Source organism: Cynocephalus volans, chromosome 7, assembly GCF_027409185.1.
Source record: "Cynocephalus volans isolate mCynVol1 chromosome 7, mCynVol1.pri, whole genome shotgun sequence".
Taxonomy (NCBI): domain Eukaryota; kingdom Metazoa; phylum Chordata; class Mammalia; order Dermoptera; family Cynocephalidae; genus Cynocephalus; species Cynocephalus volans.
The window spans coordinates 15366004-15426951 of record NC_084466.1 but is presented as its reverse complement, the minus strand read 5'-3'; the positions used below and the strand labels follow the sequence as shown (position 1 = coordinate 15426951).

The window sequence follows — 60948 nt, the reverse complement described above, 5'->3', positions numbered from 1 at the left end:
CGCTGGAGGTGCCTGTCACCCCCTCCCCCTCAGGGTCCTGACGCTTGGAGCCAAGCTTCCTTTCGTTGTGTTTTTACAACCTGAGGCAGAGGCCTGGAGGTGCTCGGCCCCTTAAACAAAACTTCACATCGTTATGTTTATACCTAAAACCAAAGCTCTCCAGAATGCTGACAGACTGGGAGGTGTCGGGTAAAGTCCCCCACGCCAAGGGCTCCTCTTGGATCTTGCCCATCTCTTCCTCTCACTCCCGCCTCAGGTTAAAGTCTAGAGGCTGCTCTGGTCCCGCCACATCGTCTCCGCCAGATTCTGAGCGTGACAGTCAGGTGGACGATGCTCCAGGCTTCGGCGGGTCCTGCGCTTGCTCAGTACGCAGGCCCTGGGGTTCGACCGGGCGTGCGGCGTGAGGTGTTCCTGGGCGGCCGCGGTGCTTGTTTATCTAAGCGCGGGAAGAAGCTTCGGCGCGGCGCAGAGCCTCCCGGGAGCGCGCGCGGCCGGTTGCCTAGGTAACGGGAGCGGAGGCGGGGCTGCACCGCGGGCCCCGCCCCGGGCCGCCGGGCCCCGCCCTCGGCCGCGCTGCGGCTGGGACTCGGGCGCGCGCTCCAGCGCTGAAGGAAGCGGCGGCGGCGGCGGGCGGGGAGCTGGGCGTGGAGGCGCGAGGGGCGGGGCGGGCGGCACTGCAGGCCCGCGGCTCGGGCGGCTCCGGCGGCTCCCGCTCTCCGCTCGCCCTCAGTCCCTGCCGGCGCCCGCGGGGCCGCACTGCCGCCCGGCTCGGCCCATGCCTAGGGCCGCTGCCTCCTCAACTGCCGCCGCCGCCGGCGCCCGGGGAGCTGCCGTGGCCGTGAGGTGGGGGCGGCCGCGAGAGGCGGTGGGGCCGGCCGCCGGGGCAGGGTCCGGGGGCGCAGCGCGGCGGGCGTAGGTCTATGTCGCGGGCGGCGGCGGCGGCGGCGGCCGCGGAGGGACGATGCGCGAGTACAAAGTGGTGGTGCTGGGCTCGGGCGGGGTAGGCAAATCCGCCCTGACCGTGCAGTTCGTGACCGGCACCTTCATCGAGAAATACGACCCCACCATCGAGGACTTCTACCGCAAGGAGATCGAGGTGGACTCGTCGCCGTCGGTGCTGGAGATCCTGGACACGGCGGGCACCGAGCAGTTCGCGTCCATGCGGGACCTGTACATCAAGAACGGCCAGGGCTTCATCCTGGTCTACAGCCTCGTCAACCAGCAGAGCTTCCAGGACATCAAGCCCATGCGCGACCAGATCATCCGAGTGAAGCGGTGAGCTGGCCGGGGCGGCCCCCGGGGGGCGCAGGGGGCTTCGCGGTGCACCCCGGAGTCACCGTCCCGGGGCCAGAGCTGCCCGCCTGGGGCAGTGGGGAGGGGAGCTGTCGAGGGAGACGGCTCTGAGCTTCGGGCTTTATTATTATCGGCATCTTCCTCCTTCTGAATCGCAGATTTGAGGGCTTTGTTTCACAACTCAAATTTGTCATCCGGTTGACCCACAGCCCGGCTCTTTGTCTCTTGGATATTCTCAGTAGCGCTGGTACAGAACCCCGAAAGGAAACAAAGTTTAAAACTTGCAGGGGGTAGAGGGGTGGGGAGTTTCGTGTTGGAAAGAGGGGAGCTGTGCAAGTATAGGAGAGACATTTGCAGATGGAACAACAAAAAATCTACCTTTGCAGGGTTTTACAGCGAAATTTCTCACATCTATACTGTAATCATGTCATGTTGAGAAGAAAGACACCTACCTTTCTCATCTCATGAAAAATTCGATGGTGCCAAGGCGTTTTACAAAAATGAACTCTCTAATTTAGTGCGAAACTTTAAAGACAGATTATCAAATCATTTGAAGACGTAACAGCCCAGTGGGGTTGCAAGAGTATTAGCACATAGGAGCACAAATATACCATTCACGTGAAAAGAATGGGGCTTAACGGGTTTTTTTTAATCTAGCGGCCTTACCCTCCTCAAAAAAAAAAAAGACATTTCTGAGAACAAAACAAGTTTCTTCAAAGATGTGACTTAAAGTATTAGCTAATTTAAAGTTAATGCAAAGAGCTCTTTCCTGGTATAAACTCTTTTCCAAAGTATGCATTTTGGAAATATGGCTGATACATGGTTTACAATGTTTGTTTTCTCTTAAATCTTAAATTGACTGAGTATATTTTTCCCTGTAATTTCAAGCATTAGAAATGTAATAAATATCTTAGTTGAAAGTTTCGGCAAATTTTACTAATTATTATTTAATTACACGTTACTGTTTTGTCTGGTTCTTATGAGTCAGTGCTTGCTAATAATTTTAGTGTCATTTTCTTTTTTTCTATTTTATTCTACCTATAGCCCTAAATTCGAACACATTTACTGAAAGATAGTTGTAAGTGTACTGTAGACATAATCACATGACAAGTCACTTTGAGGCTACTAATTTTGAAAGAGCAATACTAAGCCATGTGTTCTCAGGGCAAAACTAAGTCGTGTTCTCAGGGGATGCTCAAAAATTCATTACAAGTGGTGGATTTTTAATGCAACATAGAAGATCAACGGGAAAGCCCTCACACCATTGCCGCTTTCCCCCTTAACTGACTGAACTTTAATAGCCAAACTAAAATTTTATATGTTATTTCTTGTATTAAATTTCAAACTAGAATAAAGTGAATATTTTCATGGACTCTGCTGAATTTGATAGCTTTTAATTTATGCAGTCTCATTTTCTTAAAATTAACTGTAGTTAAGAGATGGACAATTTTGGTGTTAAACTTAGCATGCATATGACATTTAAGAGGTTACATTTAAGTGACTCATATCCTTAATTATTACCCCCTCCCCCAGTACCACTCAATTAATAATGAAAAACAACCAAACAAACTACAGAACAGAGTAGTTTCATACATTGTCACGTGTCAATTTTAGGCCAAATACAGAGGTCAAATAATAATCCAAGTAAATCCAACTACCCTACCCTTTATATTTAAACATGTACATATAAAGATATAAAGATGCTTGCATAAACTGATAAAGCCACATGCCCAGGGCTAACTTCTTGAAACAAGCCTAGGGGACAGAATATGGCAAATATCATTGGATAGTATGGTCCATGTAATTTTGCAGTTTCTTATGATTTAGTGTAGATTGCTTTTCTCATGTGTAATAATCGGTTAGTCTAAACTTGGTGTACTGCAGCAATTTATTTGTTTGCACTGTGACCCAGGGAAAAATTTCTACTTTCCCAGATATCATTTTACTCACTAGTCTCAGCTCTTGATGTAAAAAGACCATTAATCAGCTAAAGTAAAGTTCATAAACGTTTTTCACTGGAATTCAATCAGTGTGTACCTAAGAACCACTTGGGTCCTTCTTTATCCTCTTATTTTATACTTCACCCTAACCTCATTTTCTGACTTTCCAGTCTACAGCATATTATAAACAACTTAAATTGAAAGGGAGAAAGGATCTGTGTATATTATGTATATTCTAGTTTAATATGTAATACATGTAGAAAGCTAAAGCAAGAGTTAACTCCTGCCACTTATTTTAAGGGAATTTTCTACTTTTGGGGGGACCAATTTTTAAGTTAGCCAGTTGCTATAGGAGTAATTGTTCTCTCTTCTCAGCCCATTGTGTCAGCCAACTGCTTTACATATTATGTACAACAGTTATATATAAATAAATTTATATAATAAAGTTTAAATAATAAACTTTATAATAAACTGTATAATAACTTTATAATAAAGTTATAAATAAACAGTTTTGGTTTATTTAAATATCACCATAATGCAGGTGACATAACTGAAGTACAGAGAGATGTGGTATCTTGCCCAAGATCAATCATTGATAGAGTGGAGATTTAAACCAAGATCTGCATGACTCCGTGTAGCCTCTTTTCTTCTATACCAGTTTGGGTTTCTCAACTTGGTATTTACTGGCAAATTCAATAACTGGCCTTGTTTTCCCTCAGCACTGTTCAATAGAAATATAGTGTGAGCCACATATGTAATTTTAAAATTTCTAGTAGCTCGTCTTAAAAAGATAACATTAGACAGGTGAAATTAATTTTAATAATGCATTTTCTTTAGCCTACTATATCCAAAATATTGTCATTTCAACATGTAATCAATATTTTAAAATTATTAGATACTTTACTTTTTCAAACTATGTCTTCAGAATTTGGTATGTGTTTAATACTTAACAGTACATCTCAAAACTAGCCACATTTCAAGTGCTCAGTAGCCACATTTGGCCACAGGCTACCATATTAGACAGCACAGGTCTAAGGTGTAATAGTTTGGGGAGGTGTTTGCTTATTTCTCTAGGCCTGTTTCCTTATCTGTGAAATAAAGAGTGGTAGCATGTACCTCTTAGAGTTGTTGTTAGAATTAAATGAAATTTTAAAATGCCCAACACAATACCTGGTGCGTAGAAATTGCTCAAAAATTGTAATTGTCATTCTTACTTTTATTAATAATAACATTGCCACCCTACTTTCCTTAAATTTTACCTTTGATATAAGTATAATTTTAAAGGAAATAAATTTGTAATTGGCATTTTGAAATTAATTACCTAGTATAGACAAGATGCAACTAAAAAGTGATTAGGATTAAAACAATTCTTGGAAAAGTTTTGGTGGTATTCTCTTAAAATATTTTCCCTTCTGAGGGATCTTATGGAAAAGGGCAAGATCTTATTGAACGTTTAACTTCACATATAGCACTAGTGTATAGCTAAACAATGAAATAAAGCTTTTCATTGTATTGTTATCATTTGGAATGTTTTGCTTTTAAAAAATAAATGCTCCCTTTAGTGTTTATAGGGACACATGCTCCCCTAAGTGTTTATAGGGGCACACACGTACTTACATATATACTACCTCTTGTCAAAACCAAGTGGACCAACTGAATGGCTGGCTATATTTATAAATGCAGGTTTTTTTTTTTTATTAACTTGAGTTTGGGTGAGATCACACACAAGGAAGAGTTATAGGGATACAGAAAATGTTTTGATTGAAATAAAACTAGAATTCTTTCTGATTTCATAATTGCTTCTCTCATTCTTACCCATCCCATTACCCATGGTCCTGACTTGAAGTGTCTTAGAACGTGATATGCAAGGCCTATTTGTTCTTAGGATAAAGCCCAGAAATCTTTAACATGACCTTTCAAAGCTCAGCATGCTCTTGTCTCTCCCTTTTCAGCCTCACCTCTTGCAGCCCTTCTCATCCGTTATAATCTAGCACTCAGACTTTATTTTAGTTCCTTGACAGTGTCTCTCTCTGGGCTGTCCTTCTGCCCGTAGCAATATACCTTTTTGCAGAGTTAATATCCTACTCATTCTTTCGCTCTACGTAAATATTTTACCCCACTTAGGGAAGCCTTCCCCATCTTCTCACACTGAATGAACTCCTTTCTTGTCTTCCCACACTAGACTAACTTCACGCCTCACCCCTTCCCGCGACCACACATATTTTAGACATCAGTGCACCCTGTCCTTTCCATTTTTTTTGTAGCACTCATCAAAACTTATTCAGGTGATAATTTATGTGTAGTCAGTCTTTCTCACTAAGCCCATGAGGCTAGCACATCTATTAGCACATAGGAAACAAGAACAGTATGTTAAAAAAATGAATGTTCTGAAAGAAATGTATTTGTGTTGTCCTTTGGCCTCAGTTTTCCCAAACGTTTTAATTTTATAGATGGAGGAGATGAACTTTTAAAGTTCATTTTGCAGATGGAAGAGATGATCTTCTTTCAGCTGTAGCATTCTGTGAGAGCACTTCTAGTTGGGGCAGCAAGGGAGGAGGTAAAGTTTAATAGGAACCTCAAAGAATTGGGAGCATGATGTATTCCAGATGGAGGAAATGGCATGGGAAATGCATAGAATATGTTTTTTTGATGTTAAGTAGACCAGATTGGCTAAACTAGGAATTTATATAGAAGTGTGAGAGGAGGAGGTAAGGTGAAAATTTTTAAAGCTGAATTACAGAAGGTTAAAGACTTTAGGCTTGATCCTATAGTCAAGGACCCTGATATAAATTGTTATAGAAATATTAATATGGTGGTGCTATGGTAAGTGGCTTAGCGGTAATAGACCACTCTGTTTTATAACAGACAGAATAGTTGTAAATACTGTGATAATCTAGTTTCTATATAAAGTATAAAAATCCTGAATTAGCATGGTGTCTGTAGGAACAGAAAGGAAAGGGATGTGAGTAGTGTTGTTAAAGAATGAATTAATCAAACTTTGGTAGAGGGAGAGGGATAGATCAAAAGTAACCTTGACATTTTGAACATGAGTGAATAGGATTATGGAGGAATAGCTGGGGGAGATATTTCAGTTTTGGAGATGGTAATCGTCCAGATAGCTGTGCCTAATAAGTAATTGGAATGTTTGAATAAAGCCTGAAAGGTCAAGTTATGTGTGAATATAAAGACTCAGGATTATCTGCATAGTTTAGATTGGGAGAGTAGATAAAACCTACTGTGTAAAGTATAGAGAGAGAGAAATGAATGAATATAGGCAAGGATAGAACTTGAGAGTTGTAATGGAAACTTCATACATTACAGTAGGGTAGAAGGTGTGGGGTGTTTTAAGATTGAGAAAAAGAATGGGAAAAAAGTGGTTGATCTGCACTACCCAAATGAATAAATTATTGCTTTTTGAATATTATCATTAATATTTCCATATCACTTAAGTGATCACTTTCAAGTGACCCAACTGATTGTTTGCAGGTTTCTTCTCACAATCTGTAGCAAAGAAAACCTACTCTAAAATAGAAACATGTTACCAATTGTATCTTTGGCCCATGACAGATTGGTGCTGTAGAGCTGAAATCAGAGAATACATCAAATGATGTTTGTCCCAAGTTAGTGAAACTACCAGAGCTCTGCTACACAAACACCTTCTTCACCAGTAACCAGAACTTAATCCAAAGCTGGGCCTCCAAGCTATGGAGACTTAATAGCCATGAGTTACTTTTTTTCTTTTGATAATGGTGAATTGGTAGGAAAAATTTTTAATAATTAAATTAATAAATGTGTACTATGAAAAATTGATGACTAAATCCTAACAATCAAATGTAAATCCAAGCAAAAACTTTGGATATGGAGAAAAGGACTAAAGGGGAGAGGCATATCCATTTAAATATAAAACTCAGATTAAAAAACAGAATTATGGTTACAAAATAGAATATTAGTGTTAAAAACATTGACAGTATAAAACAAAATTATAGCTAAGAAGTCAGTATGGAAGGAGGGAAATCGAAGAGCTCAATGTTCCCTTTTTTTTTTTAAGCCATTTTATTGAGGTATAATTGACATACAAAAAGCTGTACATATTTAATATATACAAGTTGAGTAGTTTGGAGATAAGCATAGAACTGTGAAACCATCACCACAATCAATGCCATAAAACTATACATCACCTGCAAAAGTTTCCTCCCATATTTATGTATTTATCTGCTTATTCATTACTTTGGTGATAAGAACATTTAACATAAGATTTATCCTTTTAGCAAAATTTTAATTATGTACTGCGGTATTGTTAACTAGAGACACTGTTGTACAGTAGATCGCTAGGACTTATTAATCTGGCATAAGTGAAACTTTATACAATGAGTCACTTTTTATGACTTAAAGATTTTTCCTAGAAAAAATAAATATTTTTGCTGCATTGTAAAATTAGAGCATTACGATATAGTATTTTCTGCCATCCCAGGATTGGAATTTTTATAGTTCACCTTGCAGATAGGGGAGATGATCTCCCTTCAGCTCTAACATTCTGTGAGAGCACTTCTATCTAGCTGGGGTGATAAGCAAAGAGGTAAAGTTTAATATGAACCTCAAAGAATGAGTAGCCTGTGACCTGCAAATCTTCTCTAGTTAAGATTTGATGATAGTTATATCAACAAAATCTATAATCAGAGGGATCATTATAATGATTTTTTTTAAAGGGGAGGGGCAAAAATAATTTAAATAGACAGTCAACCGTTCCACTCCACACCAGCAAAAGATACCAGCTCTTTCTGCATATTGATAACCTCTGGCAAAAGAAGACCAGTTGGATTATTTGAATGGTGACATGATTGACCACTGAGTGGGAAATATTCAGGCCAAGAGGCAAGTGAATGATGTTGACTTTTTAGCTATCCTTTAGGAAAAGTTGGATAATTAATTAATAGATAAACATTGAAGAGGGGGTAGAGGAACTGATAAAAATGGTTCTAGATGACAACCAACAAGAAGAGACAACAAAGTTGGAATCTTTTTATATGCTAATGTTTTCCAGCAGTAATACACTTGAATAATTTAATTTCTGTATATGAACTTCTAGGAAATTATATATGTCATATTAAAATTACATACGTTATACATTTATGCATATTTCTAAGCAAGGATCTCTACAGAAAACCATGTACACTGTACTTAGTGGAATTTTTTTCAAGGATATTTTTTATTTTACACAGTTTTTCTTAGTCATTGTCTTTAGAAACCTAAGCCCCTGGGGAAGGACATGTGCCTCCACTCTGGGGTTTTCTTTGCTTCTGTTTTGACTTTTCCCTGTTATTTGTTTCTCTCCATCTATTCTTACCTACTGTTTTCTTGCATACTTATATTTTTCAGGCCTGTGATATAAAAAAAGAGTTGTAAATAGTCTAAATTTGGGGGGAAAAATATTTGAGTTTGAATATGAGTAGACTTTGAGTGGGTAAAACTGATGGGAGACTGAATACAACAGTGAATATGTAGAAATAGTATTTCTGTAGGAAACATGAAATTTTAATGGTATGTAGAAATATGCCATATATGCCTTCTAATTTATTTGTTACTTTGACAGTTGCAATTCATTTCATTAAAAATTATTCTCAGCCTAACAGGAAAAAGTTTAGTTTCTTGAACATGGTTTCATGCTTTACCAGATGAAAATGAACCTTTCACTAAAATGATATCTACGATAATATGCTGTGATTTTAGACATCTAAAGTCATAGATATGCTGTGATTTTAGACATTCAGTAAAGTGTATAAGTAAAATATAAGTATATTGGTAACATTTCAAGTTATCGACATATTAAAAATAGAATATTTCAAGTTAGGATTTTATCATGGTATGTACTGAATACTAAATAGATTTAGCTTTGTGCTCCTAAAAGATTGAAACCACTTTGGAAATATGGGACCTAACATTCCAACTATTTCACCCTTTTTTTTTCTTGTAGGAAAACTCTAATAAAAAGCAAACACCTATATTAGTCTCAGTTTTAATACATTTCAGTTTAAATTGAGGATCTTTGCTATGAAATAAGATTTTGTTAAGCATGTGAGTCACAATAAGGTTATTGAGTATCTGAATCAAATAGCATATTGGCGGTCATGGTTTGGGAAGTCTAGTAACAAATCAACATTGGAAGTCTGGATATTTGGTGCATTTAATTATTTAATGTCGGAAATGCACTTCTAATCACACATTTCTTGAAAACTCTATCTGAATAAACTATTTAAAATAGATTATAGCATGTAAAACAAGTACCCTTTAAATTATACATTCTTTTTATTCATAATGCTGAAATGTATTAACTGGCAGAATTGGATAGGTGCTTTTTCGTTTTTTCTTTTTGCTTTCTTTAATACATTTAAGATTTTAAAAATAACAAAAATTGATATTATAGGGAGAGATAGGGTGATTTATAATTTTTTAAAAATTCTCTCTCAAAGGACAAAATATTGAAAAACGTTTGTGCTACTCTCTTGATTCACTCAGCAGTGGCTTTCACACTTTCTTAATCAGAGCCTTCAGTAAGAAATATGTTTTATACTGCAACACAATGTACACAGGAGCGTAAATACATATAACTGAAACCAATATTTCATGAAATAGTTACACTTGCTGAGTTGCTTATATTACATTTTTACTTATTCTTTTCTATTTTCTTTCCTTTGTTTTTAAATGCTCCTCATGACCCACCAAATTGATCTTATCACACATAATATGGAAACTGCTATCCTAGAACATTTTACTCAAAAAAAACTAAATGGAACTAACTTTTTAATATTTTGAAGCAACTTTTATCTTCTCTCTCCTGCTTTTCCAGTTTTCAATAATTCTGTGTAAGATAATGAAAATGAAATCCTTCCCAACATGAATTAGTAAATGCTATTTCTGTTGCAAAAAAAGATAGCATTCAGTCACTGAACAAAAAGATGCATAAAGTATATCACTTGAGGAAGCATTTACTACTGTTTGTTGTTCATATTAGATACGTGAGGACGTATTCCTTATGTAATCTTGTTCATTCTAGTAAGGCAGAATTACTCTTGACTTGTGGAAACTTAGAACAGAGAAAAGGATGGTTTAATAGTATTCAGACTTGAATGCATGATTCCAGGATTATCCATTACTACAGCAGATTGCTGAGGAGGTTTGGGAAATTCATCTTTAAAAGAGAAGACTGATGCATCTGTCCAGGACAATACTGATTCAGCTCTCCGTTTAAGACAGTAAAATAGATGAAGATGACCATAATTATAGATATCTTAAAATCACTTAGTAAAATTACCCAAGAGAAACATTGCAAACCTTTACTTAAACATTGAGGAGTGTCATTTCTCGTGCTTTCCATCCCCTTAAAATTAATAATTCAAATGTGGAAATTCTACGTCATGTTAATAATTCACTATATATTAGTATTTCCTTCTTTACTAGGAGTCTTTACAGCTCTCTGTAAATGAAATCTTAGGGTGTTTTTATATTTGGATAGAGAATTTTATTTTGTTCTAAATTCTGAATACATCCATCTTTAGGTTTCCAGTGAACATGACTACTGTATATAATTCTCTAATACAGCTTTTTACTGTGCATGGTGATCTTATCCTCTCATTTATGAAGATAGTAAGTGTTAATCTGGCTGGGGCTAAAGCTGAACTCCAGCATTTATCATGTAATTAGGAACAAGTTAATAATCTCTGCATTTCAACTTCCCTATCTGTAATATGGGTATGCTATAACTAATGAGGTAATGAATGCTAAGTGTTAATTAGATAGTAAGCCTAAAATATCCATAATAAAGTTTCACCAAAAACCACAGAAATAAGAATGCAACCCAAGCATTTATCTGTCTTTAAAAGATGGTATACTGCTATGTGATATCTTGGAATTAGGTTCAAGTACCTTATCATATCTAGACCAACTATATACCTAATACAGTATCACATTTCCATTTTCTCCATTGCTTGCTGCTCTGTGTTTTAATTGCTCTCGCAGTATGTTACAGAACTTATAGCCTAGACCCCAAGTGCTTTGTGCCTTCACCTTCCTCTAGAGACCTAAATTTATTGTCTATAAATAGTGGCAGTATGTTTTTGTGACTCACAAGGAACTGTGCTGATTTTTAGTATACATATTTTAAATATTAAAATGCTATATAAAAAGCAATTAACATGTAATATCAGTATTTGTTAAATAATATTTTTCTTTAAAAAAGAAGTTAATAATGACAGTAGACCTTTTTATGAATAACAAAAACTATGCATGAAGTGAAGATAAATTTAATTCTTTATGGATAATTACATATAGTAATGTGTTGACAAAGCTTTTTAATCTATTCCAGAAAGTTTTATCTGTCTTTGTATAAAAGTCATCACTGTCATCATCAAATAATATGGTTTAAGCCACCTCATTTGTATAGCATTGCTCTGGGCATTATGCAGAATAAGTACAAGATACTGTCTTTTCCTTCTGTTATGCCATAATGTACTATAAATTAGCATATATTTGACCATATTGAGTTATACAGAGATAAATTTTTTAGAACAATTTGATTTCTAAGTTTCAAAATATTTTTTCAGCAAAAACATTGCACTTACTAAGCCACCTTTTCTAAGGAGCTTTTCATTCATTCTAACTTTTAAAAAATTTGTCTAATGACAACAATTGTATGTTTATTTTAGTATATTTCTTAGTGTGTTTGGGCTGCTGTAATAAAATACCTTAGACTGGGTACTTTATAAACAGTAGAAATTTATTGCTCACAGTTCTAGAGGCTGGGAACTCCAAAACCAGGGCACAAGCAGATTCGGCGTCTGTTGAGGGCCCTTTCTTCATTGATAGTATCTCTTGCTACATCCTCACGTGATGGAAGGGGCAAAGTGGCTTCTGCAGGCTTCTTTTAGAAGGGCACTAATCCCATTCAGCATAACCTAATCATTTCCTAAAGGCTCCTCTCTTAAAACTATCACATTGGGGATTAAGTTTCAACATGAATTTTGTGGAGACAAACATTCAGACCACAGCAGTATATTTAGTACATTTTGATCCTTCCTATCCAAAATATAATTTTGACCTCTCCCAGATGACCCACATATACTCATACTGTTTTCTTCTGCTGCTTTGTGAACCTACAATCCAAACAAACTTTGGCCATCAGTAATGTTCGAAAAGTGAAGGACTGATTCACATTGTTAAGACAAGTAGTTACATACATATGTATATACATTAGAGCTAACAAGAAAATTAACCAGACTTGATTTTTTTTAGTTTATTTTTTTAAGAACTGAAGGTGAGAAAAGAATTTCCATTTATGCATAATAATAATGACATTAAAAAAACTTTTTTTCGGTGGTCTGGAATTAAGGAGCAGTAATATTTGCATGAACCCTACGTCTATTTTTGCTCTCAAATGTCCATCAACCAGTTCTGGAGTGTTGTTAACTTTACTGAGGAAGGACATAAACAGAGAGTTCATCTCAGTAGATGCAGCTACTTTGTGGAGGACTGTATGGGGAGGATCCTCCAGCTCAGTGTGGGCTCAGCAGGGCGAACACTGTGATCCACTAGCAGCGTTTATCCTGAGAGAGGTGGCCAGGGTGCTGTGTGTTTACCATGCCTGCCTCACAAATCAGTACCATAATCATGGTAGGATGTCTCCCAGAGGTACATACATTTTAAAAGGCTAATCTTGATGACAGAAAATGTTCATTCCTAAGGCCACGCTGAGCACATCATCTGGTTTTATTGAAAGACATATTTGTACCTTTATCGAGGCAAGAACTGTTTGGGGGAAGAAAATTTATTCCATTGCTCTCATCAACACATCCTGTTAAAATAATGAGTCCTGCAGCTTTTCTCTGTAGACCATGCTGATTGGCTTCTCACAATCCCATATATATTTTCCTTTGAATAAGTGCCAGTGATTTGATCTATTCCCTTTTCTCAAAAGGTGATATGTTTCTTTTTACCTGGGACAGTTCAGGTTTACGACTATTGTCTTTCACAGTTATTCACAGTGCCCCTTTCCACCTTAAAAGTGTCTCAGTTTTGGCAATAAATTATATGGTCACTCTTACCTCAAATTCTCTTTTTAGAATCATGACCACTTAAATCTCATTTTTACATATATTTTTTTAATATCTAGTCTAAATAAGCAGTATCTTTCTTTGAGCTGGCAAACATCCTTTTTTTGCTGCATTTATTAATTTGGATAAGCAGATCTTTTATGAACTGGAAATTTTGGTCAGTTTTGAAGCATGAAATCTTTTTTACTAAGCATGCTGATTAAAGATGGCTGCAGATTCTTTGACACTACTTCTGTTGACAAGTAGGATCGAAGTCCATTTCATTTGAATAGAGTAGAGCAGAAGTATGCTAAGCCAGTTTTTGACCTAGTCTCTAAAAGTACTAGCAGCTGCCCACCTTGGTCTCTTAGAGCCCTGAGCTGCCATGTAAGAAGTCCACTTTCCTTGCTGGAGAACTTGTGAAGAGGCCCTGAGTCTGCACAGGGGGAGGGAGCTCCCTTCTGTCTGTTCCCACCAATGTGCCAGGCCTAGAATGAAGCCGTCTTTGACCCTCCAGCCCTACTTCTACCACCCTTGCTGAACATCTCTGAGTGACCCTAGTCAATATGACGTGGACCAGAAAATCCCCCAAGTTCTGCCCAAATTCTTGACCCACAACACCATGAAATGTAGTTAAATGGTTATTTTAAGCCATTAAGTTTGGGGGGTAGTTTTTTATACAGCAATAAGTTATCTGGGACACTGAGACATTTTTAGGTAAACATTGATATTTTAGAAATTATTTTGGTAAAAGACAACTATTGGTCCTTTGGATTTCTTTGTGAAGATCTTTAAAAAAACATTAATTGAAGGTGTGTAAGTTATACGTGAATGAATAAATGAGTGTACCTTAATTCTTAAAATATAGCAAATTGATGGATCACCTACCAAGTGCCCTTGCAATTTATCTGTTTGGTGTCATTTTACTACTTCTGCCTACTCATGGCTCACTACACTTTGAAGATACATTTAACTTTATTAAGAATATAAAGTATTAAGGTTTAGTTTCTGCAGAAAGTCAATAATGTATACACCCTTTGCAACTGCTTTGTAATAATAATCTGTACTGCCTCCTCCCCCTTTACTCTACTTGCAGTGTATGTTGTTTATAACTGTAATTGACATACCCCTTCTAATTTATGTTAACAAAAAAAGCTTCTTTCATTTAGTTGGTGATACTCTGCTTCAATTTTGATATTCAGCACCAGGCACATAGAAACCACCCAGTAAATGTTTGTTGAATTTATGAATACAGGTCCCTTCAGGTCATTACATTCTGTATTTTGACCATTTTCCCCCCCAAATCTCTAGAAGCCCCCCTATACCTCAAATCAGTGTAAGCTTTTCAGCATCCAGTGGGAGGCATGATAAATTAAAAAAATAAAGCATTTTAGATATTGTACACACAAAAATTCTTTTTCAACCTGGTTGAATGTGTTTGCATTGTTTCAGTAACATTTTTATTACTCAGAACACTATGGACCACACGAGAAACTGTCACATTTGAAGATCATCACTTCATTAATTCGTTTTACTTTGTATGCCTGTAAGTGTCAAGAACCAATTCCAGCACTGTGGATACAACTGTGTATAAAACATTCATAGTCCTTGCCTTCCCTAGGTCCCAGATGTAACTTCAAGTTTCAGGCAAAAACAACACTTGAACTCAGAACTCCTAATACTACTCAGAGTTGTTGTTTTTTGTTTTCTTTTTTTCTTTTTCTGTTTTCTAGGCTTCAGAGCCATGGGTTGGATCTAGTGTCTTGACTTAGCAATATTTGGAGCATGAAGATTAATAAAATAAGGAAAGCTCTTTTTGTTTGGAGAAGATGGTAAATTGACAGCCTGTGATATTAGAGGGAATAGTATCTGTCCTCCTTTTCTCAACTCCTTCCACAAGGATTAATGGTCCTCAGACTAGACAGTTAGATTTGGCCATCCTTGGCCAGTGGGGATAGAGGCAGAAATAGGAGATAAAATACTTAGTAACAGTTTTTGTACATTTTTACAGTTATATCACCACAATTAAGATTCTAGAACTGACTGACAAACAGATGGTTTGGGGGAACTTAGAGAAGAATACTTAGGATTTCTGTAGTATTTTATAGTATCTGTAATACTTTAATGGATAATTCGTGTAAACTGCTTAGTGTGGTGTCTGGCATATACTAAGCCCTCTACAGGTGCTAGTTGTTATCCGTAAAATCATCACCATCACCTTCTTTAACATTATACTTGAGTGTCATTGATATGGCTTTCACAAATAAGGAACCTGAGGCTCAGAAAGGTCAGATGACATATGCAAGGGAGCAGAGCTGGGACTTACTTCTAGGTCCTCTAAATCCAAACCCGGTTCTCTCCCTTGTAGTACACTCCATGTTGATTTTAGCCAGTGACCAACTTATGGTTGGCCTTGACTGTTAATCTAGGGATAGGTCTTTATCTAGGCATTATAGAGCCTCTACATATTTTCATGGGGTAGTGGGTTGGAGGGATGGGGAGAGGATTGTAAAGGCAATGTCTTAGGGTAATTATTGTGGAAGTGGCATATAGGATAGGGTGGAGGGTGTGACTAGTTAGGATACTGTTGCCATAGCTCAGGTATGAGTTATATTAGAAATGAAAGGGTTTTTGTAGTGGGAATGAAAATGAGGGGACAGATTTTCTCACATCTAGTAATTCCTGCTCTGCCCATCCGCTGTAATCACTACTATACTAGACCTGTTGTTGCAGCCTCTCTTCCCATATCTGATTAGAGACTATTGGAGACTTTTTGCTTACCACCCACTCTCCCTTGCCCCACAGTAATTTCTTATAACTATCTGTTTCTAACTTTTAACTTCAGTGTTGGCTTGAACCCTGCCGAAAGGTAACTCATCATTTTTCATTGGCTGCTCTTGGGGGCCATGATCTCTGCAAACAGTGACAGTTTCCAGCTCTGTTCATCACTGTGCATTTGTGTTATTTTATTTTTTTCCCCATCTGTAACCTGTTACTTCTACTGGTTCAAGTGAAAAGACCTTTTTAATAGACATCAACAATCAATCTCATGCTGATTGAACCAACCAGTTACAACATGCCATGTATAATGGATGTGCTCCTCTGCCTCTCCTGAATTGTTTATTGGCATGGAGAAGAAATGCTAATTCTGTTAGTCTTATAACCTGAGTTTTCTAGGAAGCTTGACTAGAGAAATTTCGCGTTCGTTTGTTTTGTTTTTAAGTTTAATTTGGGGCTATTTGTACTTTAGTGATTTGAAAATAAATATTTTAAGATTTTTATTACAACAGTAGAAAAATCTCCTAGGATAAATACTCTTCTGTTCATAATTGAAAAGTTCCTGAAAGTCTTAGCTCTTCATACCTTTGAAGCATCTTTAAATCTTCTTCATTTAGAGATAGCTTTTAACAAGTAGTTGTCATTGAACTTTAACTGTGCACCAGATACATATGAATTTTCATTGATAAACATTTTCGTCAAGGATTCTGAAATGAAGGGGATGCTAAGAAGATATATGCTATAATTTGTTCCAGATATAAATTTAGGTAGCAGTTGAAATAACTTGCATGTGAAAGTAATTCAAAATGTTCATGGAAAGATTAACATTATCTTTAATTCTGTTTTTCCACGAACTTTGGAAGTACCCTGTATTCCTGAGCAGTTGACTCAGTTTAATCTTTTCTAGTACAGTAGTTGGGCCTGTTTTTTAATGCACAGATTTTAGATTTCATCTCTCACTAAAGATAAAATGCATATTTTATGTCTGAACACCTTTGTCCCTTTGATAGATGAAAGCTGTGTGTTCTTCATATACATGTGCCCAAGCTTGAGTTTTCCCTGCTTTTAAATTCTGTAAGAAGCAGTATGCTTTGTTGACAGATTTTAAAATTGTGTATTTTTGATTTGGTGACTAAATGTACATTAAAATGTAGATTAAAATTTAGCTACACATTAAAATATCAAATACAGATCAACAATGGCTTTCCTCTACCTTATTTTGGATGTCTTGGATATTGTGTTTTTTAAAAAATAAGAGAACCAGCCGGTTTATTTGCACAATTTTTGCATTTGGCTTCTAACTAACATGGTTTGGGGCTTCTACTTGTGAGCAAATAACACATTAGTGGCACAAATAATCTCCATTTCTAATAAAGAAAAAGCCAGATTCAATGTAGCCATCATTATACTTTCTCTTTTTAACCTGGATTTTTGAAGTGACATCTTGATATGCCTGAAAAGAATTGTGGTAAGATGGATGCAATTTATAGATCTCATAGTGAAACAGATGTTCAGAATTATCATCATTTTCATTTTCAGTAACATGTTATACTTTAGTGTTCGTATTCGTATGCTTTCAGTCTTTGACCAGTTTTGGATATAAATTAAATAGCATAGGACTTGGACAGAAATTTAAAATTTATTGGCACTATTCACTGAGTTATAAACTGACTGATGAACCTAATCATGCCCCTTACACTTTAAACACCATAATTAGCATGCACATGCACTAAGTTTGTCTTGATGGTTATTTTATTATTCCTGTCTTAATGAAGAAATTGTTTATTTATCTTACATATTGATTTTTTGTTTCAATTTTTTTTTTTTTTTTTTTTTTTGTCTTTTTTTTGTGACCGGCCGCGCTCAGCCAGTGAGCGCACCGGCCATCCCTATATAGGATCTGAACCCTCGGCGGAAGCACCGCTACACTCCCAGCGCCGCACTCTCCCAAGTGCGCCACGGGGTCAGCCCTTCAATTTTTTTTTAATTGAGGTACAGCTTTTATACAGTAAAGTGCATAAATCTTAGATGCATAGCTAGATAGATGCATGTACCATGTAACCAAATCCCAGATAAGATGTAGGTCAGACATTTCATGAAATACTGCAGGCTTCCACATGTTCCATTCTAGTCACATTCATCCTCAAAGGCCACCATAAATTAGTTTTGCTTATTACGGAACTTCTGGCTTCTGTCATCCAACCTCCTTTTTATGGTATTCGGTACAGTATGCACCTTGTGTAAATATACCTTGATTTCATTATCTGTTCTGTTCATGGGCATTTGGATAGTTTCTAGATAGGGCCTGTTATGAATAATGCTGCTACTAATAACATTATAGTACGTATCTTTTGGTGAATATATATACTCTTTCTCTTGGCATATACCTAGGAATAGACTTACTGGGTCATAAATGCATATGTTCAGCATTAGTAAATACTGCCAAATGATTTTCCAAAGTAGCTGTAACCAATTTATTCTCCCACCAGCAAGAGTTCCACTTGTTCCACATTCTGACCATCATTTGGTACTGTCAGTCTTTTTAATTTTAGCTAATTTGATAAGATTTCAGGTGTCTCATTGTGTTTTTAGTTTTTGTTTCCCTGGTGTGTAATGATGTTTTAATGACCATTTGGGTGTCTTCTTTTGAGAAATACCTATTCAAGTCTTTCATCCGTTTTAAAAATTGGATTGCCTTTTTTTATGATTTGTGGAAATTCTTTATACATTCTGGGGACAGGTTCTTTATCAGATGTATGTACGTATTGCAAATACCTTTCCCCAATCTTTAGCTTACCTTTTTGCCTGCTTAACAGTTTCTTTTAAAGAACATAAATTCTTAATTTTAAAATGTTCAGCTTATTAATCTTTTATGGTTAGTTCTTTTTTGAGTCCTTTTTAATATATCTTTCTCTACTCCACGGTTATGAAGATCCATCCTCCAAATTTACTTCTAGAAGGTTTATAATCTAACTTCAGTTCTATAACCCATGTCTAATCAATTTTATGTGTGGTGTGAAATAGGGGTTAAAGGTTTAGTTTTGTTTTTGATTTTTGCATATGGCTATCCAGTTGACCCAACACCATTTATATAAAAGACTAAAGCAAATCTGGAGAACAACAACAAAGGTGGAGGACTGGACACCATACATCAAGACTGATTACAAGCCTTTGATAATTAAGACAGTGTGGATTAGGCATAAGAAGAGAGAAATGCAAAGAGAACAGAACAGGGAGCCCCCAAACAGACTCACAGTTTTGACAGACTTGCCTGATTTATGACAAACTTGCATCTGTAACTCATTGGGAAAATGTACATACCTGTGGGGTCCAGTGTTGGATATCAATACCCATGTGCAATTTGTGATGCTCAAATCAGGATAATTAGTATATTCAGCATTATACTATGTAATCATTTTTCGTGGGCCTTTACCAATTCTTCTCTTAACCCTCACCACTTCTCTTCCCACCTATAGTAACCATAGTTCTGTTCTCTCCTTTTGAAAGTTCAGCATATGGTTGTTATTGTTGCTTGTTTCTTTCTTTCTTACATATTTTTTAGCTCCCACTTATGATGAGAACATGCTATGTTTATTTTTCGGTGCCTGGCTTATTTCACATTACATAGTTTTCTCCAAGCTCATCCATATTGCTGCAGATGGCAGAATTTCATTCTTTTTTATGGCTGAGTAGTAGTCCATTGTGTATATATACCACATTTTTCTTATGCAGTTGTACATCAATGGACATTTAGGTTGGTTTCATATATTGGCTATTGTAAATAGAGCAGTGATAAACATGGGAGTGCAGGTGTCCCTTCAACATGATTTCCATTTCTTTCGGTATATACCCAGTAGTGCGATTACTGGGTTGTATGGCAGTTCAATCTGTAGCTGTTTAAAAAAAACTTCATATTGTTTTCCGTAATGGTTGCACTAATTTACAGTCCCAACAACAGTGAATAATGGTTTCCCTTTCTCTACATCCTTGCCAGCATTTGTTATTCTGTCTTTTTGATAATAGCCCAGTTGTAACTGGGGTGAGATGATATCTCATTGTGGTTTTGATTTGCATTTCCCTGATGATTAGTGATGTTGAGCATTTTTTTATGTATCTTTTGGCCATTTTGTATGTCTTCCTTTGAGAAATGTGTATTCAGCCTCTTTGCCCATTTTTTAATTGGGTTAACTTGGTTTTTTACTGTTAAGTTGTTTGAGTTCTAGATATTAATTCCCTGTCACATGTAGAGTACAAATATTTTATCCCATCCTGTAGGTTGCTTCTTTACTCTGGAGTGGTTTTTGAGGAGAGAGACTCCTTCCTGTAGATGTGTTTCATATTGACTGTTGGGTAGGGTGTTGCAGTTTTGGTTCCAGGTAGACATGGTAGTGTCCTCTCCATGTGGTGGTGGCTGGGAATTTTCTTCGACACTGTATTTGGCTATCCTGAGTTTCTGCACTCACCAGCGGCTCCACGAGTGTCCCTCTCTGGGTCAAGGCAGTCATGTGGACTGTACAAATAGTCTCCACCCCCAGGTGCACGATCACGGGGGCAGTATAATTCCCCCTGTGGGTTGGGCTGCTGGCACAGGAGCCACACAGCAGTGGCAGTGGCAGGAGCTGTGTGGCCGTGGTCGTGGCAGTTTTGGCTGCCAGCAGCAGCAGCGGGCAGCTGCAGTGAAGAGCAGGACAAACTGCTATGCAGGGAGACGGGCAATGGCTCTGGGGCCAGTCAATGGCACTGGTGACTGCGGCAGTAGTGACGGGGGCTGGGGCATGAGCGAGAGGAGGATCACTGCTAGTTAAGTGCTTATAGCCAAGCAGATTCTTTTTGCCACAAGGGAGAATTCCTCCTGCACTGATCCTGGTGTTGGAGACATGGTGGTTGAAGCCGTGTATCTCTTTCTCCTCTCTGTGCCACCCTCCTGGACTTTTGAGCTCCACAGTCTTCTCACCAGACTCCTGCTGTCCTCCCATGCTCTCCCATCGATGCTCTCTCCAGTACTTAGCTGTTTGTTCCTTGTTCTGGTCTTTTTCTGCAGGAGGAATGCTCCCTGGGTACCTCTGGTCCACCATCTTGTCTTCCATCTCCTAAAGAACTTTTTTTAGCATTTTTTTTTTTTAGAACAGATTTGCTAGTGATAAATGCTCTTAGTTTTCCTTTAATATTTTACCTTCAGTTCTGAAGTATGTTTTTGCTGATACAGTATTCTGTGTTGACATAGCTTTTTGTTTTTTCTTTTAGTATTTTAAAGATATTGTTCCATTGTGTCTTCTGGCATGTGTGGTTTCTGGTGAAAAGTCTTTAGTCATTTTGTTTGTTCTGCTGTATGTAATGCATTTATTTCCTTTACCTGCTTTCAAGACTTTTTGTCTTTGGTGTTAAGTAGTTTGATTATGCTGTGCCTTGACATGGTTTTCTTTGAGTTTATCTTGTTTGGGTTTGCTGAACTTCTGTAATTTGTAAAGTTATCTTTTTTACCAAGTTTGGGAGGTTTTCAGCCATTATTTCTTTAATTTTTTCTATACCATTTCTTTTCCTCTTCTCAATTCCAATAGCATGCATGTTTAGTGTTTTTATATTGCCCTACAGATTCCTGAGTTGTGCTCATGTGTTCTTCAATCTTTTTTCTCTCTGTTCTTCAGATTGGATAATTTCTATTCATCAATTTGTAAGTTTGCCTACTCTTTCTTCTGTCATCTACATTCTCCTCATCCAGTTAAATGTTTTATTTAAAATATTATAATTTTCAGCTCTAGAATTTTTATTTGGTTCTTTTTTATATTTTCTTTCTGAGAACACCTTAACTTTGTGTTCCTTTTAAGAATATCTACCTATACCTCATGGAGCATGGTTATAATAGTTTCTTTAAGTCTGATAATTTCACAATCTAGGTCCTATCACATCTGTTGATTTTCTTTACCCTTGCGAATTAGTCACATTTCCTGATCCTTTCTGTGTTTGGTAATGTTAGATTGTATTGGACATTTTTAGTGTTATAATGCTTAGATGCTGGGACCTGTTACAATCCTCTGGAGAATGTTTCTTTATTTGTTTGTTTGTTTGTTTTTCTTTTAGCAGATAACCAACTCCCTTAGATTCATCCTGCAAACTCTAGGTCTCCTTGTTCAGGAGACAGTTCCAATGTCAATTCTCAAAGCCTTTAGTATGCTGTCTTCTGCATATGCCATCAGGGACTAGTCTGGGACTCGGGCATTAGCTGAAATTGTACACCAGTTCTCAAAGCCGCTGCTATACTGCTTTGGGTCTTTCCCCCTCTTATGCAGCTCATACGAACTTACGTTGATTCATACACAGAATTAAGAAATCCCTTTCTCTAGGTCCCTTCTGTCTATGATTCCTCCCATGCTCTTCAGACCACAAGAGCCCTTTTTCTAGTCCTCTAACCAGAAATATGGTATATCTTAAAGTTTAAGCTTTCTGCACTGCCACACAGTTCTCACAATTGGAGTCATCTTCCAGGCAAAATAGGTAGAGAAAAAAGAAAAGGAAAAAAGAGATTTTCCCTACTTTCTTTGGACCTTAAGAAGCTACTTTTCCAGGTTCTTTAGCCAGAAAAATGGATTTCTAATGAAATTTTAGCTTCTGATACTGCCCACCACCCTGGCTCTGGTAGAAGCTCACTCTAGGTGAGTTGTGATAGGAGGTTAAAAAAAAAAAAAAGGATTTTACACACACACACGCACACACGGGCCTCTTTACCCTGGTCTTCTGATTAGAAGGACAGAATTTCTCCACAGTTTTAGCTGTCTGCGTACCACTGAGTGCTCTTCATCATGTGTTGACTGTCCCCAAACTGTCTGCTCTTCTTTGTTTTTCAGAGCTCTCTGGTAGTTGCTATTGGTATTTTGTCCTGAGTTTTTATTTGTTGTCAGCAGGAGATAAGAACTTTAGTGGGCTTACGTCATCTTGGCCACACTAGAAGTCAAGTGGCTTTTTAAAACAATGTTTAAAATGCCCGTGATTTACATTTCCAACATCAGTTGGTCCATCACAATCAAACTATATTAGGAATCTGTTCTGATACAGTACCAACTTTTAATTTCTGTGAAAGCTGATTATTTTTATTTACATTAGTATGGGATATCTCGATAGCTTTGAATATTTTCTTGGAATAATTACTCTCCTCACTTAATTTGTACATTACATTTACAAATTTAGTCTTCAGGATGCATTCTGAAACCAAGAGGAAGTCAGAGCAAAGGACTGTGGTTCACTTTCATAATCAAGCTAAATTGCCAGAAATGCCCTTTAAGATGAAATATTTAGTCACTTCAAAACAAGTCAGTTTAGAGAAAGAGGGCAGCCTTATTTAGCTCATGTTTTCCATCATTACAAGAAGTATTGATGTTTCATACCAGCAAGCTGTGCTAGGAGCCTGTTTCTTTGGAACTCCCATAACACTTTATTGAAAGATTAAAAATATCAATCCTGAGGATGGGCAACAGGCACTCAACTTCAGCACTATTGGTTATATAAATGTCTGGATGTCCACTGAAATTGTGTGTGTGTGTGTGTATACAGCAGTTTGATGAACTAACCTAGAGATGTGATGTTCCTGGCTCAATGGGTATATGCAAAAGACACACACACAGAACAAGAGCACTTCAAAAAGTTCGTGGAAAGAATAGACTTAATATGACTCTTTCCATGAACTTTTTGAAATGCCCTCGTGTGTATGTGTATGTTTATGTGTGTGTGTGTGTATTTATTTATTTATGTACATTTTACATACACTTTGAGACAGAATCATACTTCTTGGTGTAGTTCATCAGATGCTGTTTATGTTAGCCAAAAAATGGGGGCAGGGAGGTGTTATAATGCACTAATGGGGAAGGGGTAATTAAAGTACAGTTAAAGTATAGATTCTATACAATGGAATACTACTTAGCCTTTAGGATAATGTCTATCATTTATTGAAATTGAAAGCTCCATAATATAAAAAGAAATGGTATCCCGTCATTTGTAGCAACATGGAAGGAACTGGAAACCCATGTTAAGTAAGTCAGGCACAGAAAGACAAATACTACATGATCTCAGTCATATGTGGAATCTATTTTTTTTTTTTAAATTGGTTCTTATAGAAGTAGAGCAGAATAATGGTTACCAAAGGCTGGAAGGGGCAGAGGGGAGGAGAAGTGGGGGACTAACAGGTACAAAACTATGCTACCTACCCTAAGTGAATCAGTATGTAGTATATGCGTGTATTGAAACAGCACACTGTACCCCACAAAAATTACAAATAAATGTTAAAATTTTTTTAAAAAGTAAGTTGAGGCTACTAAATATAATTGGTATAATCTTTTATAAAAATTTATATCTATGTTTATATAGATATCTATAGAAAAGTAGTCTGAAAGGATATACACAATAATATCATCCTCACAGACGTAAGACTAATAATGTTTTCCATTTTAGTGTTTCCTATTTAAGGGTGGATAGGGATTTTTTTTTTAAATCATGATGTACTATTTAATTTGAGCAAGGAAAGGGAAGAAAACCTATTTTTATTTTGGGAAAAAGAAACTATTTGTATATACTAACACGAAAAAGAACTAGACCTTATGAGAAGAAAGAACAAGATGTTACAGATCTCATCTCCTTATAATAGGGGTACGCTTTTTAACACTGACTTTTTAACGCTAACATTTAACAGAACTGACAGGAAGGACAAAATGGCTGCCTCTAGGTATGAATCCTACATCACTAAAAACGTTCAGACAAAAGCTACAAAGCCATTTGGTAAGGTTGTCATGGAAGTGACTGAAGAATCAGGTGTTTAGATGTTTTGCCTTGAGCCTGTTGGTAGATGAGATTTTAACATTGGGTGGAAAGTTGAACAAGAGAACCAATAAAAGCCTTTCTGATTCTCATTTTTGAATTCAAATAGAATTGTATTTCCACTTGTTTATGACTAAGATAGTGGCATGATGAACTTCACATGAAGTATATCCTTTTAATAGGGTATAAATACAACATCGTCAAAGGAAAGTTAAAGGAACTAACAGTAGTGGCATCTGTGTTCAATTCATCATTGGTGAATAAATTAAGGGAAGAAGGAATTGATTCTGGATTTGCCACAATATAAAACTATTAACTGTATACATACAATATGGTTTGGGATTACAAAGTAGTAGATTTGGCCAGTGATTCCTAAACCCTGCTAATTTCAGAGCTTATAGGTATAAATATATTATATTTTTTAAATAGACTTTTGGGTCCTGATCCCAGAGATTCAGAGGTTCTGGAGTAGGACGTGGGAGTCAGTATTTTTTTTTTTAATTTTCAAGTTGTTTTGATAATCAGCCAAGTTTAGACACCACCAGAATAAAATTACATACACGTTATACATACATCTCACAACAGTTAGAAGAAAGGAGAAAGCAACGGAAAGTCCATTGTTAAACACAGCATATGTTTTTGAGCTGTTGATATTTTACAAAAGCTGCCTCACTGAGGAGCCCATCAACATTCTACAGCTAAGTGCTACTAGAGCCAGTATTTCTGATGTTTCATTAAATCCATTAAGTAGGGCCGCTTTAAAGAACTAGTTTTATTTACTAATGCATATGTAATCATGCTCATGAATATGATAAACAATATGGAAATTCATGTCAATAAAACAAGTGTTTGTCCACAGACTATAAACCAAAATAAAATTATTTGAGCTGCATCAGCCACTGCCTGACCCTGATCATGCTCTTAAAGGAAATATCAAGGACAATACGCCAAAGTTGGTGAGAAACCCACTGATGTTTAAGATGTGGACAAGATGGTATCCTACTCATGATCAGGTTAACAATAACACATAAATTGAGTAGTTTGGGAATTTTGCATTTTCAGCTTTATTGACAAATGGTGTGTTTAGAAAAGGGGGAAAATGAAGACAACCCACAAAACTACTAATGAAATAAAATATGAAGTGAAAGTAACCACCATCACCTACTAACAAAGTGCCTAGCCTTCCTAAATAACAGAGTGGGCCCTGTCATAAATGGCACATGTGTCTTCTGAGGACACTTTTGGCACCCACATTCCTCAGTTCCATTTAGACTCAAGTGAACACATTTCCTACACTGCAGGAGTCCTGCAGCAGTTGCAGGGAGTTCTATGGATCTATCCCACAGGCCCACTTGCTATTCCTTGAAACCCTAGGCACACTCCTACTAGCTCTAGCACTGTCTAATCCATGTCCTGCTTGGAATGCTCTTCCCCCAGATACCTGCTTTGAAAGCTCCCTTACACCCTTCATGTCTTTGCTGACGTGCCACCTTCCCGACAAAGCCTGTGACCATCTTATTTAAAATGATACCAGTGCCCCCAGCTCTCCCTGCTCTACATTTTCTTTTTCCATTGCACTTAACACCTAGTAAACCTATAATTTACTTATTTACTGATGTTTATTGGTGATGTCTGTGTCCTCTGCCAGACTGTAATGATTGTGAGGGCAGATATCTTTGTTTCCTTCAGTGATGTATCATAATACCTAGAATATTATCTAGCACATAGCAGGCTCTTAGCACTGTGTTGAATGGAAGAATAAGTATATGATACTTTGATTATTTATGTCACATCAGTTTTCTGTACAGCCTTCAGTATTGACATAGTTAAAACCATCCCAAATATCTGTGTTTGATCAGTACTGTCAGTGTAATGAAACTGCTTAGGTCCTGAGTGTATCTTTGACTTCTGCCTGTGAGTCGTAGCACGCTGGCAGTAGCTGTTCTACTTGTAGAGTTGAAACTCTCTGCTGCTTAGTGTTTTGGTCCCACAAGATCTGGTGAGGTTTTCGCCTACATCTTGGCTTTACTCCTGATTGCATTTTCATATCTCTTTTAAAGATCAGCCCATTGGATGTTGTTCTTAGATCAGTGCTAAGTGCTCAGCAATTAACCCAGTAAGTGATATGTGTTGTTTGTAGGCGAAGCTCACTGTGTCTGTCCTGACTTAACTTCAGAATTTAAGAGCACTTCGAAAATTATCTAGTCCAGCTCATTTTATACTTGAGGAAACTGAAGAACCAAGAGATAAATTAATCTTCTAAATTCACTGAACTGGCTAGAGGCTGTTCTGGGATTGGAGTCCTGGTTTTTTGGGTTTTGATTTTTTTTTTTTTTTTTTAAGAAACAGTATTGCTGCAGCAGACAGCAAGACCAGCCTCCTCATGGGGTCCTCTGCTCTGTTACAAGGCTCTGCTCTCTTCCCTTTTCCTTCTCCCCCATCTTCCTTAAGGAGGATCCAGTTCTCTCCAAATCTTACGTCTGCATAGGACCCTATTTTGTCACCCCAACCCAAAGCCTCCTTAGATACCCTTCCCCACAGGGGTCAGTATTTTCTCCTGAGTCCCCAGTGTTTTAAGAATGCATTTCTGGTTTTCTTTCTCATTACCATGATGCTCAGCAGGGGGCTAGAGAAGAGATGGGCTGTCAGCTGGCTGCTTTATTGCTTTTGCTTCCATCTCCTTTTTGCCCCACCCCCAACTTGGTTTGCCCCTGCTGAGGAACTCTTTCCCTCCCTTGATCAGTTTCTCTGGCTTCTTAACACTTCATGGCTTCTCAACCTGTGGTCTCATACCAGTAGGGTTAGGAGGCGAAAGAAATACCACCCTGTGTTTATCTAGATTGTTCCTGTCTCTTTTGACCTTTACAGCAACCTTGTGTGTTAAGTGGGAAAAGAGAGAGAGAGAGATTTTTTTTTTTTTTTAACTGACAAAGGAATGAAATACCCATACGTGGAGGAAATGATTTGCTCAGTCTTGCAGCCTCTCATTGGCAGGCCTAGAAGCAGAACCTCCAAATCCTAGTTTAGAATCTTTTCTACTGTCCCTAATGCTAATGTTAACCAAAAGAGACACAAAAATCTATCACCATCTGGAATTCTGAAATGTACATAGTATTTTTTTCCCTGAAGATCTTATTCAGTTTTTTTTAAAACTTCTGGATTTTTCTAGCATTTTTAGCATCTTGATTTTCAAAAAGACCACTGACAATTCAGTTAGTGATATAATGGACAGGTTCTCTGATACTAAATTTCATCTACATTTAACAGTTATTAACTACTGTTACGTTAATGTTAAATGTAAACCTATATTTGCAGATGTTCTAGTTGCCCTTTGAGAATCAGACTGTTGGTAAGATTTATTCAAGTTCTTCATTTAAACAGTATATGTATCATACAATTTAATGATTTGATATTTTTGCAAGTTGTGAAAATTAACATATTCTAATAGATCCTGTACTTTTTAACTAAAAATGTAAGAAATATTTTTCTTTAAATATAAAACATGGTATAATACTGTATTTAAACGCAAAAATATTCCTTAAAATATTTTTCTCATAACTAACAATAGAAAGTAATGTCTTATCACTTTCCTTTTTATTATTACTTATTGTAAAGAGATTGAAATGAGCTTTTAACTTAAATTCAATCAATAAATTTTACTTAATTATATTAATACTTATAAGTTACTTCACTGCCAAGCAGAGCATTTTAAAGCACACTGTGTTGTATGTACTCTCACAAGAAAAATGAAATGCAATTATATCTTTGCAAGTAAAACAGATTAGAAACTGACATTGTCCTGACATGGCTGGTAATGTTAGCTCCCCGCCAAACTTCTCTGTACAGCAGCAGGTCAAGAGAGCTTTTCTGTAAAGTAGCTGTTGTATGTTGTTTTGTATTGCAGCTTCATTTCCACCTGCCTTTTGTCCTCCCAAAGGCCAAAGGGGCACACATAACTGTTAGTACGTAAGAGTCCTAGAAGATGTGAAAAACCCATGTGTCATGTGTTCAGAGCTATCAGTGTGATCTAAGGCCAGAAATCCTAAGGTACAGTTGGTATAGAGTAAATTCATATAAAGTCATTTGATATAGGTTAGAGTTGCCCAAATCCATTTTCTACAAAATGATAATATCCATATTCTAGATTTGCCCTTGATATTGTTACTCCCATTTACTTTTATGTTGATTTCATGTTCCAGATCGCTAAATGTCACTCTGCCTAGAGGATGCCCTCTTGTTGAGACCATTCTTAGTTTGGTCTAGTGCCATGGAAAAAAGTGAGTCCCTGTTGGGAATATGGTTTGCTTTACAAGTTAGGGTGAGTGAAAAGAACCATAACTACCTGCCTACTACTCCATTTCCTGAATGATAAAAGCTCTATATGAATCCTGCCTTTAAAGTCTTGACGATATGGTGGTTTCTCTTCTGACAGATTAGCTGTGTCTGGTCACATTTGTTTTCACCTGTGTGCAATTTTGCTGTTTACGTCCTTTATAAATCAGAAATGCATTCTGCTTAGGGGAAGACATGCACACACATGCACACACATGCTGATTTATACTAAAACCACAAAAAGCTTTGTAAATAACCTTTAAAGTAAAAATGATAGTTTTCTGAAAGTATGTTAGCTAAATTTTTAGGATGAATATAAAGAAGAATAGTAAATAAGTATGCAGACCAGCACCAGGTATTTTTACATCGTGACATCTGTTGTGTCCTTTGAGACATGGACTAGTCATTGTAGAGAGAGTCATCATTAGGTACCAAAATAACTTAGGACCTTTTTTCTTTCTTCTTTTCTTATTTGTTAGCTTTATTAGTTTAGCTTTTTCCAAACATGTTTACTCGGAGTCACCTATTCTGGATAGCATCAAATAAAGCTAATGATTGAAATGTTTAATTCTTGTGAATCTGAAAAGAACCACAATTGTTTCTCTTTCAACTGGCTACTCTATAACAGTTTTATAAAAGGATGGGGGTAGTTGCATTTGGTGGTTTCTATCCTAATGATTTCTACTAGCTTTTTTCTACAGAATGTATGTAGTAAAATGTCGACAGTTATAAGTTGTTTACTCAATAGAGCTGATTTTTACATGATCAACTCAAATTTTGAGTAGGCATCTCTTAGAATGGAAAAAAAATAACTTAATCTATGAGGATTTAGTCTGTGATTCTTAGAATAAGTTTCCATGTATATCTGGAAAGTTAAATTGCTTTTAAAGGATGTGTAATTGATTAATTAAAAGCATCATTTTGAAAAACCCATTTCTGACCCACTATGACTGTAGCTTGAAAATCCCCTCAGGTAGGTATCAAGCCAAGTGGTACAAATAATTTATCATGCAAGTAAATAGACTATTTATTGTGGAATATAATGAAGAAAGAAAAAATACATTTTACCTGTTTAACATGCTAACTACTTCAATGTATGTGTGTTTTGTTTATTCTCTCATAGGTATGAGAAAGTGCCAGTCATCTTGGTTGGGAACAAAGTGGACCTGGAAAGTGAGAGAGAAGTGTCATCCAACGAAGGCAGAGCCCTTGCCGAAGAGTGGGGCTGCCCCTTTATGGAGACTTCTGCAAAGAGTAAAACAATGGTGGACGAGCTCTTTGCAGAAATTGTGAGGCAGATGAACTATGCTGCTCAGCCTGACAAAGATGATCCTTGCTGCTCTGCCTGTAACATCCAATAGCATCCGAATACGGCTGTCCTGGACAGGATTCGCCCAATATTGTAGGCGATAGAAACCTCGTCTACTCTGCTGTGGAGTTTGCAGGACACATGGTGTGAATCTACAGTGAACTGCAGCCCTTACTCAGAATTAAGCAGTGATTGTCAGTTGATATTTCTGAGTAACATTTGGGTTCAGTAACTACGGTTTTCACCCTTGTCCTCAATCTCCTTTACGCATCTGCAACTTTAAGGCATAGCCCATCTATCTACAGGGTGATCTCATTTGAAAGCTATGATGGCATTGTCGCTGAGTTGACAGAAGCAGCTATTGTATCAATTAAAAATAATCATGGAGAAACAAGAAGAATTCCTATGACCACTTAACAATTAAATATTTTGTTGTCTTTAAAAAAAAATAAGTAAAGGAGAAATATTTTCCTACAAGAGTACTGAATTTCAGGAATTGGTATAGAGCTTCTAACCAATGCATTCTGTCAAGTAAGATAACAGCTGACCTGCCAACAGCGTTACAGGGAGAGATTCTTTGCTCAGCTGACACATTTCTGTTTTTCAAAATTGATGCTTAATTGTAGATGTTATTCTAATTTGTGATATGGAACTAACTCATGCATCCATCCTTGGTAGAGCAAAAGTTAAGAGAGGTTGTATAAAAATACAATCTGGCTTTAGAATTTGTTAAATCACCTGCTTTGCCACAGAAAATGGAGGCTCTCACAAAGGTTTGATTAGAATTAAAACCCCAAACCCACCCTCTGTTAACCAAGCAGGGATGGTACTTATTACTTTCCTGAACAAGAAAGAAGCACCTGTGATGGAAAAAGATTGTTTAGCCTTACTAACCAAGAAGCACTTGAGTAGATTAACCAGTACCATCACATAAGGAAAATGAAGCCATGTTGCATCCACATGTCCCCGTTTGCAGACACCTCACAGGACAGTACCAATATCTGGCATTTTTACATTTGTTAAAGCAGCCAATTCTTTCTCGCCTTTAAGGGCTATGGTTATGGTGTGACCCTTGGCTAACCTGCATTCACAATCAAGTTGGCTGTAGCAGAGCTTTATTGCAGGCATTTAAAAAATCGAATAACCATGTGAAATAATTGGGCTTAAAAGTAGAACATAAATTATAGAGTGGAAGGTAAAGGACAAAAAGCCTTTTATCTTTAATTTTCGTTGAGAATTATATAAAGGTTTTCTTATAACAGTTTTGCCCTGATTACTGAAGTGGCAAATAAAGCTAGAGTGAATATTTTATTTTGAAAAAGTGCTCAAGCTCTGACAGTTTTGGTTTTCATAGCCGTGAAGTATTTATCATTTGCATGACTAATGGCACAGGAAAAACCTATTCATAAGTTTTACAATCAAGTGTAGAAGGCTTTTCAGCGAACTTCAGAGTTACAAATGCTGAAGAGATTATCTTGAGCTGGGCCTCTGGAGATAAATGTGGCTTTCAGAACTGCAATATCACTGAGCCTGCAATCTACATACTGCCCCACATTTTATTGGTTTCACAGTCTCGTGCAAGTAACCTCTGGTCTTACGTGTGTAACTGAGAGAAGAGTGTATGTGCGTGTGTGCATGTGTGTTTATTCTTAAGAATTTGGCACAAGTCAGAGATAATTGCCTATACTGAGAATCTATACTGCAGAATATAGCATATCAAAAACGTTTTTTTCTTTTAAATTATTTAAGTGTCTTTTATACATCATTGAAATCATTGGTAGCCCCCCAAGTGTATAGTAACTGGTATTAAGCTTACAGGATAGAAAAAAGGTTGGTAATATTTTTCATAGATGAGAAAAGTGAAAAGATCCGTGGGTAAAACCAGGCCATGGTTGTCAGAAATCTTTGAATTGTGAATATTTACATTCTTCAGTATAATTTCTTTTTATAATCCTCAATTATGAAGCACGTTGTTTTATGATACAGAAAGTTTTAACCAATGTTATTGAAATAAATTTCACTGTGTAAAAGTTGATTTGACTCAAACATGTAGAAAAATCAAAACTTTACGTATGATTTACCTACTGGAGTAGAAATATTTGTTAGTGAATTGGTTGCGTTTTGAAGCCTCTAACTTCTCAGAATGATTCTGTTGTTTAGAATTCCATAATTAATAGCAATTTGTGACAACTATGATTACATATTAGAAGAAACATTTATGAAGATTTCACAGTTTTACATTATGGATTGCTATGCAGATGTGAAAAATAAGTTAAATGATGTGAAAGATGTGGCAAGATGTAAGGTGGAAAAGATTATCTAAAACTTTGGATTTTGGTTAGAAATGTTTGTGTCAGACAGTAAGGTGAGCTTTTACTGCAAAGATGTTAGTAATAACTGATTTGGCTACCTGATCAGTGTTTCCACACAACTGTACATACACAGTGACAAGGCATCAAAGACATCCCAAATCTGGAAGTCCTCCTGTGCTCTTAACTATTGGTGTTCATCTGGTTGGAATATAACTCAGCTTGAATGAATGTGTTTGTTGAGATGGTAATAAAAAGTATAAGAACAGGAAGATTACATTTGTTGGCACATGAAATAGTAGTGAGTACAGAGGAAAGTTGGTGACCTTGGGTCACGATTTATTTTATGCCCTGATCAGACTAGCAGCTAGATAGTGAACGTTTTTCTAACATGCCTTAAAAATATTATGGTTTGATCCAAAGACCCACTTTTTCTTTAGCTATTGTGATAAGATTCTCTTTTGTTTTGTTTTTTACTTTTATACAAAGGTAGCGGGGGTTTTTTTCTTTTAATGTTGCAACTTCTTGTTTCTTTTAAGCTGTGATAGTGATGGTTAACTGATGCCTTTTATTTTGTTCAACTTACATAAAACAAGCCAGCATCTGATCAAAAGTATTACATGAAATCTTTTGTTAAACTATTGAAAGGTGCTTTGATGATTTTCTGCTTTGGTTTGTAGAACTAGGACTGAGTTTGAGTCTAATTGCTACAGTTGCCATCACTTTTCTTTGGTAAAACTACTGATGTTTGCTTTTCTATATAAAGAAATGTTGCCTAAGGATGTCTGGTGTTTGTTTGCAAGGGTTTTCCACTGTGACTGTTGTCAGTGTATGTATAAATATGCAAATGCTTTTTTTTGTTGCTGTTGGGTGTTTTTGTTTGTTTTGTTTTTTAGTTTATCCTTTGTTCTTATCACTAGTCTTGTATTAGCGGGTAAGCTTTAATTGTCTCCTTAGCCAATCAAATGTTAAAGACTATGGGGGGGGCCTTTTTTTTTTTTTCTTTAATGTGTCATTGTGCATCTATTAAGTCGTGATCAGGGTTTCAAGAATGACTACAGTGGGTTTTGGAAACAGACTTATCATTATTGATTTGGGGTTTCCCAGAGATATATTTCACGGTTAATTGTTGAGCTCTAATACAACTGACCATTTAAAATTCAACAACAGTTTATTGTTTTGTAACAATGTCAGTTGTTAAACCTTGACATTTCAATTAAAACATGAATTGTAGTTATAACTCAATGCAAATCCAACAGTTGTATTTGAAGTTAAATTATTTTAACAAATAAATTTATTTAATGAAATTCCGGGTATTTTTTTGTTTTGTTTTGCACATACTCATGAGTGAAATGTATTTATTATATACAAAAACAACCAAAAATTGCCACATAATGAATTTAGTACTCTTTATATAGAAATATTGAAGCTGAATAAATTGAGAATTTATCATATAAAAAGGGAGGTTAGCAGATAATTTTCATGCCCTTTAAAAATAAAAATAGCATGAGAAAGATTTTAAAATCAGTCATTTTAAATATAAACTTATCTCTATAAACGGTATTTTATATATTTTTTATGATAGCTGGCTAATTTGAAGCCTGATGCTAAGGTTAACAGAATTGTTCTAGATAATTAGCAATAATTAGCAGTTGTTTTGGGTGCTTCCAATATCACTAAAATGTTGCAGTGTCCTTCTAGTGATGACTTGAGGCTATCTTTTTGTTTTCAGGTCCTGTGGATCTGAAGGTTCCAGAAGCTGAAGGTCACAGGGCTGCAGGGATGCAAGGCCGAAGGGTTGTAAGGCCGAAGGGTTGTAGGGCAGTAGGGCCTGATGGTTTTATGTGGGGCCTTGTGAATGTTGACAGATGCTGTTAATTGTATACAGCCTTCAGCTGCTATGATAAGGAGCCCATTCATTCCCTAAGCCAATTTAAACTATGCCTTTTGGTTAAGTTGCTTTTAAACTGCTGAAATCCCCTGGCAACATTCCATCAGTTGTGAAGCTTCATTGTTTTAGAATATAAGAATAATTTAAAGGAATATAACAGAGGCACTGTAGACAGAATCTCAGATATTTAAAGGGAAATGTGCTTATATTTTAGTAATAAGTATCTGCTGATTAACTTCATAATCTCATTTGAAGTGTTTGTAAAGTATTTAAACTTATCAAATTCTAGTTTCAATTGGGAGAATTTCTTTGCGGCTGAAAAAGAGTATTTTGAGATTCTTTCAAGTTGAACTCTTTGTTTGCCTAGAGGTCTATAAATGAAAAATATAAATACCTGAAGGAATAAGGTGTCAGTTGGAGCCCTTCTGACCTCTAGGAACTATGAAGGAGAGAATATTGTCACAAGGTCCCTAAAAAAACTGCTGAGCTCTTACTTATTTCTTAATTTAAAATATCTATGTTGCCATGTAAATACTAATAAAACATAGTGGCTTTTTATTTTTCAAATGAATAGTATAAACTGGTTTTACATTTTTCAATATTACCTAAATGGTTTTTATCTCCCCCCCAAGCCCCCAAAGTACTGAGTTTTAAAAGATTTGCTGCTCTTCTAGTTAAGGTAATAATGTCATTTCTTTCTATATTTTTTTAGAACAAACAGTCTTCATGTAAAGATTCCTCCAAGGCTTAGTAGCAGAGGAAAAGGTAGAAAACTGCTTGAAAGATTAAATCCAAAAACCTATTTAGTATTCACAAATTAGGGGGAAAAAAAAAAAACTGAAAGAATGATACTTGGTTTATAAGAATTTTTATAAGATCCTCCCATTTCAAAGACTCAGAAGTATCAAAGATTGTATTGTGTTTTACATTAACAATATCTTGATATGATTTATTTTTTTACCTTAAAAACAGATATTAGTGAAAAATACAAAGAAGAAAGGGAAAATCACCTCAATTTTCAAATCCCCAAAATAGCCGTGTTAGCATTTGATGTAAATCATTCCAGACATCTTTGTATACATACATATGCAGGTACACACACACGTAGATGGATAAATAACTCAGTGTTACTTATGAGAAACTGTGGCTCTGGGTACTGAAAATGAATCACCGAAGGACACACAACTGATAAAGTGGCAGAACTGAGGAGCAGATTCAAGCTTCTAACTCTTAAGTCACCTTTTCCCCAGTGTTAATTCTTTTACTTAAGTCTGCTCGTTCCAGGTTCATTCAGCTATTATTGAGGGCTACTCCTGTGTCTGGCACTGCAGCAATGCAGTCACATACACATAATCCCTGATATCAGAGACATCCTGGACTTCTCTCCTTGTCTTTCCCTTTCTCTCAAGGCAGGTACAAATTTAGCCTACTGGCAAGAAATGATTTCTTACTTTTACATGCCATGCCCCGCGAAGTCCAGGCACAGCCCATGGAGACTGCTGCTGGCTCCATTCTTCAGAGGATCCACACCGCCAGCCCGAGCTAGTCCATCCTGGGCACCTGAGGTGTCTGTGGGATGGGGTGGGGGCGGACAGCAGTACAGCAGGGCTCCAGGCTCTGCTCTTACAGGCTGGGTCTACTTCCTAAGGAAGAATTCAGGCTAACAGTAGGATCTGCAAGGGGCAGTGAGGGCACTGAGCCAGTTTGGAGACAAACAGCAAAGCTAAGGCAGGCAAAGAGATCTACATATCAGATACCACACTGAAGAATAAATGCTGGGTCCATGCCTACCGTTCAATATTAGACGTTGAGGTTTTAGTTAGATTTTTGAGTAAAAACATCAGCATCAGAAAGTGTTTTTCTAAGACCCTCCTACAAAATGATGCATAAGTGATTCACAGATACTTAGAGCTGTTTAAATAAATCAGTGTTTAGTGGTGAACTACTGACACCAAGAAATTAAATACTACTAGTAGAAAAACAATAGAATTTCTATGAAGAATCACAAAAATCTGAGTAAGGATAAGACATGAAATGAAGCATGAACCAAAACGACCAGTCTTTATTTATTTAGTCCTTTGTTGATCATGCCTATGTGGTAAGAAAGTGAGTTAGCCATGACATAGAATCTGTGAATCCAGGTTCCAGAGGGAGAGATCTGCCAACAGGATGTTCAGCAAATGGACATTGTTTACTTCTTTGGTTGAGTGTTACCTCAAGTGTGTTCCAAAGAGGGCTTACTCCAGGAGATGTAAAGCAGAAAATGATTCTAGAGTCAAGCAACTTTGGGAAATCCTGCGTAATACATCTCACATCTTGGAAAAGACCCAGAGAAATTTCACTGATGTTCTAAAACTAACCTGACCCTAGGACATTCTTCAGATAATACATAGTAGCACTCTCTGGAGCAAAATTTGGGAAATACTGCTATTAGATATTTGGCCTCCAAACCCTGCTGTGGGAACTCTGGCCAGATGCAGGAACCTGGGTCAGTTGTGAGCCTGAGAACTCTTCTGGCCCCTCTAGACTTGAGAGAAAGAGAGAGAGAGAGAGGAGGATAGAACAGAGGATGATGGACATTTAGGTTTGTTTCTAGTTTGGGTCTCATGAATTAGGCTACCACGAACATTCTTGTACATAATTTTTGATGGACAGACAATGCTCACTCCTAGGGCAAGGTCTATGAGTGGAATTGCTGGGTCACAAGGTATGCTTGTTGCTCAGCTTTGGTAGACATAGATAGTTTCCTTGAGTGGTTGTACCAACTGACACAAACAATGTGTGAGAACTCCTGTTGCAGCATGTCCCAGGATGGATTACTGGGGAAGCAGGCTGTGATACAGAGCTTGGTTTGTTACAGCATGTCCTTGGGATTAGCTTCTGTTGAAAGGAATAGGAGGAAGTAAGGTTGGACAGAAAGAGACGGTGAGCAGCACAGGGCCAACAACAACCTGGGGGTAGGAGTGGGGGAGTTAGGATGGCCCCTCAGAATTGTTCCAAGTTGAGCCAAGACAGCTAGTCCTGTGTACCATCCATCCATCAGTCACTATGACCTTGGACAAGAAGCAGCCAAGGCAGTCCCCAATGGATCAGAGTGTGAAAGTCATCAGACTTTCAGCAGCTGGGCAACAACCACTTGCTTCAAAGGAGATCGAGGTGACACCACACCCCACACACACACCTAGTACTGTCAGTCATCTTAATTTTTTATTTTAGTCATGTGTGGTGATATGTCGTTGTGGATTCTACTTTGTGTTTGATCTCTAAGGCCAATAATATTTATATGCTTATTGGTTATTGGTTATCCTCTTTTGTGAAGTTCCTGTTCACATCTTTTGCCCATTGTTTCATTGAGTTAAAGGACTCAAAAAGATTTATTTAATCTTTTTCTTGCATATTTGTAGGACTTCTTTATAACCTCTGGTTGCATGTTTGTTACTACACTGTCCCAATCTGAAGCTTGCCCTTTCTCACTCCTGTTGGTATCTTCTGATAAATGGAAGTCCCTAATTTTAATGATGTTAGTGTATCAATCCTTTCTTTTATGGTTGGTTGTTTTTATGTTCTTTTAAAGAAATTTTGCCTACTTTAGGATTATTCTTGACCTCCAGTCCCTCCATGGTATACCGAGTTGACCTTATGAGTTGAATAATTGTAGAGTGACTATTTAAATCATACAGAATTTGTTGAATGAACAGTGATACAACTACCATCATTAATCAGTCTTTGTTTCACATTATTGATGAAATATTTAAATATTTAATCGACAGGGTTTGCTCTTGGCCAGTGTTTTCTCAAATATGTTTTATCAGGTAGTCTGTGTTGAATAAGAAGAAGTATTCCATGGTCAAATAAGTTTGAGAAACACCTGGTTAAACAAAGTTAAGCAGGTTCCTGGAGTCTTCGATATCCTGATGTGGATTATGTTACTTCATGAGAGATGGTAGATACATCATGTGCTCCCAATTATTTGACCATAGAATGATTTTTTCCTCAGAGCATTTCATATAACAAGTATTTCACAGTTTTTTTACATATATCTCAAAACAAAGGGTAAAATGTCCAACAAAAAAAGAGGTTAAGAGAAAAACAATCTAATAGTCTATAGTGATATTAAAAAATAAGAGGGATTGGCTATTTACAGAAAGATTCTAGTTAATAGATACAGAAGGACTGATAGAATCAAGAAATCATCATTTTGCGATCCCTCACATGAAAGTAGATTCAGGCGAAGATCAGCAATGTGAAGACCATTGGGTGGAAAGTTTATAGTTTATTATATCTTCATTGCTGAGAGAAAGAGGTCGCTTTTCAGTGGCGAGATCTGGCTGACACCTCCTGAACCAAGTGATCTAACCTAGCACCACCAACAATGGGACAGAATCCATCAGGCGCCCCTCTGTGACACAGAGGGAAGCACCTCATGTCACCTACAGGGTGTTCTTAACCTCGGTCTAATCATAGGGAAACAGTCAGACAAATCCACATCATGGGACATGTCACAGGAATAGGTCTGGATGCTTCAAAAATGCCAATGTCTTGAAAGACAGAAATGGTGGGGTGGAGGTAAAGGGCTCTCCTAGATATTAGCAGATTAAAGAGATAATTTTTTTAAAAAAGGAAACAATGGAACTGCCTCAGCATTTTTCCTGCCTCCTTGTCTTTCACATGTGCAATGTCATTACATCGGCAAACATTTATTGCACACGGAGACTCTTGAAAGAAAGAAAATGGGGCCCTTTCCCTAAGAGAATGCACCAGAATCTGTGTGGATCTCTGTAGAACATGCCAGTCTTTCCCTTGCCCTGGAAATTTGGAAACCTACTTCCTCTGCAGACTGTGCTCTATTCCCTTCCCACTGAGAATCACAAGAGTTAAGTTAGGGCTTTCCTTGTGACATAAGTGATACTCTTTATACTCACTGCCCAACAGGCCAGACTTCTGATTTTTTGCTGCCTTTATGGCTGACTAACATAAACTAAAGAAAGCCCAGGATACTGCTGTGCCGGGCCAAAAGCAAGAGCAAATAAATAATTGCAGAGTTTGCCCCATGGAAGTTGAATAGAAGATTTAGGCAAGACAACAAGTGTCCCCTTAAGCCAATTCAGTTTCGTTTTACTCTTCCTTCCCTGTACGTTCCCTCTCTCCATTCCTTCCTTTTGCCTCATTTGCTGCTGAGACCTTCTATAGTCCCATGTCGTTGAATTGTCTCCACATCCTAAATACAGACAATTGCTATTTAAGTCATTAACATTATTTCCTTTTGAGAAGGATTTTGGTCTGGTGGTTGCTCTGGTTTTTCTAACAGTGAAGATGTTTCTGGGAGGGAAATAGCTTATTTGAGCAGCTAGCTTCAGTGACTCCAGAGTTTTCCTTCACCACCCAGGGACATGTGATCTGTAACTAAAACAAAACAACAAAAATGCAAAAAAACTTCTCATTCACTCATACCAGTGGTATTGTGTAATTTTTTTAAATGACCAGCTTTTTCACAAATAACATACACAACAAAACCTATTGCTTGGCCTTAACTTTCAACCAGGGTGACAGTGATTGTTACTGTTTGCCATAGCATCTGTTGGGATTCCTCTGCTGGAACCTCTCAAGGCTGCCCATGGCCATAGCCTTGGGCTTGGGAGTTGGAAGGGAAAAGAGCAGGCAGGAATCGTGGATACTGGAACCCAGCTGGGGAACCAGGGCAGATACTTCTTGGGAGGGACCAAGGGTGAATCCTTCAGAGGTGAGGCCTGGCAGGAGTCCTCAGTGGAGAAATGTGATCCTAAGTGAAAAACCATAAAATAATGGCTCTTCATCTCATTACTCAAAGGAATTCCAAATAGTAGCAAAAGAATACATCTTTTCTTCTCAATTTATTCTATCTGCAGTGTTTCTAATGTTGCTTTAAGATGACTGTATCTTCTTTTCTTTCTTCTTACAATGACCTGTCAGCCTCAGTCCTAAACAAATATTGTCTGACATATTATTAGTATATCAGTGGCTTAGAAGAATATAATTTTAAAAAGTAAAATGTATTAGAACCGAACAATATAGATACCCTAGGCACTCGCTTTTAATTAAATTTGGATTCTTCATTGCCATGGAAACTCTACACTTAGGAAATTTTGGAGGTAGGGATCGCCTCCAAACTTTCCAGTTCTGCATCTTAAATTTCTTCTTCTATTATAAGGTGTTTTTTTTTTTATCACTTTTTTAAAAAAATGTATTAACATTATTTTTCACATTCTACTATGTTGCTGTAGAGCAGTTGGGAAGGAGGGGGAGAGCGGAAAGGGGAAGGAAATGGGATGGAAGAAGGAGGAAGAAGGAGGGGTGGGATTGAGGCCTGTGGCAGCCCCCTCATTCCCACAGGGGAGACAGGTGGGATTCTGGCTGTGGCTTGGTTATTGTCAGGCTGGGTGCAGATGTCAGGGGGGTGTGGCAATAGCCCTCGCCCCCCACCCCAGCTCAGGAACCCGAGGCCCTTCTTGCTGAGGCTTGCTAGTCGTCACTGGGCTGGTTGAGCATGGGGGGCTGCATGGCCAAGACCCTCGGCCCCCCACCATCCCTTCTCAGGAGAGCCCGGGGCATTTCCTGCCACAGCTTGGTGGTCATCGCTGGGGTGGTTGCACTTGGGGGGAGGTGTGGCCGAGACCCCTATCCGGGGGACTGGTTACAGGTGTCGAGGGCATGGGTAAGGCCCCCGTCACTCCACCCTTTCTGGCTTGGTAGCCCAGGAGACTTCCAGTCCTTCCAGGTGTTATAGGTGTTCTTTAGTGAAATGAGACCTTTACTAGTTGTCAAACTTTGTCTCTGGTTGTGGGGATTTTGTTTTTTCTTTCAGCTCTGTGTTGGATTATTTGCTGTTCTCACCACTTAAACTCTGCACTGGAACTAATTTGTTGTCCTTTACCTACTTCTAAAATGGGGGAACTTCCTATGGGAACCAGTACTTGAGCTCTGCAGTCGAGCTAAATTGCTGCTTTGCTGCTGATTCTCTAGGAAAGGCTTTTTCTGCAGCTCAGGTTTTAATGGTTAACTTTATAGCTACTTCCGGATCTGGTGAAATCTGATGCACCTGGGGTGTGTAGAAACACTTTCTGGGCCTGAGTCTTTTCATCAAACTGCTCCCCTTGTAATTCTATATTCCTGACCATTCCCCTCTGAGTGGTCCTGTGCTGATTCAGGGGCAGATCAGCAGTCCTTGCTGTGCCCCAGTGTCCCCTGGTGGGCCCATCACCTGTGCTGCAAACACTTCCCATGGGACAGGCCCTGCGCCACGCCCTTGCAATGACTTAGTGGCTTCTGAGTGGCTTTTTTTCAGTTGCTGTGGCTCCTCAGTCCTATGTGGGTCCACGGGAACCCTGTTGGTGGTACTGCTGGCCTGGGGGCCACCAAGGCCCCCTTCTCCCCTGCCATGTCCAAGCAACTTCATCTAAAGGCACAGCTGTGGTTTCTGCTGGCTCCTGCTCTGTGCGTGCAGTAGCTCCAGCCTTCAAGTGACCACAGCACAAAACAAAGTGGTTTTTTCTCTCGCATTGTGGCTTCTCCCACCTTCATGTCCTCTGTAGGTCTCTCTTCCTCTCCCCCTGAGCTCTAGCGGTCCCATCTTGGTTGTTGTTACTTTTTAATAGTTGAAAATTGGTTGATTTATGGGAGAGAGTGATGCTGGGGACTGTCTATTCCACCATCTTGACCAGAAGCCTCTGTTCTATTATAAGTTTGTAAGCTATCCTGCAACTTTCCATGGGGATAACATACAAACTGAACCGTTGTCAGTTGCTCAAAATAGTTAATATAAAAGGCATTGTCTGGCTTTCATTCTTACACGTTCTTTCTATATGAAATTTATTTGCTGTCTGTAGTTTGGTTGATTTATTAAATGGCTCTGACCAATATGGCAGCCATTGGCCACATACACATGTAGCTATTTAAATTTATATTAGCTAAAATTAAATAAAATTAAAATATAGTTATTTGGTAGCACGAATCAAATTTCAAGTCACTCTAGCCACCTTCTAAGTACTCAATAGCCATACGTAGTTAGTGGCTATGTATTGGACAGTGCAGACATAGACCATTTCCATGATCACAGGAAGTTCTGTTCATCAGCATTACATTCAAACAAGAGTTTGCTGACATCAAACCTAGTCAATAGTGTTTGTTCAGGAACAATAAGAGACTAAGACATGCAGCCTAGCTTTGCAAGTGTGCAACCTGTGGGTCGTAAATGGCCCATACTTAGAAGGGACTAATGCTTGGCTTAATGCTCTGTTGTTGCAACCCAGCCAGGCCTACACAGCTTGGCTGTTGGATTCTTTGCTTTCCATCCCCTGCAATTAGTTCTATTTCAGCCTCCTTTCCTATAATCTTTAGAGAGTTAAGAACATTTGGCACACGGGATAAAATCCAGGTGCCTGGAATCCTTTAGAACATCTCCACAGAGGCCCTTACCAGGGATTCAGCTTTAAAAATAATGTCTGTTTGTGAGAATGAGAAAAGCATAAAACATTTTCCTGGCAACTCCAATATTAAGGAAAAGTTTGCGTTCTCTTATTAACAGGTGTTTTCTAACACATACTCGGAGTTGCCCACAGTGGAATTCCTTTCCCTTAAATGGTCTTGCCAGAGCTCATTTTTAAGGTTTAGCTTGATTTGTTTTATTCATCATCTATTCATTTCTTTATTCTTGGAATCATTCACTCAACAAATATGAAGCATCTATTATGTACAAGACACTGTTACAGGTCTGAATAAAAACATTGTGGTATACACCTACTGTTGCCATCTGGGAAATTATGTGCTGCAATTAACCCAACATTAACACTCAGATACAGGAGGACAGTAAAATCAAAGACAGCCTGAGTCTCATCAAGGATTTATTAGCTACTTTCCATGTTTCCATGGTCACATTAAAACAAAAGCAAGACGAATGTTACAATTCCAAGTGATTCGTGTACTGTGTTATGAAGAAGTTTTCTTCCAACCCAAATTTTGATTAGATTTTTTTTCTTTCAAAAATATACACCAACTGAAAAAAGAAAAAATAGCACAGATAATAGGATTACTAATAATAATACAATTAATATCAAAGTCATTTTCACTTATCTTGGGAATTTATTGCATGATATGCTGTGCTGAAAAAAATTGACTCCCAATTATGTTTGAGTTAAACTAAACATTTATATCAATGTTGCATTCCCTGAGCTTGTATGATCCAGGTATGTATCAAATGGCAGAGGGAAGACAGCATGTGATTAAACTGGACAAGGAACACTTTGAAAGCCAGAGACACTCATGCTGAGAATTGAAATGTCATAAAAAGTGTTCCTCCGTTCAATATCTGTGGGGGAATAGGGGGCTGGGGCGAGGACTTGCAGAAATGCATACTATATAAATTGATTAAGAAATAAGGGTAAAGGGAATATAGTAGAAAAATAAGGGTGGAAAAAAACCAGGGGTTAAGTTCACAATGCATGCCAAATGGTCCAGTTTTTGAAAGCCGAGATCTTTATACTTGGTTCTGAGTTCCCTGACAGCCAAAGCTAAAAGGAAAACAAAAGTACACGATTTACAGTGTCCTTGAGATAAAAATAAACAGCTCTGGACATTTGTCCCAGATGTTCCCATGGATCCCCAAAAGGGCACACTGTGTGATGTAGCAAGTGATCCCATCAACCACAAAGTGGGGACTGTTCTGTTGTCAGTCTTGTGATCCCTGTCACTCACTTATTCATTAACGCTTATTTTTGTCAATGCTTAATGTTTATAGAATGCTTTTCTGGCCTTTACATAAAGGGGAAGATTTTGGAATATTCTATTTAGAGAATTCCAAGAAGATGAGGGTTTTTGTTTGTTTCAGATTTCAGGCACAGTGACAATATCAACTGGTGGTAAGTGAACTTTTTGAAATGTGCGGAACGAGGAAAGGACTCAAGTGAGGTGTTCAGAGTTTAGGGGTATGGTTAGTTTACAGCAGGGCCCCCTTCAGATCTCACTGTAGGAGCATGGTGTGGGGTGAAAGTACAGGAATACAAGAAGAAACAAAAGGAGAGAGGGGCAGGAAGACAGATTAGGGAGCAGAGAGCAGTCCTGAGAAATTAGCCCTGTTGGACTTAGAGTCCTAAACAATAGCACAAGGATGTCCTGTGGGAACATGCCAGACATTCAACAGAAGCAGAGATGGAGTCCACAAGCTTTCTGGGCCTGACGTTGGGGTGACATTTAGTGCTATTTAGGCATATAAAAGACTTTTTAAATAGACTTTACTTTTTACAGCAGTTTTAGGTTCACAGAAACTCTGAGCAGAAGTACAGAGAGTTCCCATATTCCCCCTGCCCCCACACCCACAGCCTCCCCCAGTATCAATGATGTCAGAGGTAGGGTTGGGGGGGCCTGATAGCAGCCCTCACCCATCCCGTCCTCTTATGAGGTTCTTGACTCCACCACAGGAAAGAATTCAAGAGCAGAGTCACAGTAGAAAATGAGAACAGGTTTAATATAATGAATAAGAGGTACAGATTTCACAGAGAGAGTACAGCCCAGCTATAAAGACTGAGCAGGGCCCACACCAAGTTTAACACAAAAGTGAGAAATGCATTCTTAAAGTTCAGTACAGAATGCAGGTTGGCTCAAGAGAGTGAGCAGCTGCTTGCTGAGAGTAAGTTTGATACAAGAAAGAAAGAAATACATACTCCACAGGCAGAGTGCAGGCTGCCTCCAGGAAAGCGAGCAACAGCCCAGTCTTCTGCTGGGATTGGGCTTTCATAGTTTTGCTACCTAATGAATAGTCAACTAAGGGGGTTGAAGTAAGGGGGGTTGCACATGCTCAGTTTGTCTCTTCTTGGAGCATGTTCATTGGTCAAATCTTGTCACATGCACCAGGAATATTCAAGAACATTCTGTGATCTCTAGCACATCTAGTGGAAGGTCATTCAGAGGATAAACTCCACTTTACTGAGCATGCTAAGCCACCAGGGTTATATAAACTCTCTTTATTAAGCATGCCCAGCCACTGGATTTGCATAAGCCAGCCCCTTGTGGTCTCATTTTCCCCATGTTGGTGTTGGAAATAGGTCTAACTAGCAACAGTAAATTTCTTCTAGGGAAGGGCTTAAAGGAGGGGCCTGAAACCTTGAGGAATGCCTTGTAACCCAGAGGCATGTCTTGTAACCCAAGCCCAGGGAAACTGAGCACCTCCGATATCATCAACATCCTGCACCAGAGTGGTCCACTTGTTATAATTAATAAACTACATTGACACATCACTATCACTCAAAGCCTATAGTTTATACATTAAAGTTCACTCTTGGAGTTGCACATTCTAATGGCTTGAACAAATGTATAGTAAATGACATATATCCACCATTGTGAGCCTATATATTTTTATCCTCAGGAAATCTCTGTTCTTCGTAGTCCTGTGGCTAGACTTAAGCATGAGTTTATCTAAGCCCAGGGAGCAAGACTACAGGATATGAGAACAACTAGAACCAAGTCCTCCTGTTCCACAGTAGAAATCAATGGGTTCCTTGCCAAGGGAGTGGAGAGGGTGGTAGACTTTCAGGTCAGGAGTTTTATCCTTATTAACTCCAGTTCGACCTTCTCTAGTCTCAGTCTGGAAAACTATAAATTCTAGTGGGAGGTGGAAATAGCATTATAATAGAAAATAATGGAGTGTAGGAAAAATCTAATTAGGAAAAGCCAATTATAATCTTACTTCTGAAGACTGAGATGCTTAGGGAAATGGATTGAATTTTAAAGTTAATTAGGGAATAAAATATGGCACCATTTGTTGAAAATCTTTCTAAAATGTATGTGTTCAATTTCAGAGTTACAGCAGCAGGCCAAATATCTGTTTCTAATTCCCCATTAAATTGCCCATGACAATACCGAAAACTAAAAACTAAGTGCCAAAGTCGAGGTCACACGCGCGCACACACACACACACACACACACACACACACACACACACACACAGATTAAGGCAAAATACTAGAGATAATCTCAGTATGGTTAAGGACAAAAAGGAATGTCCCCTATGATTACCGTATCAATATTTAGCACTGTCCTTGAAAGTTTTACCCACTTGTAATAAAACAAGAAAAAGATATACTATAGAGATAAGAAATAGTAGAAATTAAGAGAAAAAACACTGAAGATACACAATTATTTGGAAAACCTACGAAAAACAATTACAAAACTATTATAACTATAAAGGGACACAAATCAGCACTAACCATAGTCAATAAAAAAATAACTACTAAAAATCTCACTCATTACTGCAAAAAAAATAAATAAATAAAGGAAACAAGTGAAAACACCTTAACAGGAGGGTAAGCTTTTCTGTTGAGGGAAACCACAAAACTAAATAAGGCTCCTAAGAGACATCTTGACCCAATAGTATTAAGACATTAACTTTCCTTGAATTTAGTGCATACACTTAATGCAGCATCAATCAAAATGCCAATTTTGAAGGAACTGATAAAATTATTATATAGTTCACCTGGAAAATAAACTGAAAGGAAGAGATCAGAACATTTTAATAATGTAGAGAAATGTGAGAGGATCTTAGGTGCCTGATCTTAAAGTATTTAGCAAAACTACAGTAAGTAAAAGAAAAAATAAATACATAAATAAAATTTTATATATGTCTTGGAGTCAGACCTGATTGATTCTGTACCAACTCCTAGCTGGGTTATCTTGGGCAAGTGCTTAAACTTTTTAAGACGATTTCTTTGTCTAGAAAATGAGTATAATGATATATCATAAGGTCGTGGTTAGAACTAAAAGAGGTATTTTCTCACTTAGCACAATACTTGACACACTTTTCCTCTTCTTTTATTAGACAACAGAACCTTTAGAAAAATGTATTCCATGAACCAAAAGAGGATTATTTTTTAAACCTGATAAAACAAGTTATCTACAATGAAGCCATCTTTTGAGTCTATACAAGCCACAGTAACACCATTGCTGGTAATGGCATGGTGAGGTGGACCCTAGAATGTAAGACTGGAGAGTCTAAATTACTGGAGAGTAATTTAGCAATACCTATCAAGAGCTCGAAACGTGTTTCTACTCTTTGATGAAGTATTTTTATTTCTAGGAATTTAACCTAAGAAAAAATTAGATAGGGACAAATCTTGTATTATTAAACAACTAAATATTCAACAGAGAAACTACTAAGTAAAACACGATTTATCCACATGAGAATATTTTAGGCTATGTATATTTATCCAAATAAATAATTATAAATGACACAGTAAAATGCTCAGAACAGAATAATTTTATACTGTATAATCTTAATTATGCAAATTAAAGCCATGTAGATATCTATATTTATACAAGGGTACTTTTGTGGAAAAATAGAATTAAAAGGTAACATGAATCTTTTCATGAACTTTTTAAGTACCCTCATATATGACAGAAAGAACATAAAACACGTTATCTCTGGATTATTAAACTTCTTTATGTTTTTTTTATTTTCCAAATATTCTACAATACAATAAGTAATTACTTGTTTTATAGTAGAAAATATATGTTATTTAAAATAACTTATCTCAGAATACTCAAGCCACTGTAAACCAAGACATTAAAGAAAAGTATAAGATCTAAACATTCTTTGAATGAAACAAAATATATGCCTACTTCCTGCCTTCGTATGGTTTAATTAGCTTAATAAATGTTTTTCACATTGATTTGGGTTGTTTAAAAGACTCGGGGTTATCACTGAGAATATTAATCATTCTACAGGATTTACAATTAAAGAGTAGACTATTAGACCTGATGTGTTTTTAGGGTAATGACAGAATATTTCCTAAAACCATATATATAAATGTTTATGTTTTAATTGCTATTAACAGCGTTATTTTTCTTGTCATTTTCCCTTCTCTTAAAAAAGAAATTAAATTTGAAAATAATTGAGGGTCACAGTTATTTGGACTCTTGTTAATGGAGGTTTTCTTATTTAATGAAAATTACAGGGTACGTATATATAATAATTTCCAGTATTATTGAGAAATGAGCATGGGCCTGGTACATCAAATCTTGGTAAAAATTCCAATTTACTCACTAACTGTATGACTTTGTCCAAATTATTTTACCTCTACCAACTTTAGTTACCTCAACTAAAAAATGCGGACAATCGTAAGAATTGTTTTGAGGTTATTCCTGGCACACATGTGGCTAGAATTGGAAAACCAGGCTTTGCCCCAGAGAACTAAATTTAGGGGACAAAATTTTAAATAGAAAAATAGCAAACAACGTGCAATTAAAAATGTATTCTTCAGATGATGAGAGCAATTCAACTTACACTTTTAGCAGTACCAGGGAAAGAACTGAGTTTAGAACAGAGTCAGCAAAAATAAGTGGTTAAAATTGGAGTAACAGACCAGAGGGTATGTTTGCAGCTAGATTTGCTAGCTTGGTCTCTGCTGGTTTGTAGTATAGATGACCCCAGTAGATCTCCTGCCCTGTCCCGCCCTGCTCCGCCCCTTTCTTCCTATATATCCAGGAGTTAGAAATTGAGTTTTCTGATAAATTGAGTATTCTGATCCACCAGTATTACCATAAATATCAAAGACTGCTTACACGTTCCCAAACGACTAAAATCTAATGAAAGTTACTTCATCTGAAACTACTCTGAACACATTTGCAGATTGTGAGTCAAAGATTGTATCTGTATCCTAGATTAAAACATTAGCTCAAGATCTTGACAGGACTGTCCATTTAACATCATTTGCACAGCATGGTAAGTAAAAGCCTGTTTTGTTTTGTTTTCTTAACTTGATAGCTTTCGGTGTACTTTTTAAACAGACATTTGTGACAACAAATGTTATAATTATAGCTCTTGAAAAAAGATGAATTATAATACACTGAGAATCTCCTGCATTGGATCAGAAACAAATTGGGTCAGATTTTGCAGAGCCTCATGACTGTGTGATATACATAGAGGACTTAAATACTTTAAACTACTCTGTTTTAAACAGTTGACTCAAAAAATGAATAAAATCAAGTACTGTGGCACTCTTATTTGTACATATTTGTGTTGTAAATGTGCACAGCAGCCTTTTGAAAATCAGAAATCTTTAGGGCCTGGGCAAGTAAATAGAACATAGTAGAACATAATTTTATATCTACATTGATTGTCTTTAAAGCATTTAACAAGATAAAAAGCAGCTTGAGTGAGGACTTAAGAGGAAAAAAAAAATACTACAAATGAAATATTCAGAAGTCTAAAGGGATTCATTTTAAGAAGGAGAATCAATATAAAAAGCACAGTACTCTTGGGCACTGATCTTTCTGATGTTTTTAGCCCTGGGCAGAGGAACAATTTTGATAAGAGGGAACTAAAACATTGTCTGCTGGCATGTGGATGTGTATTTTGGTCCACGGTTTTGTGAGTTAATCATCTGTGGGGGGGGGGGTGGAAGATAGCATTTGGTTTTGGCAAAAACTACAATTTGTTGTGTTTGCAAAATAGTAGCCTGGACGATGCAAATATTGGCTGTGTGGAAGAACGTGGAGACCAAAACCAAAGAATCCAAGGACTGAAGGAGCTTTGAGGGACCATCTTGTTTATCCTTGTCAGTAGGTAGATGCTGATTAATCGGCCCACCCTTGTGGCCTGTCCTAGTCTCAGTACTTCTCAGGATCCCTTTCCAACTTTTCTTAGAATTCTGCTACAGAGATGAAAGGAATAACTTCCAGCTTGGATTTCTCAACATTGTCAAGCTAGGGCTAGGTCTTACAGACCCCTGGAGCCCGCTGCACAGACTGGGTCACAAACCCTCCACACACAGGTCTACGAGCCAGGTAATAGGAAAAGGTCCTGGGAGCCCTGGGTGAGAAATAATAGGCTTTATACAGAGCTAGGAGCAGCCGCCCTCGTGGCTTCCCAGAACATCCTCAGAAGCGCCATCTATCAGAGCTGTTTGTCCTTTATACTTAAGTCCACAACCCAAAACACCTTCAAGGATGCAGAATCCAACCCCAGGATGTAAGGAGCAGCGTTGGAATGCCCCACTGTCTGCAATTTCCATACAGAGGATGGGGGACTGGGTGGAACTGCACATGCGCAGTCACATTAGCCAATAACAAGGAACACCTGGGTGCACACGTGCATATTTACACCAGATGCTGGGCAAGATTCTGAACAGCTGAGGGGCCCTGACCATTTTTTCACGTTTTCCCAATAAACATGCTGGACGAGTATGTCAAGAATTGTCTGCCAAAGATAAATCCATTTGTACTTACTTTCATTTAAACGTAAATGGTACATATCACTTTGAAGAATGGACTACGTTATCAGGAAACCAAACATTTTAAAAAACAGATACCCTGGGCCGAGCCCGTGGCGCACTCAGGAGAGTGCGGCGCTGGGAGCGCAGCGACGCTCCCGCCGGGGGTTCGGATCCTATATAGGAATGGCCGGTGCACCCACTGGCTGAGTGCCGGTCACGAAAAAGACAAAAAAAAAAAAAAAAAAAAACAGATACCCAGTTGCCTTCTTGCTGGCTTCAGAGCATTCCCACATTTAAAGCCAATGTTAAATCTTGATAAAATCTGCTTTTGTTTATCCTTAAGTTTATATTTAGTATCCTAGAGCTTGAAGATAACCTGGAGATCACCTTGTCCAAACCCTCAGTTTTATGCACAAGGATACAGAAGCCCAGAAGTTTACCACTGCTCCAGATGTTTCATAGAGTCACAAATGCTTCATGTCACAAACTGAACTGACCGTGGTCCACCATATTTGTGCCTTTTCTTACACTCTCTATTTCAAATAATAGTGAAAGCATCCTCCTACCTACCTAACTTAAGAATTTGGTAAATTCCCTAAACTTTTGTCCTTGATCCTCAATTATATTATCTACATTCATCCATCCATCCATTCACCCATCCATTCCTTTGTCCATCAAACATTGATTTGGCATTGACTACGTAAAGACACTATACTAGGCTCTGTATACACAAAGACTAAATAGAATACAGACTCCGCTATCCACAGTCTCAGTGTCTACATGGAGAATTGAAGTGTATATGCTAATAAGCATGGAAGAGTGAGAGGGGTGCTCTAAATGGGTAACATAGTAGTACAGAAAATAAAGGACTAAATTCAGCTTGGGGTGGAGACAAGAACACTTGGAAGATGCGCCTTTGCAATTAAGCCTTGAAATATCCATAGAATTTCCCCAGGTGGATGGGGAAAGGCAGACCCCCATCTCACCTAGGTTATGCCAATGACCTCCCTTCCCACCCACTACAGCCAGATTGCCTGGGCAGAATTCCTAACTTATCCTTCTTCCACTCCCTTCCTTAACTCTTTCTTCCTTATCATTTTGTATTTTTGCTCATCAAAGATGTAACTATAAGTAAAACTTTTCTTTTGTTAAAGTGAAAATAGTAGAAGGAAATGTTTGACTCTAAACTAAAAAATATACATAGAGCAGGAAAACAGGTTGCTCATCCAAAAAAATGCAAATTTAGAATGCTTACAACTCTTCCATGCTTCTGTCATACACAGAATAAAAGCCAAATTCTTAACCTGGATGGTAAGCATATGTGGTTTGTCTGCCTAAATTCCTCTGGGGAAGCTACATGTCTCCAACTTATGAGAGGTTGGCTGGGTATAAGGCAGTATATGCAGGGCCACCACTAGCTGATATGGCCCCTTTTTGTTAACTAGAATAAGATACCCTTCCTACAGGTAAATCACAGAAGGTACCTCTTCGGAGGGAAAACAGCCCTGGGCATGCACAGGTGGGCAAGCAGACACTACCTTGTGCAAAGTAAAAGTTGTCCCTTCCTCCAGAAAAATGCAGCTCCGTGCCAGGATATGTAGTTTGGTGAGAAGATTGGGACTGAATTTTGGCCCCCATTCACTCCCTCTGGCAGATGCCTTTGTGCAGTGGACAAGTGATCCAGGACTGCAGGCAGAGAGATTTATTTCTCCTAGGTACGGTGTTTGATTCATGAGTAGTTAGGTGACCAAGGCCAGAGCCCTTCCTTGGGACTGATAAATAGACATGAAGGAAAAAAAAAAAGTCCACCCCCCCTGGGATTATTAGACTGGGAAAATGTAAATCTGACCTGCTGTAGCTATTTTCCTACCATATGAGGAGAGGCTACATGTAAAACAAAGGAAATACATGGAAGGAAACGGAACCAAGAGTCACACATATACAGAGAGAGTCTCGATGGTACTGTTTGAGCCTCTATATACTGTTTGAGCCTCTGTATACAGCTAAGCCTGATGCGTACCCCACCCATACACTTTCCAGTTATATAAGCCAATAGATTCCATTTCTTAAAGTTGGCTTGTGTCACTAAAATATTCATATATATAGTGTACAACAGGGTTTGCAAAATCAAATGTCTTTAGGGATCCAATGCAAGAAAAAACAATATGATTGAGACAATATGGAGTCTTGGGGAGTGCGACTAAATTGAAAACAAAATGCCCCGTCTAGAAGAACCTGCTTCTGCTCATCTCCAATTGCCCTGAAAAAACATGTCCAGCAAAGCCAGGTTTCCTAATTTTATTTTGAAGAGTATACTGAAAATATAAATATTTATGCAAAAATCTTCTAATTTTTTTCAAATTTATTTTTAAAAATTGACACATAAAATTGTATGTATTTATCATGTACAATAAGATGTTTTGAAGTATACAGGTTGAGTATCCTTTATCTGAAATGCTTGGGACCAGAAGTGTTTCAAATTTGGGATTTTTTAAAAATTTTGGAATATTTGCATTATACTTACCAGCTGAGTATCCCTAATCTGAAAATCTAAAATCCAAAATGCTCCAATGAGCATTTCCTTTGAGTGTGACCTTAGAGCATCATGGAGGCACTCAAAAAGTTTTCAATTCTGGAGCATTTTGGATTTCGCATTTTCAGATTAGGAACGGTCAACCTGTATATACATTGTGGAATGGTTAAATCTAGCTAGTTAGCAAATGCATTACCTCACATAGTTATTATTTCTGTGGCAAAAACATGTAACATCCATCCTCTTAGCATTTTTCAAGAATACAGTAGATTATCATTAACGATAGTCATCATACTCGTGAACTTATTCTTCCTGTCTAACCATAAAAAATAAGTATTCTTTGACCAACATCCCAACATTTCCCCATCCTCCCTCCCTTCTACCAATCCCTCTGTCCCCCAAGCCTTTGGTAATCATTATTCTGTTCTCTACTATTATGATACCAACTATTTTTAGATTTCACATATGAATGAGATCACATGGTATTTCTCTTTCTGTGCCTGATTTATTTCACTTGACATAATGTTCTCCAGATTCTTCTAATTTTTAAATACTACCAATTAATTGTAAAAAATGTTAAAGCACTATGCAAGTCAAATGTAATATATTTGCAGGCCAGATCAATTCAGCAGTTTGGAACTTCTGACTTTTACTTGTCATTGCCTAATGTCTCTACTTCCTCTCCACTCCATGTCATCCCACCCCCAACTACCTCCACCTTTCTATCTCTTTCTATCTCTACTCCAGACTTGTTTTAGTTTCTGGAATGCCCTACTCTCTTTAGGGCCCCCAGCCTCTTCAGACCGCTGCTCTGTGTGTCTGAAACTTTTTTGTCCCCACTTCTATCCTTTGGTCTCAACTTAACTGTCACTTCTTCCAGGAAAATTTTCCCTGGCATCACAAGTCTGGGTGAGATATGAGTTCTCTGTGTATTTTTTGAAAAGAAAAAAAGAAGAGGATGATGATTCTAATAGCTCTCTTAGTTCTGGGTTGGTTTTGTTTGACTGATTTATCTCCTCATTATGGATTGTATTTTCCTGCTTCTTTGCATGCTTGGAAACTTTTGAGAAGGTTCCAGGCATTGTGATTGTTACTTTGTTAGATACTGGCTAGTTTTTACTTCTATAAACATTCTTGAGCTTTTTTCTGGGATGTAGTGAAATTATTTGGAAGCAGTTAGATCCTTTCAGGTCTTGTTTTTAATATTTGTTAGGTGGGACCAGAGCAGTAATTCATATGGCGCTCACTAATTATTTCCCTTTCCCACTGCTGAGGGAAGACCTTTCTGTGTACTCTACCCAAAGTTCCAAGAGTTGTAAGGTTTTCCAATCTGACTGGTGGTAATAGGCATTACTCACAGTCCTATGTGAGTGTCAGGAACTGTTGCATATCACCTTTTGAGTAGCTCTTTTCTGGTCCTCAAGTAGTTTTCCTCACATGCATGTGCTAATGAGTACTCGGCTGAATATTCAAAATTAACCCACTGAAGATCTCTGGGGTTCCTTCTCTTGCAGCCCTCTCCTCTCTGGTACTCTGGCTTGAAAACTCTAGCCACCTTAGTGTTTCCATACTGTCAGATCCTTCTCCTTGACTTGGAATATACCAGAGTCTGACAAGAGCTGAGCTCTGTGCCAAAGCCTGGAAACGTTCTCAAAGCAATAAGCTGGGCAGTAGGAGGGTGCACCTCATTTGTTTCCTATCTTCATTGCCTGATTTCCAGTGTCTTGCAAATTGTTGTTTTATGTATTTCACTCATTTTGGATTAAGATGGGAGAAAAAATCAGGTCCCTGTTATTCCCTGTTTGCTAGACACAAAAGTTTTTAGATCATTTATCCTTAATGTAACTCCTAATACATTAGACTTAAGCCTACCACCTTACCATTTGCTTTCTACTTGTCTTGTCTTTTTTAGTTTTCTGAAAGAACAGAAAATCTTGCTTTCATTTTAATTGATTACTTTCGAATGTTCCTTTTTTTCTTCTGCTAGTTTAGAAGTTCTGCTCTTCTTTACTATTATTTTAGTGGTTACCTTAGCAACTATCGCAGATTGCCATAGTTTTTTTTTTTTTTTTTTTTTTTTGTCGTTTTTTTTTTTTTTTGTGACCGGCACTCAGCCAGTGAGCGCACCGGTCAGTCCTTATATAGGATCCGAACCCGCGGCGGGAGTGTTGCCGCGCTCCCAGCGCAGCACTCTACCAAGTGCGCCACGGGCTCGGCCCTGCCATAGTTTTTATGACTATTTTTATGTGAAACTGTTTGCTCTTCCTCAAAATACAGTAATTCATAAAATACAATAACTTCATTATTGTTTAAGCTCCTCTCAACTTATATGCTATTGTTTTTGTGTCTTAATTCTATATACATGTTGACTGCCAAGAAATTATTTTTTATACTATTCATATATGTAGACCCTGATTCTTGACATTTTTACTGCATTTTAATTCCTTCCTGATTATTTGTACTTCTACTGGAATCATTTGTCTTCTCCTTGAAGAATAATTTAGGTCTCCAGGTAAAAAATTTTTATTATCATTTTTTGCATAAAAGTGTTTTTTATTTAACCTTTGTTTATGTATTTTCACTACATTACTAGAATTGCATTTATTTTCTTTCAGAACATGGTAGATAGCATTTCTAGTTTTTATTATTGTTTTTGAGAAGTCACCTGAAGTCTATTTCTCCTTTAAAAATAATCTCTCATTTTTTTCTTCCTGGAAGATTCTAATTTTTTCTCTTTGTGTTTGGTTTTCTGCAATTTCACTATGTTGGCTTTGGGTTGTGCTTTTTTACAAAAATTCTGAATGGAATTTTGAATCCATGGATACACGTGTTTCATCAATTTCAGAAAATTTCAGGCATTATCTCTTCAAATATTACTTCTGTCTCTTTCTCATTCTTTTCTGTCTTTTATTTTGGGGTCACAAAATGTGTTCGGACATTCTCATCATGACTTCTATGTCTCTTAGCAAGTTTGCATTTTTCTAATCTTGTCTCTCCTAGCATCCTTCTCAATACTTTGCTTTTGTTTATTTTGTAGTTTACAAATTATTTTTTCAGATGTGTCTAGCCTGTTACTAACCTTGTCAATTGAGTTATTATTATATGTTTAAATTTTACACTTCTGATTGGCTCTTTTCTAATCCGATGGGTATTTCTTTAATGGCTTTAAGTTTTCAGTCAGCATGTTCAATCTTATCTTTAATCTTCTTGAACATCTTAAGCACAGTTATTTTAACATCTGTGTCTGTTAATTCCAATATCAGGCGCTCTTGTGCATCTGTTTCTGTTGTTGGTTGTTTCTGTTTGTCTTTATTCAAGTTTTCTTGTTCTTTCATGTAACTGGTTCTCTTTGATTGTGTGCCAGACATTGTATTTGAAAAATTATTTGTGGGAATGAATTGATAGTACTATCTCTCTCCAGATACAATTTTTGTTTTCTTGGGCCAGGCAACTGATGCACTAGTAGTCCATAATTCCATTATCCAATTTCAGGAACTGAGGTTTTTTGGATCAGTGAGACCACTTGAAACTGGATTCCTGCTCTTATGGGAGATGATTTACTTCTGGTTTATTATTTCCCCAAGTCCACAACCAAAAGCGATTTCCTAGGGTTACTAATAGGATTTACTAGGACCTTTACCCTTGCCAGGCTCTGAACTGCAATCTTTACTCCCCAAGAGTTTGAGGCTATCAACAGTCTCACTGACATTAGCAAATACCCCTGGGACACAAGAGGTATCAAATGGCATTTTCCTTTTCTGAATTTCTAACTTCCTCTGGAATGTGGCTCAGTAAATCTCCATTAACTCATAAGTCCACCAATGCCTTCAAAAACAGCACCCCCTTGTCACTGATTTTTTAATTGTCCTCAGTAAAAGGGCTGGTCTGAATTTAGATAATTTAAAAATATTTAATATTCTTTATTCTTATGGATGAGGTTGAACATTCACTTCTTTAAAAATCATTTGCTTTTCCCATTAATATGTAAGAATATTATCAAAATTTGAGGCTCATACTTTTTCTAAATATACTACCTGGTTTAAAAATTGCCAAAGAAATATTTTGGGAAAACTAAAACTACAAAAAAATTATAACATGCTTGGTAACACAAATGGTTTCTAGTCAACCAAAACAATAAAAACAATTTCAGTTCATTGAAACTTAGACTTCCTTTATCTTTACTTCTCTGCTAAATGAACATTTTAAAATATTAGTTTGTAAGACAGCCAAACTGTTAGCCTCTCTGCAGTGGTCTGGCTGGGAACTCAGGGTTGGAGTCTGTGTATTTGACAGAATACAGCAACACATCAAAAAAATTACACACCATGTTCAAGTGGGATTCATCCCAAGAATGCAAGGATGGTTTGACATACACAAATCAACAAATGTGATACACCACATCAACAAAATCTAGGAGAAAAACCATGTGATTATCTCAATGGATGCAGAAAAAGCATTTGACAAGATTCAACAATCTTTCATGCTAAAGACTCTCAGGAAATCCGCTATAGAAGGAAAGCATCTCAACATAATAAAATCCATATATGACAAACACTATGCCAATATCATCCTGAATGGGAAAAAGATGAAATCTTTTCTCTTGAGCATGGGAATGATGCCCACTCTCACCACTCCTTTTCAACAAAGTACTGGAAATACTAGCCAGAGCAATCAGGCAAGAAAAGAAATGAAGGGCATCCAGATTGGAAAAGATGAAATCAAATTTCCCTGTTTGCAGATGACATGATCCTACATATAGACAGCCCAAATTCTCTACAAAAAAAAACTCTTAGAGTTGATAAATGATTTTAGTAAAGTTGCAGAATACAAAATCAACATGCAAAAATCAGCAATGTTTTATACTCCAACAATGAACTAGCAGAAAAAAGAAATCAAGGAAACAAGCCCATTTACAATAGTCATAAAATAAATAAATAAATAAAATACCTAGGAATCAACATAACCAAGGAGGTGAAAGATCTCTACAAGAAAAACTACAAATCACTGTTGAAAGAAATCAAAGAGGACACAAAAAGATTGCAAGATGTTCCTTGCTCCTGGCTTAGAAGAATTAACATTGTAAAAATATCCATATTTCCCAAAGCAATTTACAGATTCAATGCAATCCCCATTGAAATACCAATGATATTCTTCACAGAAATAGGAAAAACAATTCTAATGTTCATATGGAACAATAAAAGACCCTGAATAGCCAAAGCAATCTTGAGCAAAATAATAATAATAATAATAAAGATGGAGGCATAACACTACCTGACTTCAAACTATACTACAAAGATATAGTTACCAAAACAGCATGGTACTGGCATAAAAACAGACACTCAGACCAATGGAACAGAATAGAGAACCCAGAAATCAACCCACAAGCCTACAGCCAACTGATCTTCAACAAAGATAGCAAGAACATATATTGGGAAAAAACTGCCTCTTCAATAAATGGTGCTGGGAAAACTGGACTTCTATATGTAGGAGAATGAAACTAGATCTGCACCTCTCACCATACACCAAAATCAACTCAAAATGGATTACAGACTTAAATATAAGACCTGAAACTGTAAAGCTCCTAAAAGAAAATGCAGGGGAACACTTCAGGAAGTAGAACTGGGCAAAGATTTTATAAATATGACCCCCAAAGCACAGGCAACAAAAGAAAAAATAAACAAATGGGATTATATCAAACTACAATGCTTCTGAACAGCAAAAGAAACAATGAACAGGGCAAAAGACAACCCACAGAGTGGGATAAAATGTTTGCAAACTCTGCATCTAACAAAGGATTAATATCCAGAATATACAAAGAACTCAAAAAACTTAACAGTAAAAAAAATTGAATAACCTGATTAAAAAATGGGCCAAGGAACTGAACCGGCATTTCTCAAAGGAAAATATACAAATGGCCAACAGACACATGAAAAAATGCTCAACATCACTCAGCATCAGGGAAATGAAAATCAAAACTATATCTCATCTCATACCGGTTAGTCTGGCTGTCATTAAAAAGACAGAGAACAACAAACACTGGTGAGGATGTGGAGAAAAGGGAATGCTCCTACACTGTTGGTGGGACTGTAAAACGGTGCAACCATAATGGAAAACAGTATGAAGATTCCTTAAACAACTTCACAAAGAAAAAGTATCATGTCAAATAGATACCTGAGCCCCCATATTTATTGCAGCTCTATTTACAATAGCCAAGAATGGGAACCAACCTAAATGTCAATCATCAGATGACTGGATAAGAAAAATGTGGTGTATGTACACAATGGAATATTACTCGGCTATAAAAAAGGGTGAAATATTGCCATTTGCAGCAACATGGATGAACTTAGAGAAAATCATATTAAGTGATATAAGCCAGGCACAGAAAGAGAAATACCACATGTTCTCACTCATAATTGGGAGCTAAAATAATAAACATATAAATAAAAGAAAGAAAGATACAACATTCCCAATAATACATTGAACTTTCAAAAGGACAACTCAGGTTTTTAGAAGCAGGAGGGAAGAGGGGAGAGCCACAAATAGCAATGACAGTGTATATTATTGAATATAATAATTATTCTGATGTGAGCATCACATATTGCACATGAGTATTGATGTTCAACTCTGTACCCCACAGATATGTACAATCAACTTTGTTACAATAAAAATAATTTTTTTAAAAAAGAAGTTCTACAGGTAACTGAGACCTTGGTTAATGTACTGAGGTAGATGTCCCTGAATGGCTCAGTTAGTTCCTTTCAAACATCCTTGTGCTCTGCCTTACTGCATGTGAAAAGATGGAAAACTAGAGGTTACATTTCCTCAATTTCCTTTACACCTTGGGGTCAGTTCTTGACCAAATAACCATACCCACACTGTATATGGAAGAGGAAATGAGGCAGAATCTGCTGCTTCTGTTTTTTGGAGGTCTTTCTGTTACCCATAGTAGCATCATAAGAGGTTCTATTGTCTAACCCCCAGCTTTGGGGCTATTGAGAGGTCAATTTGTTTGGCATTACCCATCACAGGAGCCCAGTCACAGTGGCAGCTTCCCAATCTTCATTCCTGGCTGCCGTTGTGACCATGACTTCCTGATTCCCCAGCTCCCTGACTACAGCAAAAATAGCAGCAGCTTTGGTGAGCCAGGTTTGCTGTTGTTTGGGGTGTCATTCCTGGAAGCTCAGCCCCAATGTGTTCTTTATAATTTTGTAAGCCCCTAGTTACCTGAGGACTAGATTGATTTCTACTCACTGTACTCTGACAGATGAAGGTTTCCTGCATGAGTAACCTCTGCAGGACTTAAAAAGGGACATGATCAGAGATATAATATAGAGCGATAACTCTGGCTTATAGAGGACATGTAGAGGTTAGTTGATTTTACGTACCTGATATTTCTCAAATCTGTGTGCTCCTCTACATTTCCTGTGTTGCCAACGACTGGGAC

The 60948-nt window shown here is 37.6% G+C and overlaps 1 protein-coding gene across 1 annotated transcript; it reads left to right on the top strand.

Moving 5' to 3' along the window:
- The first annotated feature begins 955 nt into the window (after positions 1-955).
- On the top strand, positions 956-30597 carry RAP2A (RAP2A, member of RAS oncogene family). Its single transcript, XM_063103424.1, has 2 exons — positions 956-1275; positions 30351-30597. The coding sequence occupies exons 1-2, from the start codon at positions 962-964 to the stop codon at positions 30586-30588; spliced, it is 552 nt and encodes a 183-aa protein (XP_062959494.1). The 5' UTR covers positions 956-961; the 3' UTR covers positions 30589-30597.
- Positions 30598-60948: the final 30351 nt, after the last annotated feature.

Coding starts and splice junctions, on each gene's coding strand:
- RAP2A (XM_063103424.1), top strand. CDS start 962: ATGCGCGAGTACAAAGTGGTGGTGCTGGGCTCGGGCGGGGTAGGCAAA. Junction 1,276..30,350: donor CAGATCATCCGAGTGAAGCG/GTGAGCTGGCCG, acceptor ATTCTCTCATAG/GTATGAGAAAGTGCCAGTCA.